Genomic DNA, 72,089 nt, shown 5'->3' with positions numbered 1-72,089 from the left:
TCCATCCTCACCAATATAATAAAGAGTGAGTTTCTGGATATATATGTATATATATATATATATATATATGTATATATATATATATATATATATATATATATATATATATATATACATACATATATATATATATATATATATATATATATATATATATATATATATATATATATATATATATATATATCGTCACGCTGAGCGTTAGCAAAGAGGGAGTAGTCATACCATGGTGAAGGGGTACCCTGAGTGGTACACTCGGAAACCACAATCTTACAAATATCCGAACCAGCTTATTGTAGTTAGGAGAGGGGGGGGGGGGAGGGTTGAATCTGCGTATATACGTGTGCATATCTATGTAAATATTTAGCTGTCATTCTTGACGGATAGCGTACACTAGTTTGGAATACTACTACTACTAATAAAATATCCTCTAACATTCGGCTTCATATTTCTAATATATTAGAAGAAACTTGATTTATGATGATGTTTTGTTCCTCACGTATGTTAGTAAACTATTCAGCGAACACATGAAAGAAATCCATATGAAATTGGTAGGTAATCCTGAGGTGAATATTGTATTACAAGGCTGTAAAAATCGACGACAGAATATGTTTCAATTGGAAGTCCCCTTGAAAGGTGCTAAAAGGTTTGCAGAAAATGCTCGAAGGCTAATGCATCCTGCGAAGGATCTGACGAAGGATCTTACATCTATTTTACCATGGTGGGACGTAGAATGTTCTTGAATCGTCTTTGCGCTGTCGTTATGGTCAAGTCTTGATAGATGGAGGAAACGAGTCTGTGTTATTTCTAGTATGTGAAATGGAGTGTTATTGAAAAGGAAATTGCATTTGATAACATTTCTATTAGAATGATAATTGAGGAGTAATTGAGGATTACAGGGAACAAAGGGCGAACTGCAATTGGTAATTAAAACTGGCTCGAGTTAAAAAGATAAAAAAAATGGTCTTATTTTCTACTTAGAAGAATAGAAATCCTTTTAAGTAATCTATCCATGTATTTATAAGATGAGAATGTTAGGAGAGTATTTGAATTTTGCTTTTAAAGTTTCGTTACATGTTTTGTGTACTTGAGAAGAACTATATATCATAGGTAATTTAAGATAGTGCTTTCAACAAATTTGTATCAGTTGCATGATGGCTGTTCCATCACATTTTAACATTGTAGAAACAATAACATTGTAAAAAAACAAACATTTACATTACATCTCAAAAAAGTAAAATTTGTAATTTTTTTTTTCTATTTTTAAGAGCATCCTTAAGAATCAAAACCATATAGGCCAACATCGAGATCCAAAGCATAAAATTAATTTTAAGTGAACATATACTGTGTCTTTAATGTTTCAGGTGATCATCATGTGAGAACATTGTAAGCTATAAGTATGAAATCATCAATACGATTTCATCTTGATAATACTTTAAATTAAAAAACAGAAAAGTTTTTTTCAAAGATATCCCTATATTTCTAACGAGAGACATTCCATTTCAGTCATAAGAGAAATATTAGATACCTTATCCTCAGTCATACAAAAAAATACTTCATCGAGTTTCCTACCTATAATGATAATATTTCTGCAGTTCCCGGAGGAAATAAACGTTTGTTTTCAGAAAGTTTCCGTTTGAATAAAAGAAGGAAATGTAAACTATGCGGCGTGAGTGTTTTATCCAAAGTGTTATGACTGAAGACATTCCTCTTCTTGATGAATGATGATTATACTTCTACCCAAAAAGGAAATCATTTTTATCTGTGTTATTAGGAAAGACATGGATGCTCTTATTTGATAAAAACAAGCTATTATCCTCATTCAAGAAGTAGAACCTCCTTCACCCCTCTCCAGTTATCTTAATAAATGAACTCTGCCGTAAACATTACGAGTTTTCCCAACTCAGCGGGTCTCCCCCTTCCATCATAACATTGCTTCCTCTTCTTCGCTTTTTCTGACGTGAAATCCTGCGAAAGCAAACGCTGCCATTAGCCTTGAAGACGACGGTCTCACGAGCATCTCCCGCAGTCGTGCTTCTCAGGTCCTTATGGGTTACAACGACGTGGAAAAAGAAAGTGAATTTCGGCCTTAATGACTACTCCGGCACTTGCGTCGCTGCAAATGAGCTGCTTAACGAGGTCTTCCTCGTAACCAGATTTCGAAAACAACAGTTATAGTTTGGGAAGCAGATAAGCATCCACCAGGCTCCGTGTGGGTGTGGTTGTGGGTGTTTTGCAGGGTGGTGGGATGGGCGTTGGGGGTGGGTGGTTTGGTTAGAATGTGGATAAATCAATGCAAATGGAATTCAAGTTCCAGAAGTTTGGCCATTCCACGATTTTATTTTTCTTTTATTGAGGAAATATCTCCTGCCACTGAAGGCGGTTTATTTTTGTTTTTCATTTGGGCTATTTATTCGTTACCTGTTTTTTAAATGTTTCTTTTTGGTTATTTCTTCTTTTACTTTTTCTAACTAAATATCTTTCCCAATCATTAATCACACACACACACACACACACACACAAACACGCACACACACACACACACACACATATATATATATATATATATATATATATATATATATATATATATATATATATATATATATATACATATATATATATATATATATATATATATATATATATATATATATATATATTATATAAACTGTATATATATATATATATATATATATATATATATATATATATATATATATATAGAGAGAGAGAGAGAGAGAGAGAGAGAGAGAGAGAGAGAGATTCAAGCGATTATGGTAATAATGAACACGTATGCTAACTTTCGATATGCTTCAAATATTAAATTTTGTTATAATCTTTATTTTCCACTTTTGATAAATGACTCCAGGAGAGATTTTCTTAGAACTTGAGCCGAATGAATAGCTTTTGATAGCCATTGAGTTCACTTGTGTAAAAACACACTCAGACGATTATTATTTATTATAAAGTATATGCTTTTCTTTATATAGTCCTTAAACCGTGCAACGTGCATACATATATATACATACATATATATATATATATATATATATATATATATATATATATATGCGTGTGTGTGTGTGTGTATGTATGTGTGTGTTATATATAAATATATATGAATATATATGTATATATGTATATATATATATATATATATATATATATATATGTGTGTGTATATTATATAAATATGTATATATATATATATTATATAAATATGTATATATATATATATATATATATATATATATATATATATATATATATATATATATATATATATATATATATATATATATATATATATTCTTATACATACGCTTGCATTTTTCACTTATGTTTATCTCTTCATCGAGCATTAAGTTTTGTGCTTTCTAGGTGTAATAATTTATGGTTATGATATTGCTGATGATAATACATTTATAGATGTATTGTAGGCTTAGACGTAAATGGCCCTGAGTATAAGATACATTTTATGTGCTGTATAAGGTATTCGGGAGGTGATCTTCAATGACTGCTAGATCCCCCTATACATTTCAGAAACTTGCAACAGATCTTAGTGATCAGGTTTGGGGGACTGGAATTTAGATACGGTAGAAAAAGCCACTTATAAGGTTGGAATGCATTTATCGAAACGAATGGTTGAAGAAGCAATTATAATAAAATTAATTAATGGTAATTTACCCCTAAACAGGCTGATTATAGAATGATTTATTAATTTAATCAATTATTGTTTGGAGCTTTTCAGGACTTTGCTCTAAATACTGTTAATTTGATAGTAATTAACAAATTTGTAATGTGTAATCACATACGAGTAATTGAGATTTATCACTGATAATTGCTTGTATCAAAAAGTCTGCTATTTGATTAATTTTGTTTAACCTGGTCTTTGGGAAAATTGTTCCCGTAGGTATCATGGGCGAATGTATGATAATTAATATATTTCTTTTTTATTATGCCTTGGCCATAACTCCTGATGACCTAGTATGTTATATACCAGAAGGTGTAAAATGTTTAACTTCTTATACATAAATTACGGTCCTATGATATTGTGATGCGTAGGTTACATATTTAACCACATACGCATACACACACACACTATATATATATATATATATATATGCGTAAAAATCACAGGAAAACGTGATGCTCAGATGCAGAAGAACCACGGGGAAAATGAAAATACGGAATATACACTTAAGTCCTGATTAGTTTCGTGATACTTCCTCAGAGGACTGATTTATTGAGAGAGGTTTCTTACAATTTATAGGGAAAGTAAAAGTATGAACATACATATAGAGATTTAGAGAACAATGACACTCCCTTACCCGCTACCTGGGCTTGACTCAGGTGTTGAGTAGGAGGAGTCCGCAAGCTCGTTAGACACCTGCTAAAAAGGGTCATTTCTAGTGGCGGGTATATTCTTGTTTTCTTCTTATTTTACTTTTAGTACAGTTATTTATATGTCAATGCAGTAGCCTTATCTATATTAATACATAAGCAAAACATACACAAACATACAAATATATATACATATATATATATATATATATATATATATATATATATATATATATATATATATATATATATATATATATATATATATATATATATATATACATACACATACATATACATATACATACCTATATATATATATATATATATATATATATATATATATGCAACCATAGTTATTAAATCCTTAGGGCCCTGATATTGAAAGGAGCGCTGCAAAAAAAAAGTAAAAGAGATAGAGAAGTAAAGCATATTGTACACAAATGAAAACAATTTTGTATAGATAAAAAAGTGAAATGAATAAGCAACCCAACCATATATTTCAATACTTTATGGATCCACTTCATCCTATAGTTTTAAAAACTGGCGACCGACCTGTGGAATCATGACTGTAAATAGGTTACAATATTGCGCCAGAAAATGGTTTCATTAAAGTAATTTTTACCTTTTTAACTGATTTTTCATAAAATGACTTTTTTTTCCACCAAAGCTCTATGATAAGTGTGAGGGTTAGGAATCAAGTATTTTTTTAAATATATTTATAAAAGGAAAGGAATGTACAAAATTAGTAAGATAGTAGTAATTAATTGGTCATTAGGCCTAAATATTCCAAATTACAGTAGTCTTTATTGACGAAAAATTTATGAATTTTGAGACTTTATTGGATTTAATAGTAATCCCTCTTACAGATTGCATATAATTTGCGGAATTACGAAATTATTTTTTTTTCATTGTAATTCCTTAAAGAAAAAGTAAGTTCCTTGTATTTTCGTCCAATTTGCAGAAGACTGAAATGCTGTGGAAGTATTATGAAATGGTATAATTATATTGAATATTTACGATAATAGCGATAATGCATATTCTCTACATCCAGCTCTTCAGTAAATATTTTTGATAAATGACCCTTTTTTGTGAAAAATTACGCAAAATGTCATTTGCACAAAATAGGACCAAAGAAATAGATTGTTAATTTACTTCTTTTAATTATCTAAGAATTTAAAATATTCCAAATCTTTACATCAATTAATATCCTATTTTAAAGTTTCGAAACGAAAAAGGGATCGAGATTTTAATTACTAAAAAAAAAGAGATAAGTGACCGTACAACATCTCGATAAAGATATAATTTTGCTTACTAACAGTGTAAACAACACGACGACAAATTTAAAGATATTCCCAAATGTATCTCGAAATTGGATTAAAAATTTGTAAGATTAGTGAATAAAATTGTTATAATTATTTGTTTACTGACAGGGTAAAGATATTAATTCTAAATTTAAAGGTATTCCAAAATGTACTTCTAAATTGCATGCACAATATGTACTATTACCTCATAAAATGAACGAATGTAGTTTTGTTTGCAATGCTTATGGCAAAATTTGACAGGACGAATTCTAAAACTGGATCCTTTCAGGTTGTTTACTATACCAACCGTGTGTCACACGATCGTACGTAGTAACGACATTTCATTTTCTCTATGTATTATTCTTGTGTCTTCGCTCTCCCCTCGCACTGATGAGAACCTGAAATAACATGTCTGTTTTTCTCACCTATAACTGTTAACCGGTGAGTTTTTCGGTTGAACATAAAATTGCCTGTTATGTTTTGTATGGCCTTTTTGCCTGGAGTTTTTTTTTATATATAAACGTTAGTTCTGTTATAAAGTTTACTCAGTTGCTTTCATCCTGCCTTTGAGTAACAACCTTCTCTGGGCCCGTCACATTACTTTCGTGCTCTAGTCAGGCTGCATAAAGGTAAAAAAGAAGCCACAGGTGGAAGAGCTGTTAATTTCATGTCGTGAGTGGGATTTAGGATAAGGGAATGGAAGGGAAAAAGGAGGATATTGATTAAAGGAAGAATTTTAAAAGAATATAGCAATTAGTGAGTAGCAACAGATGCAGCTTAAAATGAAGATCATAGTAGAAAGGATATTCCACGAAATGTCCAAGAAGTAACAATTTGGGGAGAGTTAATTAGTGGAATGACAGTTGCTGCATTAAATAAGGACTGGAGGCAATTAAATTCGATTTCATTTGGCCCGAGAAGGTAAAATTAGATACAGCCTTTAACCGAGAGATGAGCTTTGCTGTGTATATATACCGTACTCGATCAGTGTTTGATTCTAATTTTCCACCATCAACTTAAACATCAGTGGCCTTACTAGCCAAAAGGCGAACAAGAAAACCTTGTAACGAGGGACAAAATGATAGTCTGTTAGCATCGATGATTGTCAGATAAATAGTATTTGTTAGGTAAACATTTTTAAGTGATTATTGACTGTCGTATATGACACATGAGAAACAATATACATAAATCACATTTTGTGACAAATTGCGCTTCATAGAAAAAAAATTAAATGTAGTACTAACTCTTTAGTGATAAAATGATTCTTAAATATCATATGGCAATGAATGCCATTTTATTTAAAATATAAATATATATATATATATATATATATATATATATATATATATATATATATATATATATATATACATATATATATCTATATATATATATATATATATATATATATATATATATATATATATATATATATATATATATTTGACAAAGTTACATGATCTTTTAAACCATTAAAATTAGAAAATTATTCCTCAAAGCAAAACCAAACATGGTCTTGGTCATCAATGCAAAATCATGTGCGGCTTTTCATCGTTGTTTGTACGACTATGACTACCATTTGTCCCGAGATTCAAAGATTATGATTTACCTGAAAGGAGTATAACTTGAACGTGCAGGTACACAAATGCAAGGAGTATGCAAAAGTTCTCGACATAGTTTTTTGAGGAAAAATAGCCTCGCTAGTTTGTATTGGTTGAGAGGAACATTTACTTGGTGGTATTTCCTCACAATATTATAGATTCTGGAATTCCCAGTAAATGAGAGTTTTCGTTTCAATTAGTCTTTTTTTATAATATATGCTACAAACTGCATACCAATTAATGGTAAATTGATCGAATGCGTGGCATTAAGGTTAGAAATAGATATTCTACGCTTTGTCACAGAGTAACCCAAAACCGACCCTAGTCTCGTAAAGAGGAAATGCAATTATCAAAGATGTAAGAAAAATAATTTTCCTTTTTTTTATATAATTTAATTACAAAACCATTATCATACAAACTTATCTCATGTAATCAAGAGGTTATTTTTGGAGGCAAAGTATTTTTTTCCGAGTATTCGAAAAAAAAAGAATTACTATTTTGAGGCGAAGTCTGGTAAAAGTAATGTCTTTTATATATTCTACCACTATGAGGTGTAATAAACCTTACAAGATTAATGGTAACAAGGAATGTTATTTTTGTGGCCAATTAAATAAATCACGAAGATATTTTCAAATGAATGACCTTATTAAGCAAAAAGTTTTATCTAATTTTGCAGACTATTTTCTGAATTAAAACGTATTTTCATAAGACAAATAAGCTTTCGTACCCTGAGGCGAAACGCGCTTTAGTTAACTACCCGAAACAAGACCGATGTTGATTTGTTTTAGTGAAACAAATAAACGATGTACTCGAAGTTTTCCTCTGTTTGAACTCTTTAAATGGTCTCGCTACTTTTTCGGTTTTCGTTTTTGGAGAAATTCCTCATAATTAGAACAAGGGATTCATTGAGTATAATTTCGAACTTTGTTCGTGTTTATAGTTTTGTGTTAAACATAATTATCTTTTTAGGGAATCTTAAATATAAATCACTAGCTGTATGTATGTATGTTTTTGTATGATTTTGAATACAACCTTTTCTGAAGCTACTTGATCCACATCAAAGTACTAAAGGAGCTGGAAATGCTAAAATAGTAATAAATTAAAATAATAATAATAATAATAATAATAATAATAATAATAATAATAATAATAATAATAATAATAATAATAATAATAATGATAACTAAGCTACACTCTAGTTGGAAAAATAGGATGTTATAAGCCCAACAGCTCCAACAGGGAAAAGTAGCCCAGGGAGGAAACAAAGTAAAGAAGTAAATTACATCTCAAGTAAGGAATAACTGATATAAAATATATGAAGATCAGCAACACCTTTAGAATAGATCTGTCATATATAAACTATGAAGATACTTAAATCAGTCTATTCAACATGTGTTAGTAATGCAAGGATGTCACAAGTATGAATATAGATGATGACTGTTTTCTGACATAGTGTTTTATTCAGGCTTTATTTGCGATGGAACTCAATTTTCTGCATCCTTATCTTTAACTATAGAATTCTAGGCTCGATATCAAATGCGAGGTGGAAATTAGATTCTGTCATCCTTGTGGGTTTATATTGATTGACATGTTGTCCGTAGTGTGTTTAGATTATCGGTCTTTATAACAAGTGGAACAGTAGAAAATTCTATTAGTAGAAATAACTAGACGAAAGAAGAAATTGGTGTTCATAGATAAGTAGAAAAGTGTTCACCTTTTTTAGTAACTGTTCCACATATCAGCACTTCGAAGTACTTAAGCATGAGTCATAAGTGATGGCAATGATATACACTAATAACAGAAACCTTATTAACATATCGGGAAGTTTGATATTGGCCTAAGACATGTATTTATTCCTTTCTGGTGTTTGGCCAGTTTTCATCACCATGCTAGCCACTGGGGATTGGTGATGATGGGAGACTAGTCTGATCGCTTCTTGCAAACCAATCTAGTATGATCATGGCGGTACACAAACCCTTACATTACGTTAAGGTATCACCACTGGAATAATAATCAACATGATGGCCCAAGTTCAGTTTTCCCTTTGACACAGGACATTTCTTTTCCGAAATGAAACGTCGCTTTTAATGAGACTTTCATATATTAGAAGTTTGAGGAGACTAGTCAGTGAATAATGTTTTTTATATGACCTGTAAACGAAGTAATGCATCTATGATAATTTATGTAAGAATGAAGACGATTATTCTTCTTTTACCAACTTCAAACTTCTGTAAGATGAGGGAACGAACTTGATTTGATTAATGATTAAAATTTTATGTTGCAGAATGACATGAATATTTGGATGATTAGTTTTGAACGGAAAGATAAATGATCAAAAACTAGACTCTCTCAAACTTAATTTCATTACTGGCCATAAAGACAAACTCAGATAACATCCTTCTCCATGAAATGAACCTTCTTTTTGATTGAGTTACTTAATCTGATTCATCTTAATTTCTTAATTTAAATCCAAACAAAATTTAAAAGTAACATTATCTTATTTTCACTGTAGAGGGAACTATAAAAGTATGTTTAAAATCACTTTTACATATTAGCACAAGAATAAGTACAACACACGATAAATAGAAAGTTTACCAATAGGTATATTGAGTGTTTTATTTCCAATTATGTACGAATACATACTTTTTATTTTTTTATTTCTGTTAGGACTTGATATTCAGAATAGTAGTATTCTGATATCTTAATGTTACCCATTTTAATTTTGCGAAGCAGATTGCTATTGTTTCATTGAGCAATTTTGTAGTTTGATTTTTTTATCACCTTTCTCACATATGGCTTAAGTAAATCAATTATAGTATAACTATATCTTCTATTAATCATAAAATGAAACTTGGTCATCTATTCCCTTTTGCTCAAATGCTGTTTTTCATTGCTAAAAAGATTTTGTCAGTTACTGTAATTGATATTTTTTAACTTCCAAATTCACTAATATTTTATATCACAAAAATATGCCCTAGATAAAACATGCTGGTTTTTGATAATTGTTTGCATAGACCTTTTGCTCTTTTTTGGTTCAAAAACAAGAATTCAATTTCAGAAATGGCATCTTTATCCCGAGAAATTGCTAGATCCATTTCTTGTTCTAAACTTCCACTTAGTGCAAGCATTTTTCAAGAATTTGTAAATTTATGAATGATAAAAGCAATGACATTATTTTCATTACTCAATTAGTTATTCGAGAGACGTGACTCATCCCTCAGTTGCAAGTGAGACATTCTCCATCGTCGAATTTCCTTCCTAAAATGTTAATGTTTCAGGAAACCCTTGGTAATGTAAGCGTTCATTTCCGAAAGACTCTGTGCAAATGCGAGTAGGAAATGTAAGCTAAGGTTTATACGATAATGGTCTTGCACCTCAGTTTAACTTAGGAAATGTGATATGACTGAAGGCCACTTTTCTCTGAATCTATGAAAATTGCATTAACCTTGGCCAGGACGATGTGTATTTGTGCCATTCCACGCTGCCTCTTTTAATTCAGTGGCATAATTTTCGAAAAATCCTCATATGAGTGTGATGAATTTCATTATTTTTCTTTGGAATATTTTTCAGGAAAAGGTCTAAAAAGCCATTTTTTTCCTCGGAGAGACAAAGATTGTTCCATTTCATTGTTGGTCGTCTGTAAATACAGTAATTAATTTTAGTTTTATTAACACTAAAGAAACAAAGAAATCGTCTACACATACTTTCACTCATCCCTATCTTTATATCCTCATCTTGACAAAGGGAATTATGTAAAGTGAAGGCAAAATATGTCTTAAGTATGTTCCTGAGGTCTCTAATGTAACAAAGATTTGGTGGTCGATGTGGTAACGTCCCTGACTAGTGATCGCCAGTCTGGGTTCAAGTCCCGCTCAAAATCGTTAGTTCCTTTGGTCGCTGCAACCTCACCATCCTTGTGAGATAAGGATGGGGGGTTTTGGGGAGCCTAAAGGTCTATCTGCTGAGTCATTAGCAGCCCTTGCCTGGACCTCCTTTTTCTAGCTTGGTTGGAGAGGGGGCTTGGGCGCTAATCCTATGTATATATGGTGAATCTCTAGGCCTTGTCCTGCTTGATAGGGCAATGTCACCTCCTTTGCAATTGCCATTCATGAGCAACCTTTAATCCTATAAATCTTTTAAAAGATTAAATTTCCGTTTCAGTTACTATTGCAATGTGTTTCATCGAGCCAAAGACTGGTTCAAAACAACTTTATCCTCCTACTTTGCTTCAAAACAACAGTTGAAAACTAAAATCCCTAGATAATTTGAAGGAGTTCGTGTGGACGATACTGTCAATGAGGATGTCGGGTTAAATATTTTTATCATTTGGAAGAAAATTATATCCATTGTAATATTTTTTTTTTCCGAGGTTATTTTTGTGTAAATAATTTGCTGATTGGTGACTAGTTTTTGATTAGTTGTTTATTAGATAAAGTTCAAAAGTACTTCTCACAGTACGTGTGACTGATTCTCTCTCAACTTTTGGCGCTGACGTAACGCACCTAGCTGGCAAAGATAAGGTACAGTTGGTCACAGGAATTACTGGTACACCTTGCTCTGTAGAAGTGCATCCAGCTACACTCTTACTGTGCGGAGAGTTCCTCTGTTTATCCCAGCTCATCGCTCCAGGTTGCGCTCAATACGCTAGTTTTCTGGTTTCTGGCTGCCAAGTAAGGGTGTTACTGGGTGCGTTCTTTAGAGCAAGGCGCATCAGGGATTCCTATGGACAACTGTACCTGAGTTCAAGTTCCGGACTGGACGGAGAGGGGGGGGGGGGGTTGTTCCTAAAATTTAGAATAACTCTGTTCACTTAAGTAGCAAATTAGGTACCTAATTGTTAATCGACCATTGCGGGTTGCAGCTAAGGTGAGGGGAGAAAGAGATGAGAGATGAAAACAGACGTGAGTTTGTGTATCTGTCAGTAAAATATATCATTAAAAAAAATCTCTCTCTCTCTCTCTCTCTCTCTCTCTCTCTCTCTCTCTCTCTCTCTCTCTCTCTCTCTCTCATAATATTACCCTGTACGTTTTTCACAACTAAAAGTTACTATTGACCAACAAATCGTCGTAATTACTCACTTCAGATTGGATGGGAATAATTTGTAGAAATTCAAATAAGAAACATAATAGAAATTGTGTGTGAAATAGTTTATTAACCCGCTTTAGCTAAACGCAAGATTTATGATGAAATTAAAATTTGAAAGATTCTAAGTTAATATTTAGTTTTTTTTTAATCTTGAGATGATTTATGCAAAAACATAAACGGTTATATATTTTACTTTGAATGCATTTACTGTAATATTAGAGGGCATGAATTTCATTTCCATCTTTAATTTTGTTTAAATAAAAGTAGTTTATACTAATATTTTTAACACGTTTTGTAACCTTATATTTGTTTAAGGATGACCTATGTAATACAATAATATATCTCTCTAACTTTATATATATATATATATATATATATATATATATATATATATATATATATATATATATATATATATATATATATATACTTACTTATATATATATATATATATATACATATATATATATATATATATATATATATATATATATATATATATATATACTTACTTATATATATATATATATATATATATATATATATATATATATATATATATATATATATATACAGGGTTATATATATATATATATTTGTGTATACTAATGAAAAATTTGCACATTTATACGTGTTTTTTTCATATATATTCATATAAGCCATATATACCTATTAATATCTGGATTCTCTCCACCTCGGGATCAGAGACCCAAGGTGGAATCAACTTTACGATATCTTCTGGTCGACCAGGTAATTGAACCCGTGCCCAAGAAACTGAAAAGGAATCGAACACGGTCCCAAGAAACTGAGGTTCCAGTGGTTAAAGTCACTGGAACCTCAGTTTTCTTGGGCCCGGGTTCGATTCCCTGGCCGACCAAAAGCTATTATTAAAAAGTTGATTCCTCTTGGGTCCCTGATCCCGAAGTAGAGAGAATCCAGATTCTACTATTTATATATGGGTTATATATATATATATATATATATATATATATATATATATATATATATATATATATGTGTGTGTGTGTGTGTGTGTATATATATATACATATATATATATATATATATATATATATATAGATATATATATATATATATACAGTATATATATATATATATATATATATATATATATATATATATATATATATATATATATATATATATATATATATATATATAATAGGTTTTTCACATTTTGATTAATTTCTGTGAGTATACAGTTCTTAATTTTTATTTTTACTATATTCTTGATTAATTAATTTCCTCTATGATGGTTATTTTGTGTAATTGACAGCGATGTTTCCTCACCCCAAAAAATCAAACTTGATATAAAACTTCGATTTTGATTATCAATTATGTTTTAATTACGCATCATAGTTAGGATTCTTATTTTTCCTCGCGTGTATAATTACTCATTAAATTTGAGCTTCCATTTTTGGAGAATTATCAAATGGTCACAATTTTGTGAAATTGATAATTTTTCATATTTTTTTTCTAGTTTACTGGAAATACTTTTAATTATTGTTAAATATTATATAAAAACTTTAGCTTCAGTTTTTATATATTAGAGTGCTTGGTACCCTTCCCTTATATGCTCAATATCAGTGGTGAGCAATTAACAAGTAGTAACTATAAGCAAAATGTATAAGGATTATTAATTGATGTCATCATTATGTCAGTAGAAATTTTCAACAATGTGTTTATTTATTATATTTTGTATGACAAAGTACCAGCAGCTTTTCCAAATGTCCTAGACGTATGGTTTCTCTAAATATAATTATTATTATTATTATTATTATTATTATTATTATTATTATTATTATTATTATTATTATTATTATTATTATTATTATTATTAGCTAAGCTACAACCGGGACAAATAAGCCAGTGTGGAAAGGAAATAAGGAATTAAATAATTGATGTAAGATTTAATTAACAATTAATAAAACAACAAAATAGATATTTCATATATAAACTATAAAAGAGTTTTGTCAGCCTGATCAACATAAAAAACATTTGCAGCAAGTTTGAACATCTGAAGTTTTACATATAATTTAATTGAAACATACACTTATACTTAAGAATTAAGCAAAAAACAAAGTATATATGTTAAAACTCATTATAATTCTTTATGTACTTTATTAACTTACTAAAACAAACTCCTATAATGTACATAATAGTGAAATGCACAAGAACCTTCTCCGCAGGTGAAATGAATGATGTCTCGGATCGAAGTGAAGAAACTGCTGAATGCAAACGAGCCATCATGAACAACAAAGGTTTAAGGTTTGTTTGATTTTCCAAACACGCGAAAACGCTTGTTTGTTCTTCCAAACAAACTCAGACAGAGGACTGCATTTGAGCAACGCTTTGGTAAATAACTTTTGCCTTTGCCCCACAAGCTCGCATTTTAACTTCGGTAACTACCTCCTAATCTGAGTCTAAATGCTTCCACTTCACATTTCAACCGCTGATTAAATAAGGTTGTTTTTATCCTGTTGATGTTTCATTCGATGTAAACATTTCATTCCATACTTGAAATTTGAAACGGAGTTTTATTTTTTACTTTTTTTTTCACTTTTGAAGTTTCCTTTGAGTTAAACCCTATTTTCAGTGCTTAAGATTTTAGTACGAACTTTTATATTTCTAATTTCACTGATTATGAAGTGTTTTTTAACAATTATATTTTCAGATGATCACCAACACATTGGAGGTTTATTCTTCGGCTATTACCTATTAATGAGTTGTTATTCGTAAAAGGGTTACATTGAAAATTACCAGTAAATACAAAGCTTGGTAAGATTGAGATAAGTAAGTTTCATTTAGCTAAATCTATACATTCCAATGATAAGATATAAAAATATTCATGTAGGTTTCTCCTATCAGTATCTAGAAATATAATCTCACTCAACTTCATGAAAATCCCTTGTTCTTCAGGGAAAATATCTCCAGCAGAACATGTCATGCAATAAAATCAAGATATCAAAGAAGCCTTTTTCTAATTATTGAAAACCGTAGGCTAACTTTTTGCAGAAGTTTGTATGGTTGTTATATAATGAGCATCCGACAGAGAGGGAAAATTGGCTTACCATCCCAAGTTTACATGAAGATATTACTTTTTCATCTTGCATCTTGTTCCAAGAAAACTTGCAGATGTAATTAGTGAAAATCTATCGATGCAACGATGACCTAAGACACAACAAAAAGTCATGTTTGTCGTATGCCAATGAGCTAAGAAAATTATCAGCCCAACCACTGAAAGGATAGAAAAAAAAAATCAACCACACTTGCTCAAGGGCTAGAAAAATCTTAAAAAATACAGCACCACTTACTGAAGGGGTTGCAAAATAGATAAAATAGCCCCACTTGCTGCGTGGCTAATACAATAGAAAAAAAATCAGCCCCAGTTATTGAAGGATTGAAAAAATAAAGAAAAAATATCAGCCCAACTTATTGAAGGACTGAAAAAAAACTAAAATAATATCAGCCCTACTTATTGGAGGACTGAAAAAAGCTAAACAATGTAAGCCTCATTTTCTGAAGGGCTAAAAAAAAAAAAATAAAAGGCTCCACCTGCTGAAGTATTAGGAAAAAACAGTTCCACTTGCCCAAGGGCTAGAGAAATAAATAATATAAAAAAAAAACAGCACAACATACAGAAGGGATTGGAAAAAAAAAATAGCCCCATTTGCGGAATTGCTGAAATAATAGAAAAAAAATCAGCCCCACTTATTGAAGGGCTGAAAAAAGCTAGAAAGAAGAGGACCCCCACTAGCTGAAGGGGTAATGTATAGAAAAAAAATATTGGTTCAACCTGCTAAAGAATTGAAAAACGAAAATAGAAAAAAAAAATCAGACCCACCTACTGAGAATTGAAATCAACCCATCTTCACCATCGTAGCTAATTGGTAGTTTGTTACTTGGCATTCGATTACTGATAAATTTTTCACATTTAGACGTGTTTTTCATATTCAAATAAGCCATATATATTTTCGATATATTAATGTCTGGATTCTCTTAACGACCTCGGATTCAGAGTAACAAACTACGATGGTGAAGATGGGTTGATTTCAATTCTAAGTACAAAACATCTGAATTCGACAGGTATAAGTACAGAAGAATTATCATTGACTTTTATCTTTCTTCGTGGCCAAGTGGTTTAGTCACTGTCTATACAAGCGTGCCGACCCGGGTTCGATTCCCGGCCGGCCAGAAGCTCTTGTCATTGTGTGATTTCGCCTGGGGCTCTGATCCCGAGGTCGTTAAGAGAATCCAGACATTAATGCATCAAAAATATATATGGCTTATTTGGATATGAAAAACACGTCTAAATGTGCAAAATTTATCATATATACATATATATATAAATATATATATATGTATATATATATATATATATATATATATATATATATATATATATATATATATATATATATATATATATATATAAAGCAAAAGCCAGTAGGAAATGCTAAAAATGTTTGTATCTACCACTTTTGTGCATTTTCATACACACTTCTTCAAGGTACAATAAAAGTGTCTATTGAAATTCACGAAAGTGCTAGGTACTGAAACATTTAATTAAATCCTACTGGCTTTTATATATATATATATATATATATATATATATATATATATATATATACTGTATATATATATACATATATATACATATATATATATATATATATATATATATATATTTATATATATATATATATATACATATATATATATATATATATATATATATATATATATATATATATATATATATATATATAATATATATATATATATATATATATATATATATATATATATATATATACATATATATATATATATATATATATATAGCCAGAAAGTTTCTCTTTATTATATAGGAGAGAAGGGTGCACACATACATTCAAAATTTACAGTAAAATTGGAAAACAGCGAGACGTGTCTCTGCCACCCGTCAAGAATGACTGAAATATAACAAGGTTGAGATGGAAGTTCCGATCCCAACGAGTTTGTATAACATTTCAAAACTCTGACCAAGTTACGGTTATTCGCGAGCCTTTTCGATTGGTCCTAGACAGAGCGACAGCAAAGAATGCAGTCCATTGATATTGTGTGTCATTGCTTCTCATTATGAATATGGTTAAAGATGCACAGTCGTTTAGTTTATTACTAGTTATTTATTTATGCAATCCATTTAAAAAAAAATATGTATGTCTTGGCTGAGCTAATGCTTTATCATGTATAATTAATATGATACGGTATGTGAAAAGGTATAAAAATATCCGCCCCACTGAAAAAACGTCCAATTCCAACCAGATTATTTCCTGATTTATAGATTTTAATTGCTAGAAAAATGTTTATGCGTCACTGCTCTCGAGCAAACAAGATAAATGTTTAATAAAAAGTCAAATGCCTTTTCGCTTAAAATTTTTATCGTAAATATTCAAAGGTTGAAAGGATATATAGAAAGAAGTATAAATCTGAGATATTTTGTTATTTACTTGCAAGGGGGACCTCGAACTTTCATTGGATACAATGAAGTAGAAGGAATGGTGTCGAACATAAGAGTTAGGAACAAGCTTTTTATATAAACATAAAAAGCCTACTACCTTCAGAAACATAGATCTGCCCAAAGAACAAGATGTAATTAACCCCCCCCCCCCCCTTCAGGCGAGGAAAAGTATTCGGAGCCCCTAAGACTAGGCAACAACAAAAGACAATGCCATAAAACCAAAGGGGATAAGCAGCTGGGTTTGATCAGCTGTCAGCAACCCTTATCCTGATTAGTGACCAATCCTGGAGCTAGAGCATTTTCTCCATATTTCCTATCCTCACTGGGCTGTTTTCCCAGTTGGAGGCTTTGGTCTTATAGCAACCTTCTTTTTCAATTAAGGTTGTATCCTAGCCACTACTACTACTACTACTACTAATAATAATAATGATAATAATAATAATGATTATAATAATAATACGAAAAAACACTCAGAGTGCAGACCTCCGCCACGACAGCTTATTCCTTGAAACCAATTTCCCCTTCCCAGAAGGAGTTTACACCGTAGGCGTATTTGAAGTCCGTGTGACAACCATGTGCGAACTTGGGTTTAAGGTTAGGGTTAATTAGGTTGACCTTTTGCTCGACCTTGACCTTTGTTCTAGGACATTCAAAATTGAATCACTGCCACGTCTCAACACAACAATTAATTCCTGAGTAAAATTGTGACCAGGAAGTTGATCACAAAAAGGAAAACGGATAAAGAAACAAACGGGCGAAAACATGACCTCCTAACTTCGTTGGAGGAAGGAATAATAATAATAATAATGACAATAATAGTAATAAAAATAATTTATTAATTTTTTGTATCTCTTGGAAGAGTTGATATTTTTATATCTTACATTTTCTGTTTTTAAACAACAAGATAACTGAGATTTACAGAGGCTCGCGCATGTCCTACAGTAACAAAGTTACCCTTCCTCCTTTACTAATTTTATGGGTGTGAATTGATACCCAACATGATTCTAATTACATACGTATATAACTCTCAATAAGATAGTGCATTATTATTATTATTATTATTATTATTATTATTATTATTATTACTTGCTAAGCTATAACTCTAGTTGGAAAAGCATTATGCTATAAGCCCAGGGGCTTCAACAGGGAAAATAGCCCAGTGAGGAAAGGAAACAAGGAAAAGTAAAATACTTCAAGAACAGTAATAACATTAAAATAAATATTTCCTATATAAACTATATAAACTTTAACAAAACAGGAAGCAGAGAAATAAGATAGAATAGTGACCCAGTGTACTCTCAAGCAAGAGAACTCAAAGAGATGATAGATAGGGCAGGATTGATTGAATCCTAGAAGTTAATATGTAACATTAGATTCAGTATTACAATCTAGGGAAAAGTTGCATAATGTCTTTAAAACGGTCACATGAGTCAGAATTGTTTGTGGGACATTCGGTACGAATGTGATATCACTAATCTGCTTTATAGTGTTGTACATGTTTCAGAAAAAGAGATATAATTATATATATATATTTTTTTTATTTATTTATTTATTTTTTTTTTTTTGGCGAATTGCTCCATAATACAGAATACAACTTTACGCACATACAAATTTTATGATTTTTTATGGAAACAAGAACCCGCCTTTTCCCGATGTTCAGTGAACGCTTCTTAATCGAGCTCACAAATTGTTTGTGAGCTGTAGAGAGTCGAAGGATTGACATTAACACAGCCCCCAAAAATACAGCCACCCGGGAACTTCATCTCTGCAATCGCAATTGTTTTCCTATGACTTTCAAAAATTTTGAATCATGTTTTGCTTTGTTGAGTCAAACGAAACCGAGTTTACTTAGTTACAATTCACATTTGAAGCTGTAAGTTCATCTCCCATTTCTAGCCCTAAGCTGTTTTCTTTTTGTTTCTGATAAATCTCTTAATACTCTTTTCACGTTATTTCTTCGGCTTTCTCCATTACTGCTGTTATGGCACCCTTTCTTTTCGCTTATCTAATTCTCAGTTCACTTTTACTTATTCATGCGTCCATATAGCGATACCTGATAAACCATACAAGACCCAGTTTCAGCCCGAATTGAGCTCAAAGGAACACGATAAATGACCCCAGCTTTGGGTTGCTTTAATATGGGGACGCTCGATGCAGTATATCCTAAACCTTACAATATTTACATTTAGAATATTCATGAGAAAACAAATGTGGTTTTCGTCAAAATGTTTGTACACAAATTTTGTTGACGTTTCAGAAATAATAAAAGTAACCGTTCCCGAGAATCTGAGATTAAATGAATGTGAAAGAAGTCAGTAGGGATTGTATTCACTTGTTTACTTTTGGAATTAGGTATCACGTAAAGCCATTTATCTTCCTTAAATCTTAAAGTTTCCCGTTTACGTTGGATAATAGACAATTTAGCTGCCCTCTGGTTATCTGTCACGCGGAAGAAGCTTACCAAATGTTTATGAGGCGAAGTAGAAAGAGCGAAAGTTCCAACAACTAATGAAGGATCTTAACCAATGTGTGTGTGTGTTTGTGTACAATATACGTAAAAGCCTCACCTTACCACGACTACCAAATTCAGCGCTTACGTCAACTGGGGCATAAAGGATTTCCAGAAACACACCCAACCATTTCCTCTTTATTATATCAGTTAAGGGGTTCCGCCATCACTGCTGTTACGAGACCAGAGAGAGAGAGAGAGAGAGAGAGAGAGAGAGAGAGAGAGAGAGAGAGAGAGAGAGAGAGAGAGAGAGAGAATTTCAATGGGCAAATTCAATTTCAAAGAAAAGTATATTTACGTCAATTATTCTTTAATTGCTGAAAAAAAAAATCCTCCTTGGTAGATATGATAGGGAGTTTCTTGAGCCTAGCGGATGCTTTTACGTATGGCTTAAGAGAGAGGTCTTTTCTGTTTCTTTGTTTTCCAGATAACAGAACACTACCCTTTACAACTCTTAAGGGTCATATTTATTGTTGGCTAAGTCCTTGGAGCTGAAATTCCTTTTTTTTTTCTTTTACTAATTAATGTGACCCTAATGTCCTTGGCATACCTCGCTCTGAGGAAGTGCACCCTATATCACCCTTACTGTATGGTGAGTTCCTGTTTGTAGTCCCGCCTCCATCCATGCCTTCTTTTTCTACGCTAGCTGTTCTTCTCCAACTATATGTAATAAGCAGGTTAACGCTTTCCGTTACTCCTGATAGTTTTCGCTAAACAAAATGCCTGAAAGTGTAAATTGCGATAGTGGAAACACGAAACATTTAAGAAACTTTGATACCAGATTTGGATTTGTTAGAGCAAGTGGATATATTGGAGAAATCTCGAGCTAAAAAGATTATATTGAAAACAATTTTCAGTCACTAGAGGAAGAAAGTATATAAAAATTTCTGGCGTAAATTCAATAACTTTACCTGTTTCTAATTTTGAAAAACAGAAGGGGCAGCATCCTTTAATACCATTAAACGAGCAACAAGCATCAACCTTGTGATCTAGAGAGTTACCACACTGCATAACAATAACTCTTTGAATAAAAGGCAATCCTATAATCAAGTACTGTCAAAGTCATCACAAACACCCACCAAAAATACTTACCTGAAATTCCAGAAGCATCAGCATTCAAAAGACTTAATCTAAAGAAATGTACCTCACTCAACTAAATGGCTGACGAATATACCAAGTCATAAAGAGGTATCAACTAACTTAAAATTCAGGGAAGGAAGTAATCCTTTTAAACTATATGCTAACAAAAATTTGAGACCGAACATCCTCTTCAAAAACGAGGTATTTACTGAAGTCAATATACATAAGGTTCGATTTGCAGAGAAGGTCCTACAAGTCCTTGGAGTATATATATATATATATATATATATATATATATATACTGTATATATATATATATATATATATATATATATATATATATATATATATATACTGTATATATATATATATATATATATATATATATATATATATATATATATACTGTATATATATATATATATATATATATATATATATATATATATATATATATATATATATATATATGTACATGTGTGTATATATATATATATATATATATATATATATATATTTATATATATATATATATACTGTATATATATATATATATATATATATATATATATATATATATATATATATATATATATATATATATATATACATATATATATAGATATATAAATATATATATATATATATATATATATATATATATATATATATATACATATATATATATATATATATATATATATATATATATATATATATATATATATATATATATATATATATATATATATATCTATATCTATATATATAGATATATATATATATATATATATATATATATATATATAAATGTATATGTATATATAGATATATATATATATATATATAAATATATATATATATATATATATATATATATATATATATATATATATATATATATATATATATTTATATATATATATACATGTTCTTGCAACAACAGCATACACAGCCATTTCTAGTTCAATAAATCCTTTACATCACCACAATGGCCACTGCGGATTGGTAATAGTGGTAGGAGACTTTAGTCTGATCACTCACAGCAAACTAAACTAGTATGGGTGGCCCTGGCTAGTGCAGCTTTGCTAATCATAGCAAAACACGCACCCTTTCATCACGGTAATGTATCCCCACTCAGAAAGATATATATTCTTACAAAGTTGGTCTAGCGTAGAGTAAATAAGTTAAACTGGTATATTATTTATGTTTTCAGCCCGTAAGGTGAGTTCCTCTAATGTAGATATAAGTATTGTATGTAAAATATGTAAGATTTTCGTTGATAATTTTATTGTAATTTTCATTCAAGTCAGTATATGTAAAGACATGTTATTATTAAGAATTACCTTTTTATTTCTCGTATTTTGTTACAAAGTCTTATGTAACTGTTTAAGAGTGTTATGTGATCCATACGAGATATGAGCAAGGTCGTATATGAATCTTTATTTATATTTTTGTGAGGTATTGCATCATGTTTGTTAGAAAATACGCAATTCTGAAATTTTCAACGTGTTTTGGAAGGTTCTCAAAAACCCTAGTGTTAGATTCTTATATCCGCGGACAAAGGCGAGTGGAGCTACCTGATAGAGTTGCCGTGCGCGAGGTTGATTCTCCTGTTCGATACGTGATAACTCTGGCGTTGCTAGGGGCCGGCCCCAAGCCACGAGAATAATCTATTAGAATATTTGAGAAATTACCAAGTTCATATATAGGCGCCAAAGGGCTGCATAGCAGCAGAAGAGAAACAGCCGTCCTGTGAAACAGCCAAAGTTAATCCCTCTCTCTCTCTCTCTAGTACCTATAGTGTGTCCTCTCCAAAGAGATTTTGTGCCCCAGCATATATAGTGTGTAGTGAGTTAAAACGTTGCTGTAAAAATAGCCAGAAATTTTATATCTTTTGGGTTGTGGTGAGTGTTGGTATTGTGTAAATCTTTGTAACTGACCCAGGGAGAGTCATGAAAATATGTGAAGTTAGTAAGTTTATTAGTTACTCTATGTAAGTTCTTTAAGAGTTTAAGCATTAGAGAGTAATTATTACTTTTTTCTTAGTCTAACGTCTTATTCAGATTTAATATTTCAACTCAAGTGATTATATACTTTACAGAACGTAACATTTGCGTATTAACCTAAGATGTATTCAAACTTATTATTTCGAGTGATTTATTTTTTTCTGCAAATTCTTTCAAAGTATTGTAATTCATATAAAATATATATATTTTTTTTTGTAAAGAGTGTACTATCTCAATCACCAGTGTTTATTTCATAATCGCTCGTATCCTGTTAATGAATTGAAGTAAGAAGTTGTTTGAATAGATCATAATAATAATCACCCAGTTTTGTTTTGAGTGTACTTAAGAGACCTTTGGATATTCAGTGTTTTTGTATATTGCTGTCTGGGAGGTATATAATTGTCTCAGAGATCAGGTATCAATATTTTAAAGTGTAACAGATTTAATATAATATTATATTTTCGGTTCACAGACCACGGGACCTCCTACACCTATTGACGCAAAGAGCCTCGATTAGACTTCACCAGTCGACTCTATCTTGAGGTTTTAATTCAATCATTCTAATTTATATTCATCATCAACTTTACGCTTCATAGTCCTAAGCCATGTAGGCCTGGGTCTTCCAACTCTTCTTGTACGTTTGCAACAAAACTGCTGATACTATTTTATTTTTGCTTAAGACAAGTGTTGTTCTTAAATTGCCACTTACTATGAGATTCAGGGCCTCTGTAACACGGTTTTTTGGACTTTGCTCCTTATCAAAGCATCGGATGTAGCTGAAAGTTGACATATGTATATTTTGCAGCCACACACAAATTTTGTCAGCATCATCAATAACCTAAACCCGATAGTTATAATTTTCATAGAGTAAAAATGATCTAGCCGGCGCCATGGCCAGTGATAACGAGCCAAGAGTCAAAAATATTTATTACGTAAGCAATGTAATCACTTTTTGACAAAATTTTGCCCCGCCCATCCACCAGACACCCATTCACCTTGTTCCATCTGCTCTGAAACCCAAAACAGTCAAGAATGGCTAACAGGATTTGGAATTGCCCCCGTGGTTGCAAAACTGCATTTGTCTTACGACTTGCAACTTTATACAGTGAAGAGAAAGCCCGTGGCCATATTTACTATAGCCTGAATAGGTAATTATTCAGTTTCTAGTTTAAATTCAATGTTTATGGTCTGATTTGTATGTAGCGTAACATGATTATAATACTTGTAAAGTCATTCAGGATTTTGAACATTTCCATTAACTATTCACTATGCCACCAAGAGAGAGAGAGAGAAAGAGAGAGATTGTATGTAAACAGTCTTTATATAACTATTTTTGTTAAAATAAGAATTTTGTGCTAAACTCTCCATCAGACCAACGGATCATCCGATATAATTTTTTTTTCTTCTTCTTAGGCCGTACGACCTTGTTGGCTATGTTTTGGGCATGACTGCATTTTGTAAATATATCATGAATTGCATTAGGAATTTTATTTGTACATCTAATGGGAATTTATAGAAGTAAAGTGAACATAATTCATTTATCCTTTAAAATAATTACTACATGTAGCAAAACAAATAGTAGTAAAGATGATAATGCAATGTAGGAATGATACCATACTTTATCTTAGCTTCAACATCGGCAATAACATACCCAGTTGCCATAATTTGTCAGCTTAATGAAATAACCCATCATCTAATGTTAAACTTAATTTCTGAGGAGGCCATGGCTTATTGCACAGTGAAAAATCATTACGAAGACTCATGATACATAAATGTGGGTGGGGTATCTGTGCTAGCGTAGTAATACTACTGTAGCAGTAGTGCCGCAACAGTAGTATACATGAATTAAAAGTTTAGGCCAACTGCTGGGATCCTTGAGGATCATTTAGCACTTCTTACAACTACACGAGAAATGAGTTTTTATAGCCAGAATTTAAATTTTCTGATCCAACATTGCCCATGATAGATTTCAGTGTTATCCTGAATTATAACGAGGCCAAAGTGGGTGGAGCCTCATGAAGTCATCATTCTGACGATAATTATTGGTGAAGGTTTAAAGCCAAAATACGGTACCGGCTATTTTTTTTTTTTTTTTTTTTTTTTTTACAGTAAATAGGTAGGTAGATATACAATAAATAAATATTGCTTGACATTAGATATAGCAGTTATCAAATCAAGCTTGTCTACTACGTTTTTCAAAATTACCAACTATTCCCTACACCTTGTCAATCTGATTGTGACCTATAAAGTAGACTGTAATTTCTTAGGAAACTTATTTTGGGAGTTAGACTAATAATCGAAGTGTTTTTGTATTTATTAACATATTTTGTTGGTTTGTTCATTATGACAATTATCAGTGGAGAGGTTTCAGAGTTCATAAAGGTGTACTGCTTTGCTTTTATTTAAACTTTTGTGTCATTGTTGGCAGAGGTATAGCCTTCATTACGTATAGCCAATCAACGATCGAGAAAGAGGGAAGAAATGCCGTCATAAGTTACGTAACGAGTGCATTCGAAACCTTTTCTCTGAGTAAGTCTTCCAAAAACGTCACTTTTATATTATAAGTACCAAATTTATTCAACCTACGTAATGCAGAATATAGTCAAAATTTATGTGTAGATATAATGTGCATTCTGAATAAGTGTTATATTTATGAAATTCATAGATAAAAAAATATTGCGAAAAACCGTGTTACAGAGGCCCCGAATCTCATAGTAGTATCAAATCATATATTTCTCTTAGTAAACATGTGTATGGTCGGTTGTTATGGATAAATGTATTATTGAATAATGTTAGATCGTTAAAAAATCTTTTCATGCTAAAATGATAATTCAGAATATATATATATATATATATATATATATATATATATATATATATATATATATATATATATACTGTAGCACGAATCCCTTTGTCAACATGTCTCTGTGGGAATCAGTGAGACTAGTCTTTGAGCTGCCTGTCTGAATAGAAGGATTCAAACGGGGAAAGAGGGCGTCTAGATGGAGAACAGTTTAAGCAGAGCCCTATAATCTGATGATAATAATTTATGTATTTAGGATACAATTTCAAAGTTATTACTTATGTTTTGCTTATGTCGTTTTGTGTATAAAACAAACGTTACTTACGATCGTGATTCAAAACTTGCAATAAATTATTTCAAGTCATAGTTTAGACTATAGTCAACGCTACTTACATAATTCTAGTCAATCAATGGGTTTCTTCAGTTTGAGGAAAAATTAATAAATAAGTAAATAAATAAATAAATAAATAAGCGAGGTGGTGAGTTATCTTCGCTATTAGAAATACAATTAATTCTACCTTTCTTTTATTCTACTTTTACTTTACAAGGCAAAGACTATAATCAGCTCAAACATTTCAACCACACGAGTTATGTGCAGATTCTACAGAAAGACAATAACAACTCATCTTAAATATTATTATTATTATTATTATTATTATTATTATTATTATTATTATTATTATTAATGATAATAATAATAATAATAATATTAATAACATTAATAATAATAGTTAAGATAATGAAGATAATGGTGATGATAGGATGTCTCTGGTGTCTAGGCCAATGCTATTGGCTTTATAACTCTCCGTCTTCTTCTCTCTACTGATATTGCATCTCCCTTTTTGTGTATATATATATATATATATATATATATATATATATATATATATATATATATATATATATATATATACGTGTGTGTGTGTGTGTGTGTGTGTGGAGAAAATGCCCTCCTAGATCTTGATGAAGTCCCTGGCAGCAGGGTGACGGATTGGGTTTAAGGCGAGGGAGAAACTGTCTCTTCGGCTTTTACTCCTGATGCCTGGTGGTTGATGTAACTAGAATTAGTATGGACCGGCACGGGTCACTTGCCTTGGTCAGATAGGCACTGGGCATCACAACGAACTGGCTATCCTTTGCTATATCTAGCCAATGAAACCTCTATGGATTTAGACAGTCATGGATAGAGAAGATGAAAGAATGGCACCCAGTCCCAGGCATAGTGGGGTGCTAAGAATCTCCCGGTTTAAAAATACTAAAGAAAAACTGAAAATAGGTAATTGGATTGTTAAAACCATGAATCAGATTAGGAGGTTACAGGAAGTGAAGCATGAATTTATGGAGTATATTTTGGATATCTTAGCACTAAGTGAAACACGTTGTAAGGGGAGTGGTAAGGAAACTTTAGACCAAAGAAATATATGTACTCAGGAAGATCAGATGGAGTTTGAAGAGAAGGGGTAGGAATAACAATGACACCAAGAGCAGAAAAGGTATCAAACGAGTGGAAAGCTGTAAATGGTAGATTATTACTAGAAAAGTTCAAATCCAAGCAGTGCAATATGAGTGTTATAGTTTGCTATGCCCCAAAAAATGATTCCCCTGACGAAAGGAAAGATGAATGCTATGAAGAACTACAGAGAGTAATTGATGAGATCCCAGAGAGAGATATGAAAATTTTTATTGGTGACTTCAATACTATTATTATTATTATTATTATTATTATTATTATTAGTATTAGTATTATTATTATTATTTTCTAAACAGCAACCCTAGTTGGAAAAGCAGGATGCTTTAAGTCCAGGGGCTCCAACAGGGGAAATAGCTCAGTTCCAACAGGGAAAGCCACCCAGTGAGGAAAGGAAACAAAAACAAAAAAAATTCTAAGATCAGTAACATTAAAATAAATATATCCTGTAAAATTATAAAAACTTTAACAAAACAAGAGGAAGAGAAATGAGATAGAATAGTGTGTCCGAGTGTACCCTCATGTAAGAGAACTCTAAACCAAGATAGTGGAAGAGCATGGTACAGAGGTTATGGCACTACCCAAGATTAGAGAACAATGGTTTGATTTCGGAGTTTTCTTCTCCTTGAAGAGCTGCTTAACATAGCTTAAGAGTCTCTTCTACCCATATCAAGAGTAAAGTAACCACTGAACAACTACAGTGCAGTACTTAACCCCTTAAGAGAAGAAAAATTGTTTGGTAATCTCAGTGTTCTAACGTGTACGAGGACAGAAGGGAATATGTAAAGAATAGGCCAGACTATTCGGTGTATGTGTGGGCAAAGGGAAAAGGAACCGTAACCAGAGAAAAGGCTCCAATGTAGTATTGTCTGGCCAGTCAAAAGGAATAATCACGGGATAGAGAATGTGATAGGTGTCTAGGGTCTCGGCGAAGTTGCAAATATGATGGAGCACATTTCATAAATTTCTGTTCAGCCAATGATCTTGTCATTGGAGGTACTCTTTTTCAACACAAGAACATCCACAAGTATACATGGACTTCACCATGTGGCAATTACAAAAATCAGATAGATCACCTTTCCATTAAGAAAGAGAGGAGGAGGACTCTGAAAAATCTAAGCAGCTATAAAGGTGCAGATATTGGTAGTGATCACCAGCTCCTAATTGCCACACTGAAATTAAAACTGAAAGCACCCGACAGAGAGGTAGATAGAATACCTAGGTTTGACAGAACTAAGCTTTTAGAGGAAGAGCAAAGAAAAACACTTGTAATTGAATGTAGGAATCAATTTACTGTTTTAGAGACTCTAAGAGACAAAGAACAGACAATTAATGAAGAATGGTGTGATATTAAGAACATATATCAGTAAAGTCTTGGGACACACAGTTACAAGGAGAAAGCCATATATATATCAAATGATACTTGGGATACTATAAAACGGAGACAAAGACAGAAATTGATTGTTGAAAGTCTTCGAAGAAGTAATGAAAATTACAAGGAAGATCTTGCTAAGTATTCCTTTACTGATAGTGAGGTCAAGAGAAAAGCCAGGAATGACTGGAGAGAATATTTAGACAGTAAAAAAGATGAGACTGAAAAAGCTATGGATTCAGGAATTGCCTATGGTGTAAGAATTGCTAATAGAATTATTAATGAAATCTCTACTGGGGCAAAGAAGAAGCAGCATATACCCATCAAAAAGAGAGATGGATCTATTATAACAATGTTGGATGGAACACCTTAGTGAGGTCATGAATAGGAGATATAAAGCGAATAACTTTATTGATATACCTGAAGCTGATAAAGACCTTGATGTTCCCATGAATGAATTCAGTGTGTTTGAAGTAGAAGCTATCCTCAAGAAACTAAAGAGATGGAAAGCCCTGGGATACGATATGATACCTTCCGAAATGATACCGCCCGAAAATGAAGTGACTCCCAGACTACTCACGAGATTATTTTATAGAATGTGGCATGAAGAGGCAAAACCTGATGAATTGGGGTTAGGAGTGTTGGTGGAAATGGCAAAAAAAGGAGACCTGACTGATTGCAATAATTCAGAGGCATCACACTCGCGTCAGTCATGAAAATGCATAATATGCTTATTCTAAAGAGACTGGAGAGATAGATGAATGAAAAGCTGAGATATGAACAAGCAGGATTTAGAAAAAGTAAAAGTATTGCTGAACGAATTTTCATTTTGATACATGCACAGCAATGTATAGAATATAGAAATCCACTTTTGATGGTCTTTGTAGACTATGAAAAAGCCTTTGATAGTGTGCACTGACCAATTGTGTGAAGAGTCCTGCATTATTATGGAATTTCTCCTAAATATGTAAATCTGATTAAGTCTGTTCATGAGCATAGCAAGTGCAAAGTTATTGCTAATGGAGTCTTATCATGTGAATTTCCAGAGAACTGCGGAGTTTATCCTCCTCATGGAATTTGTAATGAGTAGAACAGTTGGAGATGGTGGAGAAGGATTGAAATGGATTGGTGATGTGAATTTAGCAGACCTAGAGTATGCTGATGATGCTGTCCTTGTTAGCAGAACACCACAGGATTTGCAATAATTGATTACCAGAATGCATGAAATATTACACGACATTGGGCTGTAGTTAAGTAGAAGAAAGACAGAGATGACGAGAATGGAGTATGCAATGGATGATAAAATATCATTGGAAGCAAAAGGGATTATATAAGTATTTAGGAACTATGATCTCCAATACAAGGTCTTTTAGAATTACAGTTTAATGAAAGATTGAAATAAAAAGCCAATTACTATATGGTTAGGTTAGGTAAAATTTGGAAATCAAAACGCCTGAAATTACATTTAAAAATCACACAATATATTAGTTTATTAAGATCGGTGTTACTCTATGGACATGAGTCATGTATGATAATAAAACAATCTCCAATAGATTTAGTAGAATTGAGAACTTAGCCCTCAGAAAAATATTAGGACAGGATTAGAAATGAAACTATAAGAGAGATTATTCGAGTGCTATACGTGGATGAGATCATGGTGAGGAGTAGATGGAGATGGTTTGGGCATGGTCTTCACACTCCCCAAGAGAGATTAGCTCACCGAACGTTCAGTTGGGCTCCACAAGGCACTAGAGTTGGAAGACCCAGACCTACATAGCTGAGGACTATGAAGCGCAAAGTAGGAGATGGTGAACGGAGAAGTATTGAATTGAAAGCTCAAGATAGAGACGACTGGCGAAACCGAGGCCCTTTGCAGCAATAGGCGTAGAAGGAGATGATGATGATGATGATATATATATATATATATATATATATATATATATATATATATATATATATATATATATATATATATATATATATATCTGAAATTGTGTTCGCATCAACTAAGTAACATTAGAAAAATTAATTTTTTAGAAGAAAATATTTTATGTACAGTGTTTTCCCACAGTAATACTTTATATAAAAAAAATACATTCATCATAAAGGCAGTAATTTAAGTTAAAGCTCTTTTTACGCTAATGAAATCTGCACCATCTGAAACATTTTAAATGGAATGAATGATTACTTAATTTCATTAAAAGGAATATTTGTCCAAATAATCCATAGCATATATTCCCGTCATTATAATCCTAAATTTTATCACAAATAAATGAATTTGATTTGCATCATCTCTTAAAAATAAACTTTTGTTTCGAAACCTTTTTATTGAATCTATTTAATAAAATAACTTTCTTTGAGGTATTTTTTTTTTCAACAATATAATCCTCATTTTTCATAGCCATTTTTTGCCATCACATAAGCGACCCTTTCGTGGAAAACTAATAGGAATTCCGCTCGCAATTAAAGTAAAGATTCTGTTGACAGTACAACAAAGGAAAATTAAGGCCAAACAATGCACAAGTTTAGCAAATATAATCAGTAAAGCTTAGACATTTTTCGGAGAATGTGCATTCCTAAGTTTACCTCCAAAGATGAAAAGATACCGGAATCTAATTAGTTTTGGTCCTTACCAGAAAATTTTTATATCAATTCTGTAGATTTTGTAATTGGTAAAATTACCTCCTGTTAAAGTGGCTTTTCTATAATCTCAAAAAATAATCCAATCATTAATTGTTTCTTATCATATATCATTAGTTTATCTGTCTGTTAGCTTTATAAATTTTCATTACTTACGCTAATATTTTCCAATTACGGTTCACAACCCTATGCCATATCCAATGGGCGATTGGGGAGAGCACCTAGTTTTACACGGATTCCAATCTGGTGGCACGTCTCCACAGATTACCAGTTTGTCTTCTTTCTCCAAACTCACTCCACCCTCCTTAACCCCCCTCTTCTCTCTCTCTCTCTCTCTCTCTCTCTCTCTCTCTCTCTCTCTCTCTCTCTCTCTCTCTCTCTTCTTTATAAATTGATGTATTTCCAAAATTGTATCCAAAACTACTCGGCTTGTTCCACAACACCATTGAAGTAAAATTCAAGTCAGTTTTCTGTATAAAGGTTCCTCCACCTCCTATCCTAAACGTGGCATATGAACGGGGGCCTTCATACACTCATATTCCATGTGTGCCACTACACACTGTGTAACACGCACACTTTCCTGCTTCAAGCATACCATATAGCCTCCTTCATAGCCAAGTTAAACCAGTTATCTCTAACGTGAACAGGTAATTCTTGGAAGAAAAGGCAAACGCAGAGAGAGTTACAAGTAGTTACAAGGATTTTGGATGTCTAAAGACTTTTTAGTCCATCCGCATAAACTGAATTTGCTCTTTGGTAGTGCAATTTAGTTTTAAGCATTTATAGTTTTTATGATCTAGTCTAACTTATTCTTGAACTCGTTTACCATGTTTCTGTTTACTACATCCGCTGGAAGTCTATTCCAGGTATTTGCTATTTTGTATGTAAAGAAATTGCCACATTGAGTGGTGTTGTATCTTTTCAATTCCAGTTTATTTCCGTTACCTCTGGACTGATCTGTGCAACGTGTGAATAGATTGTAGTAATCTACATTTGTTATTCCTTTCAGAATTTTGAATACCTCTGTTAACTGTCCCCTTAGTCGTCGAGTTTGTGGATCAAGTAAGTTCAAACGTTCCATTCTCCGTCTATATCCAAATTGCCTTAGTGTTGGAACTAGTTTGGTGATTCTAGCTTGTACTGATTCCAGTCTATCTATATTCTTCTGAATACATGGGGCCTAGAATTGGACTCTGTATTCTAGATTGGGTCTTAATAGTGATGTGTACAGCTGTGGTAGAGTGTCTTTCTTTCTGTATTTGAATTGTCTCTTCATGTAACCTGTTAGTTTCTGTTATTTCTTTTTAGCTTTTATATTATGTTTGGTGAACTTCAAATCCTTGCTGATAATAATACTGAGATCTTCCTCCTGGTCCACACTTTCTATTCCATTACCCAGCAATAAGAAATCTGATTGTGGGTTACTATATTCTATGTGCATGACTTTACATTTCCCACAGTTGAAAGTCATTTGCCATTTTCTGGACCATCCTCCTAGCTTCATTAGATTCTTTCTTAACGCTGCTACGACTTTGAGTTTGCAGCCTTTAAGCCCAGTTTAGTATCGTCGGCATATTTGGCTATTCTACAAGTTAATCCTAAATCTATGTCGTTAATGTAGATCAGAAATCGTAAGGGTCCAAAGATGGACCTCGAGGTACTCTGCTTGTAACAGCTGCCACACTCTGAGGCTTCTCCATTGATTTCAACTCTCTTGTTTTCTGGTTGCCAGCCAATCCTCGATCAATTTAGCTGGCTCGTCAATGATGCCTTGTGCTCTAATTTTGACCATTAATTTTTCATGAAAAATTTGTGCCAAAAGCCTTTTGAAAGTCTAGGTATATGATGCCTATTATCCTGTTTTTGTCATAAATTATAAACATGTTGTGAAAAAAAAATTCCAAAAGAATTGTCACACATAATTTCTTTTGTCTAAAACCATGCTGGCTGTCTATCAGAGGATTGTTTTTCTCCATATGTTCTACTATTGAATCTACTATAATTGATTCAAAAATTTTGCCAAGGACTGAAGTTAGACACACTGGTCTGTAGTTGCCAGGTTCTTTTGGACCCTTCTTGTAGATTGGAGGAACATTGCCTTGTTTCCATCCTTGTGGTGCCTCTCTTTTGTTGGCTGTCTTTAGGAACATTTTTTAAAAGTGTGGGGTTATCTCTTCTTCTAGTTCTATAATCTCTCTTGGATGTATATCATCTGGACCTGGTGCCTTATACTTAATGAGTCCTTTTATTTTCTTTTTCACATAATCCATTGTAAAAGTGATTCTATTTAATCTTTTGGGCCCTTCATATTTGATTTACTGGTTCGCAGAGGGTCGCTAATTCTTCCCTAGTGAATACAGTTGTGAAATATGTATTCATCAGTTCAGCTTTTTCTAAGAAAGTGTTTATAAGATTACCCTCCGAGTCTCTTAATGGGCTAATAATGTTTTTTATTGGTTTTCTACTGTTTACATATGCAAAATGTTTTCTTTTCTCTTCATTGATCTTGGCCTTTCTAACTAGTTTATCAAGTTTTCGGTTTAACTTCTTGTGCTCAGAAATTTCATGAATTGAAGGCTGTGGACCCATTTATTTATTTTTCCTGTGTCTACTTATTGCATTAGCTATTTCTCTGATGAACCACTTAGGTTTCGGAGTTCTATTTGGTAAAAATTTTCTATGCGGTATACATTTAGCCCCTTTTTCTTTATATATTTCTACAAAGGAGTCCCATGGTGTATCGATGTTCCCTGTTTTGTCATATTCTAAATTCTTGGTGTTTTATCCAGTCACTACGTCTTTAGCCTAGCTTTTTTATAATTTTCCTTTCTTTTAGATGAGGAATATTTATCTGAAACCTAACTATTGTCTGGTCAGACACTTCTGCCAATATTTTCGCCTACTGAAACACTGAATACTAAATTGTCTTCTGATGTTAGCACAATATCTAGTGGGTTGTTCCCCCTGATTGGTTTATCAACCCAATGATGGAGGAATTCATTGTTGAAAAATTCTAGTAGCCTATTTTCACGTGGTGTTTGATGTAGAATTCCTAGTGTCCCAGTCTACTGGTGCATTGAAGTCTCCCATTTGGACAGCTAGCTTATTGTTAACTTTTTGTCAAAGTTGTCTTCGTCCTGTTTTTTCTGTTTGATGTGGTGGTCTTTATATTACTAGCATGGCCATGTTTATTCCTATGGTGTTGATATTTGCACCTGCCACTTCACATTCGGTTTCTAATTTAATTTCTACGTGGTTTAAGTGATTTATAACATAGAGCATTACCTCTTCAGCGTTTTTTGGTAAGGTAATCCTTCTTAAGAGCTTGAAACCTAGGAATTCCTATTATCCAAAAAAGAACCGTTATTTTTTTTCTTGAATCCAGGTCTCGGTAATTCCCATGACATCTAGTTCCTCACGAGCTATCGTTGCCCTGAAGATTTCCATTTTGTTTTTAACTGACATTGAATTGTGCTATTGAGGAAATATTTTATCTTTTTTCTCTTCCTCTATGGTTTTTCTAGTTTCCCCGATTTACTAGTATTTTAGTTTTACTTTATTTTTCAGCATTATCCAAGTTTTCTGTAAAATTTCCTCTATTTGTTGTTGGAGGATTTACTAAGGGTGTAGTTTATTCTTGGTCTACTGTGTTTAAGTAATTATACAGGCTGAGGTTAAGTTGGTTTCCATATACTCTCTTTCCTCCTTCACTAAAATGTAGTCCGTCTCTTCTGTATAATTTTCTCTTGACTTAGAAAGTGTCCCAAAGATCTATAAATTTAACTTTTTTTCTGGCATGTGGACTTGAGCCTTTCATTTATCCCTACGGCCTTATTGAGGGTGAAGGGGCTGGCATTGAGTCTTGAGAGAATACCTACAACTATAATATTATTGGTCTTGTTTCTAGCCTTTTCCAGTTTTTTTAGTGGTTTAATCAAAGGTTCGGTTTGTCCAGCAGTATCCTTTCTTGAGAATAGGTCATTTCCATTTATCGGAACAGTAATAGTGGTCTTGTTCTCTATTATATTTTTACTCACCACTTCTATCTTCTGTGCGTTGGCACCTGAATAGGACCTCACCTTTCTCCTCTTCTTGAGGCAGGCCGAACTTCTTCGCTTGGTCCTTTACCATACAGTCTCCTATTAAGTCTCCTCTTCCTCTTTCTCTGCTAGGGGGGAGAATCTGTTTTTGGTGTTAGTTACCGTACATTTCAGGCTGCTGTTTAGTCTTCTTGGCCTTAGCTACCCTTCCTCTGGTGAGTTTCATAAACTGTTTTTCTTGGTTATTTCCTCTCTAGGCTGTCCTTGATTTTACCATATTTTGTATTGCTTGGATACAAATACCATTTTATACATCATCATCTATGACTTCTGTTCTTTATTTCTAACTGTTTGAACTTGGACATGATCTCTTTTAATTGTTTTCTTAGTTCTTGGTTTTCGTTTTTCAATTTATCTATTTCCTGTTCTTGCAGACAGAAAATACATACACGTTACGGTGCAGGTTTGCAACCAACCCTACTTTGAAGTCTTCGCACCATTTGTTTATATGGCCTTTTTCACATTTATGCTTTAGCTTCAGTTTCTCACTTATTTTTAATTTCTCTGTGATATTGTCTAATGCGTATGTTTGAAAATCTCAGCTACTAACTTCTATAATTATTAGCTTGGAACCACTAGTCTGAAAAAAGGGGGGGGGGGGGGGTGGCTGCCAGTTACCCACCTGCTGAAGCATCCGCTTAATCCTGGGTGACTTTCCATTTTTTGTCTCTAACCTCCCATATGTATAATAATTCGATTTTGCTGGGTTTCAGCACGCGTAGGTGTGTCTGGAAATGAGAAGGCGGATTTACTGGCAAAGAGTGCTGCAGCTGAGTTTCTACCAAGAAAGTATCCCATTTTCACTAATGATTTTTTTACCTACAATTAAAAATTTTATTTATAATAATTGCAACAGCATTGGGAGAGTTTACTTAAAAATAAGATGTGACAAATATGTAATGTTATATCTCCTTGGAGGTATAACGGGATGCCCCGAAAGTGGGAGACTATTCTTTGTCATCTCCGCATTGGTGACACTCGGATGACACATGAGTTTTTTCTGGCTGGCCAACATCAACCATATTGCGACGACTGTTTGGTACCATTGACAGTAAGGTATTTGGTAACCTAATGCCCCACATATAGTATTGAGAAAAATAGATATCTGTTTGAGGCTCGAGGTAAGGATGGCAGATTCATCCTTGCCAAGATTCTTGTGCATAATATGTCCTACCACGCTAGTGGTAATTTTAGCTTTATTTCAGAAGCAGGTCTTCTGAAAGATATTTAAGTTTTAAAATGACATCTTTGCTTGTACGGTTTTTAATTGAATATGCTTTTATTTTCTTTTTGAAATAAAACGATATCGGCGTCAATGACCTTGGGTGTAAGGATGCCAGAAAACCTGAAATCAATCAATCGATCAATCAATCAATCACAAACCAACATTTAAGTCTCCTTAAAGTTGGGTTGTCCCTAACGTGCCACAGCTCCCAACTGAGTAGTACAAGGAAGAGAGAGAGAGAGAGAGAGAGAGAGAGAGAGAGAGAGAGAGAGAGAGAGAGAGAGAGAGAGATTTCATGAATACACTAATTTATATAGAAATAGTTGGAGAGAAAGATAGAGTAAGGGGGAGGGGTTGGAAAGCGGGTTTACAAATTCTTCTCTGTCCTCTTACACCTAACAACACTGAGATTACCAAACATTTCTTCTTCACCCAAGGGATTACTGCACTGTAATTGTTCTATGGCCACTTTAATCTGGGAGAAGGACACTCCAAAATCAAACTATTGTTTTCTAGTCTTAGGTAGTGCCATAACCTCTGTACCATGGTCTTCCACTGTCTTGGGTTAGAGTTCTCTTGCTTGAGGGTACATTCGGACACTCTATTCTATCTTATTTCTCTACCTGTTGTTTTGCTAAAGTTTTCATAGTTTATATGAGATATTTATTTTAATGTTACTGTTCTTAAAATATTTTATTTTATCTTGTTTCCTTTCCTCACTGGGCTATTTTCCCTGTTGGAGCCCATGGGCTTATAGCATTCTGCTTTTCAAACTAGTGTTGTAGCCTAGCAATTAATAATAATAATAATAATAATAATAATAATAATAATAATAATAATAATAATAATATATGGAGACGTGGCACCAGTGGAGGAATTCATTCAAAACTAGGTGCCTTCCCGATCGTCCATATCTTCCTGCGTTGAGTAAAGTTAGGCCTGTAGAGTGGCATCCCTTCTGTACTTAATTTTTGGCACATTTTATTCGGCGTAATTGGAACATAATAGAACTGTTAAAGGTGAACTCTATATTTCTTTCTTAAGGAGGAGGAACAATCAGAAATACCTTCAGCCAAATAATATTTATCTTAAAATTAAGAGCTTTTGATTCTTTGAAAATTACACTTTTCATTTTTGCAGCATGGGTATGATTAAACTATATCCTGTTACAAAATGGACTTAGGCGTTAATATGCTGTATATGAAATCAAAAGTTAGTCTGTTTTCATTTGTGTATAAAGTAAGGGAGCATCCTTTTATTTCTTCATAAAAACAGTATCATTTTCAAAATGATTTTACCTATTTTACGTTTTTCCTAAAAAGAAATATTTTTTTCTATAAGAAAATTAACTCATAGGCATCAGATGTAAAAAAAAAATGGTTCTGTACAATATTACATATACTGTTTTATGGAATGTTAAGTGAAAAATCAAAATACAGATAGGGGGGGAGAGAGAGAGAGAGAGAGAGAGAGAGAGAGAGAGAGAGAGAGAGAGAGAGAGAGAGTGAGAGAAATTCCATCTTAAGTTGTGAAAGGTACCCACGTACGAACAGTTAAACTAAAATAACCACAAATATAAAAAATATAAAACAAATAACTTGAAAATGTAGATGCCTTTTGAGTTATATGTTCTCATGGAACAAAAACTTGTGTGGAGCAAATTATTTCATAAAAAAAAAAAAAAAAAAATGATATTGGAACACAGCCACCCTAAAAGTTCTATACAGCCGCTTAAGACATTCATAAACATAACCCACTCAAATCATAAAGCATAGAATTCAGCAAGGCTAGGAGAGTTCATATCCATCGTTTTAAATACAGTATTTATCGGCGGTATTAACATCTGGTTGCGGGAGTAATCTCACTCGACAGTTCATCTGGTCTGAATGAAATACATGAACTCTATGAACTCATCAGGGCCTGAGAAGTAAAACTGCAATATTCTCTTACAGTAGCTCTTAAAAGTCTCTTACTTTACACACGTAACCCTGAAATACCTGACAAGTACTACTACTGGAAATGCTAAGGTGTTACATGATTAAGATTAACGGTTCCGTTTTCTTTAGCTGGTTGCATGTTAGTAAAGGCCAAGAGAAGGAAGCGATGGCATGAATGTAAATGAGAAAGGTTATTATTATTTTGTCATTTGTGAAAATATGGTACAGCATATTTCATTGGGCAAGAAAAGTCGCAACCGGAAGAGATTTTCATTTCCATGAATACAGTCATAATTTACACGTCACTTCTGTTACCTTAACATAGCTCTGTTTACCATATGATTCTCTCTCCAAAATATTTAAGGAAATAAACCATAAAAGAATCCCAAGTGAACTTCAAATATCTCAATATTATATTGTAAATAATGGTTTTCCTTCAAACTCCTGTACTGACATAAACCGTAACAATTAGTATTGAGCTGCAAACACCAAACATGAAAATAATGTCAGGGGTTATAATGTACAACAAAACATTAATTGTACATCATTCTGAATGAAGCACGCGTACACACTACACTTTTTAGTTCTTTTTAGGATGATAACAACAATTATTAAATATAACTATTCAATTTCCTCATGCATTCATGTGGAGATTTAAAGAAAAAAAAAAGAGCAATTGGATATCAGAAAATGGAAGAGACTGACGATACAATTCTTTGTAATTTCATTATTTAGAATTTTATTAAAATATTTCCATCACCTTAGTTGCACAAGGAAGGGGAATATTGGCTGAGGTACAGGAAAACAATTGTGATTGCGGAGATGAAGTCCCCGGGTGGCTGTATTTTTTGGGGCTGTGTTAATGTCAATCCTTCGACAATCTACAGCTCACAAACAATTTGTGAGCTGGATTAAGAAGCGTTCACTAAACATCGGGAAAATGCGGGTTCTTGTTTCCATAAAAAATCATAAAATTTGTTTGTGCGTAAAATTATATTCTGTATTATGGAGCAATTCGCAAAAATAAAAAGATAAATATAATTATCTCTCTTTTTCTGGAACATGTACAACTGTATTAAGCAGATTAGCGATATCACATTCGTACCGAATTCCTACAAACAATTCTGACTCATTTGACCGCTTAAAAGACTTTATATAGCTTTTCTCTAGATTGTAATACCGAATCTAATGTTACATAGTAACTTCTAGGATTCAATTAATCCTGCCCTATCTATCATTTCCTTGAATGCACTATCTTATTGAGAGTTATATACGTATGTAATTAGAATCATGTTGGGTATCAATTCACACCCATAAAATTAGTAAAGGAGGAAGGGTAACTTTGTTATTGTAGAACATGCACGAACCTCTGTAAACCCCACTTATATTGTTGTTTAAAAACAGAAAATGCAAGATATAAAAATATCGACTCTTCCAAGAATTCTTATGGATTGGGATGTCTCGGTATTTATATAAACCCAAAACAACTTCTTATCTGTGTGTGGACTTGGAAATCTCAGCATATGTGTAGATCTAGAGGAATATTTTAGTAGTGTATGGAGGTATATAGCGATTACCACGTGTAATGTGAACGCCAGTATCAGATCTTAATCCCGTCAGTGATCAAAGTATGATTCAAATTTTTGCAATCTCCTGATCAATCGAAATTAGAGTAAAAATCTTTACTAAAATTATATGAGTACTTTGTATATAAAAAAACTCTAATGTCTATTTTAGTTTCTAATTTTAAATGCTCCATCTTATTTAATATACTGGATCTCTCTCTCTCTCTCTCTCTCTCTCTCTCTCTCTCTCTCTCTCTCTCTCTCTCTCTCTCTAATCCTAAGGATGTATTTGGTGGTGATGATAGAAATTTTTAGGATCGTGATGAGATGGTGATAGTGAACTGGATAATGATGGTAGAGAAGTCAGTGATAGTGATGCAGACAGTAATATCGGTGTTATGGTGAGGTGGAATATTGATGATGGTTATAATGGAAGGTGAGGCTATTGAAAATCCTGATGAATGTTCCTTGTCAAGGGAGTGACAGTGTTGAAAGTGGTGACATTGGTGGAAGGGATGATGATGGTGATGATGGGAAATTATATTAGTGCTAGTGGTTGTTGTACAGACACTGACAGGTGATGAATGTCAAGTGGACTGGATGTTTTACATTATTTTATTAACACAAGAAATAGAAAATATATTAAAAACTTAAGAGCAAAAATAAAGTGCAAAATATTACTAAGATTTACTTTTGGAATATAATCCATTCAATATCCCGAATACCAAGGATGTACAGCTATTAGTGAGACAACCAAATTATGGCACCAAATTATGATATTAAATCATTTAGATTTCCTGAATATAGGAGTTATATCTAAATGTGTTAGGGACTTCATGTATGTTTTCCTGCCTTGTATGTATTCGCGTACACAGAGCTTGGGGGAGGAATTACTGGAGGTGACTCACTGATTGATTGATGGGGGATGCATTGGCGTCCTGACATCAAAGGTCAATGACACCGTTGCTAGAATGACAAAATATTTGAAAAAAAAAGAACAGAACAATAACTGTTTAATTATGTAGTTTCTCTCTCCTCTCTCTCTCTCTCTCTCTCTCTCTCTCTCTCTCTCTCTCTCTCTCTCTCTCTCTCTCTCTTACGGCGTCACTATTCTTAGCCATTATATTAATTAACAAGTAGGGAGAAACAAATGACCTGAAAAATTACCACCCGATAAGTTTACTGTCAACAATATATAAAATATTTGCAAAGATCATACTAGACCTAATAGAAAGATAGCTTGACTTTTATCAGTCAAGAGAACAGGCAGGTTTTAGAAATAGGTATTCAACGACTAATGAAAATATTAACAGAGTACGACATACCACAACGTTTGGTATTTATAAACTGTGAGAAAGCTTTTGATTTTGTCAAAACTTCAGCAGCAATGAAAGCCATTCAAAGGCAAAGAATACATGAAATTTTACGTTAAAACACTCCGAGATATCTATAAGTATTCTACACCAATCCTAAAATTACGTATGTATAGTAAGAAAATTATAATTGAAAAAGGAGTTAGACAGGGATACCCCATCTCTCTTAAATTATTCATAGTTTGCCTAGAAGAAAAAATTTGAAGAATTTATATAGGAAAAATGTGTTGTACCTAGACTAGTAATAAAATTATAATGATAATAGTTATATTGATAAAGAAAATACTGACCTTTATTAACATCATGAAGTTGATGGTGATAATGACATGTTCCTTCTTTTTGCCCCTGCAATTACAAAATGCAATAATCATTTAACATATGCAAACGTGTTTATGATAGAAAAGATATGCAAATAAATAATTAAATTAATATCTACCAAAGTAAATAACTAAAGGCAAACAAATGCAAGAAACCAGTAGACTCCTATAGAAGTCAAGTATGTATATGTGAAGCTGGCCTTGATATTTTTGAAAGAATTTTCCTTTCAGTTCTGCACAATATGTTTGCAATTGTTTACGATGTTTTAATTGAGAGAGAGAGAGAGAGAGAGAGAGAGAGAGAGAGAGAGAGAGAGAGAGAGAGAGAGAGAGAGAGAGAGAGAGAGAGAGAGAGAGAGAGAGAGAGTGAGAGAGAGAGAGAGAGAATGAATTTCATATAATTATATTCAAATTTTACTTCAAAATATGATCTTCCATAACATGCACTTTTGGTGAATGTGACTAAAGAAAATAAAAGGCATAATTAACTTTAACCATGTAATACTAAATCTATACTTCTTTCGGAGCCAATAAATGGCAGCCCGAGAGAGAGAGAGAGAGAGAGAGAGAGAGAGAGAGAGAGGGGGGGGGGGGGGGGGGGGGGATTCCTCCAGGAGCATCGCAAAACTAAGTAGCGTAGCGTAGCGTAGCGTAGCGTAGCGTCCCTTGTCTCGCAAAATGAGCTTTGTAACAGTGACCAAGAAATCTTCTTCTGGAACTAAGATCGTTAATTAGCTCAACTTGATAGGGTAGAAGGTCGGTATCAATTAATTATAGAATTCATTCTCCTATTTCCCACGATTTCTTACCTCGCTTGCTGAATTGGTAACAAACATTATGGGTTACCTAAGCTTTTATGATTTAGCTCGTAATATTTTCTTAAGGTAGCAAAATATAAATTCTGATTCTATAAGTTACTCTATTGCTTTACAATATTCTACAAGTCTTTGATGTTACTTTGGAAAATGTACGGAAATTAAGAATTAACTGGGTTGTTTACCCAGCTGATTCTTAATATTTTAAACTCAATATCTTCCTTTATTTTCATATATAGTCAGTTATAATGAATCACTTTAATAAAGATGAAATTTATTAAAGACTGCCATTACTCAATGATGTCCCATATTACTGGGATGTTTATGTAAATACTTGGAGACCTATGTAAATCAAACAACGATTCTCTCTCTCTCTCTCTCTCTCTCTCTCTCTCTCTCTCTCTCTCCTCTCTCTCTCTCTCTCTAGTTTCCATTAACTGGCTCTGAAAGAAATGTGGAATTGGGATTAAAAGAAAAAAGTTCATTATGCATTTTATTATAATTATTTTCATTTACCAAATGTACATGTCATGGGAGGTCATATTTTGGAGTTAAAATAAGAGTTAATTATATGAACTCTCTCTCTCTCTCTCTCTCCTCTCTCTCTCTCTTCTCTCTCTCTCTCTCTCTCTCTCTCTCCTCTCTCTCTCTCTCTCAATAGATAATGTTCATTTCTTATCGCTACTTTCCTCATGAAATCTACATAACAACCAAGACTTCTCTTTTCTTCTTAATCAATTTCCTTTCTTACCCCTCTTCCTCCTACATCTTTCCCTTTGTTTTCCTCCTAACCCTTTCCTTCTCGCTCAAACCTTACCAAATTCACTGCCCTGTCCTAACCTCCTCACTAATTACAACAAACCAATTTTGTTGCGCAGAATTACTAGCAATGACAGAAACCTAAGATCTAGTTAGATGCAAACCAAAGGGAAACCAATTAACAAACTTCGTTAGAGCAAAAGAGAATGAACCATAAGTGACCATTTCTCAGCAAGAGGGTCTCTCTCTCTCTCTCTCTCTCTCTCTCTCTCTCTCTCTCTCTCTCTCTCTCTCTCTCTCTCTCTCATATGTGATTCCTGCTATCTACCTTCGCCATACTGCCTCTGTCGAAAATAATTCCTGTGGCAACTGTATGCCTTTCCGTCTACCTTTCCTTCTGTAAGAGGCAAATGACAGGATGAAATTCACCTTCACAATTAGAATGCTTTATGCTTTTGGGGAAACGACAAAATCGTGATATCTCTGGATATAAACGGAGGGAGAGAAATTAAAACATGTCCTTGGTGTAGGAAGGGTCCTCGCAAGTTCCATTCACCATGAGGTGGACTAAGGGGTACTTTTTGTCTTTAATTCAGATATATGGCTTTGCTGATTATGAGTTTCCACTCATGGCATCAAGGGACATTTTACCGTCATTCTTTTAAAACATACAGCTCACCACAATTATCATACACAACCTTATGGGATTCGTTTATTTTAAGAACACTGTTTGAAATATTTAGAATTTTTTATTTATAATGTAAACTTCTATTAAACCGATCAGTCACCAGCAAGAAAATTCAAGTCCCTCAGACTGCAGAATTTACATTCTCATGCTGCAGATTGTAAACTAATAATTTTCCTGAGCAGATTATCAAAATGTGAAAGAGAAGAAATAAACATATTATATTGCAATTTTATTGAAATATTGATATTCCATCTCTACCACCAGAGAAGAGAGAGAGCCTCATCATTTTATTTACGTATTCGTGGTTTTTTTTTTTCCTACTTCCGGAAACTCTGGTCTCTTTTCTTGTAAACTACGTAAAAATGAAATTTAAAACTATAAAACTAATTTAGCCGATTCAAGGTTTTTATTTTATTTTATTTTTTTTGGGGGGAGGGGGTTAGTTTAAGTGGTAATCTTTATATTAAGACAAAATCTTTTTGACTTTAAACAATGGGAGTATTGTATAGGTATAGGAGTTTTGAACTATTTTGATAATGATTTCTGGTGGAAAATCATTGTTTTTGAGTTGTGGTGGTCGACTACCATAGCTGAAAACCTATGGTTTTGCGCTAGATATCGTCATCATATACGTTTCAAACATGTACCAGTCAAATTGTATGATACTTAAATATGATTTTAAAATTTTGATGTTACTGCCAGTCATCATCATAAATAACTAGTCACCGTAATCAAAACCGAGTAATAATATAGACAGGTCAAATCACTGGAGCTTTCGTTTACCAGGATTTCAGGACGTTTGGGAAACGTGATTTCCCATCACATATCCTGTGGCATCGTTCGTAACAGTTCCATGAATTAAAAATACTAAGTTAATGATTGATTTTTGCTCTGCCAAATGATTGGTTTCACTCTCGATTAACATAATCTCATTGCTCTCATGTTCTGGCAAACGGACAAATTTCCTTACGGTTTTTGCTCTGCCATATGCTCTCTACACTCTCGATTAAACATTATCTCATTGCTCCTATGTTCTGGCAAATGGACAAGTATCCCAACGGTTTTTGCTCTATCATATGCTCTCTTCACTCTCGATTAAACATAATCTCATTGCTCTTATGTTCTGGCCAATCAACATGTTTCCCTACGGATTTTGCTCTGCCATATTCTCTCTTCGCTCTCGATTAAACATTATCTCATTGCTCCTATGTTCTGGCAAATGGACATGTTTCCCAATGTTTTTTTCTCTGTCATAAGCTAGCTTCGCTCTCAATTAAACATTACCTCATTGTTCCTATGTTCTAGCTAACAGACATGTTTCCCTACAGTTTTTGCTTTGCCATATGCTCGTTACGCTCTCGATAAAATATCATCTCATTGCTCCTGTTCTGGCAAACGGACATGCTTCCCTATGGTTTTTGCTCTGCCATGCCATGTGCTCGCTCGGTTCTCATTTAAACATTATCTAATTGATATATTTTGGCAAACCGATATATTTCCCTAATGGTTTTTGCTCTGTCATATGCTTGCTTCGCTCTCAACTAAACATTATATCATTGTTTCTATGATCTGACAAACTGATATGTATCCATACGGTTTTTGCTAAACCATATGCTCGCTTTGCTCTCGATTAAACATTTTTGCATTGCTCCTATGTTCTGGCAAAGAAATATGTTTCGCTACATGCGTTTATCCGTGACCTAGCATTTCGGTGTTGATTATCAATTAAACAAACTTAGAAATTTATCACCTATATTTTAATTACCCAGCGATCCATGGTTATGGGTTCAAACAAATGTAATAATAATGGTTTAATGAAATATGCTGATTAAAATCATTATGAGAAAGTTTGTTAATGTGAAATAAAAAACCATTTCAGGAACCAGACAGACTGACTATAAGAGACAGAATCTCTCAAAGGTTTATCTAATCAGGTTTTTGCTCTGCCATATGCTCGCTTCCGTCTCATTTAAACATTATCTTATTGCTCCTATGTTCTGGCAAGTGGAAAAGTTTCCTTACGGTTTTTGCTCTGCCATATGCTCGCTTAGCTCTCGATTTAAACGTTATTTAATTGCTCCTATGTTCTGGTAAACACACGTTTCCCGATGGTTTTTGCTCTGCCATATGCTCGCTTCGATCTTGATTAAAGATTATCTCATTGCTCCAATATTCTGGCAAGCGGAACATGTTTCCCTACGTTTTTTCCTCTGACATATGCTCCTTTCGCTCTCGATTAGACATTTTAACATTGCTCCTATGTTCTGTCAAATGGACATGTTTTTTTACGCGCCTTTGCCTTGTGGGATAGCATTTCGGCGTTAATTATCAATTAAACAAACTTGGAATTTTACTAACTACGTTATTATTACAAAGCGTTCCATGGTTATGGGTTCAAACATATGTACTTATCATGGCTTATTGAAATATTCTGATTAAAATCGTTTTGGGAAGGTTTTGTTAATGTGAAATGAAAACCATTTCAGTAACCAGACAGACTGACTATAGATGACAGAATCTCTCAAAGGATTATCAAATCAAAATAAAAGGATGAATAGTTTACTGCTCCTGACAAGGATTACCGACTCCTGTTAGATTAACTCACATCCCCTGACATACTTTCAGACAAGAGTTCAATGGTTGGTAAATGAGACATCTCTCAAACAAGCTGTTTTAGAGAAGACAGACTGTGAGTTTATTATATTCAGATGGGACTGAAACTCATAAAAGGTGAAAAAGGTTAAACTGAAATCGTTTTAGATTTTCCTAAAAAAGGAATTTTGATTTGTATAGGCCTATTCATCAATCATATTTGAGGTGGAGCATTTCTTGCGAATTTCATTATTTTTGTACCATACTTTTGGCTGAAAATAGTAAACACAAGGATTCTAGTTGGACGGAATATATATTTCATTTCAATTACGCTTAAACCCTGATATCAAAGAAAGGTACATCAGAAAAGAATTAGATTTGCATTCCACCCGAACATAAAAACAACGCTCTAATAATTCCTTTCCAGATAATGAAATATCACCCTGGTTACCATGGATTTTATATCCAAGGTCGGATAAATTTTGAGCAATTCATGAATTCTTTCAAAATATCTCATGAAAAGACATTAAGTACGAAAGAGCGATACCGTGAAAAAACGAATGCTACTCGTCTTTCTTCAACAAAATTTAACAAATGAGAGGAAACGTTTATTGCGATTTTACCTGAACATTTCTACCTCAGTCACCGCTATGTAAATCTTCATGAATTCCATTATTGTCTGAATTTTTAAAAAGGCTTCAATGTGAAAACAAAGGTATAATATTTGTATTTTCCATTGTGAAACTATTAAACTTTTCCCAGTATAAAACATGTGAAATTGTGTCCAAGAGAGAAATCCCGTTCCTCTTACATTCAATATGAGAGAGAGAGAGAGAAGAGAGAGAGAGAGAGAGAGAGAGAGAGAGAGAGAGAGGGAGAGAGAGAGAGCATCAGGTTTCTAATCCAAAATTGATAATTGATATAACATTCTAGTATCTGCAATCTCCTGACAAACAAAATCATCACGCATACACGTTTATTATTATTGTTATTAATTATTATTATTATTATTATTATTATTATTATTATTATTATTAATTATAATTCTTATTATTATTATTATCATTATTATCATTATTATTATTATTATTATTATTATTATTATTATTATTATTATTATTATTATTATTATTATTTAATACTATTCAACATTATTATTATTATTTAATACTATTCAACATTATTATCATTATTTAATATTACTATTATTAATTAATATTGCTATTATTATTATTATTATTATTATTATTATTATTATTATTATTATTATTATTATTATTATTATTATTATTATTATTAAAGGAAAAGTAGAAGTTAAAATGCCACGGGCTTCACCAGGGAAAAGAGCCCGGTGTGGTAGAAAATAAAGAAGTAAAAAATAAACCATAAATGAAAAAAAAAATTATAAGTTATACAATATATTAAGAGCGGTAAATTCCTCGGACGAAGAAATAATTACAAAAAAGGGATTAGACAGTTTCAATCCTCGTCCAAGCACTCAATATACAAGTTAAACAACCATGGTGACATCACACATCCCTGTCTCAGCCCCACTCTCACCGGAAACCAATCACTCACTTCATTTCATATCCTAACAGGTGCATTACTACCTTTGTAGAAACTTTTCACTGCTTGCAACAACTTTCTACCAACTCCATATAACCTCATCACATTCCACATTGCTTCCCTATCGACTCTATCATACGCTTTCTCCAGATCCATAAACGCAACATACACCTCCTTACCTTTTGCTAAATATTTCTCGCATATCTGCCTTACTGTAAAAATCTGATTCATACAACCCCTACCTCTTCTAAAACCACCCTGTATTTCTAAGATTGCATTCTCTGTTTTATCCTTGATCCTATTAATCATTACTCTACCATACACTTTTCCAACTACGCTTAACAAACTAATACCTCTTGAATTACAACACTCATACACATCTCCCTTACCCTTATATAGTGGTACAATACATGCACAAACCCAATCTACTGGTACCATTGACAACACAAAACACATATTAAACAATCTCACCAACCATTCAAGTACAGTCACACCCCTTCCTTCAACATCTCAGCTCTCACACCATCCATACCAGACGCTTTTCCTACTCTCGTTTCATCTAGTGCTCTCCTCACTTCATCTATTGTAATCTCTCTCTCATTCTCATCTCCCATCACTGGCACCTCAACACCTGCAACAGCAATTATATCTGCCTCCCTATTATCCTCGACATTCAGTAAACTTTCAAAATATTCCACCCACTTTTCCTTGCCTCCTCTCCTTTTAACAACCTCCCATTTCCATCTTTCACTGTCTCTTCAATATGCCCCCTTTGGCCGCGGTGGCATATAAAAATTAGAATAGCGCCAACGTTATCCCTGTGTGTCGTAAGAGGCGACTAAAATGGATGGGACAAGGGGGCTGGGAACCCCCTCTCCTGTATCTACATCCTGTGAGACAGCAAGAAAGAGATGGAGCTGGGGGGAGAGTGACTGCTCCCCGCACTCAAGTTTTGGGGTGTTTGAATGTGCGTGGATGTAGTACGATAGAGAGTAAAAGATGTGAAATTGGAAGTATGTTTAGGAATAGAAGGATGGATGTATTGGCCTTGTGTGAGACGAAGATAAAAGGAAAGGGTGAAGTGATGTTTGGTGAAATGCCTGGTAGAGTGTCTGGGATTGAAAGGGGAAGAGCGAGAGAGGGTGTGGCTTTATTGCTGAGTGAATGGATGACAGGTAAAGTAGTGAAATGGAAGGAGATATCATCTAGGTTAACGTGGATAAGGGGTAGGTTGGGTAGGGAATGTTGGGCGTTTGTCAGTGCGTATGGGCCAGGTAGTGAGAAAAGTGAAGAAGAGCGGAATGAGTTCTGGAAAAAAAAAGGGTTCAATATACATGAAATTCCTCACATAATCTGGATGGCTTTTATCTAACTTTGGCTTTATATGATAGGTCATAAGAAAAAGGCTTTTTTTTTTTTTTGCTGGAGCTATGACTCTTACTTGCCTTCGAATGATCTTAGATTACAATCGATAAACATACACACAACGACACAGACACATAAACACAAACACAAACACACACACACACACACACACACACACACACATATATATATATATATATATATATATAATATATATATATATATATATATAATATACACATGTTTATACTGTATATACATATATATAAATAATATCATTACTTCTTAACGCTACTTCGAACACATCCAGTTGCAAGACGATTAGTGTATTTAATCATTCGTTATGCAGACCTGTCTATCCTTCTCATTAACTTCACTATCTATCATTGCATGCAATTGCTTTTGGGTCTCCTGGCTCAGGTGCTGCTAGGAAGTAGCATTCTGATTGCTTCATGTCATTTGCATTGAAAGGGGAATCTTGCAAGTTTGCTCAAACGTATTTCTCGGAATTCATTGTGGTCAGTAATATGCGTGCATGGTTGTGTAGGATGCGTAGATGATGTTACTACAAAAGTATTTCTGCATTGAAGCGTTTTATAACATCCATTTAACTATATACCTCCCTTAAACCACCTTCATAAATGGTTGAAGTAGACATTAATTTTTCCATGACTTTAATACTGAATATTTTTCAAAAATTATTTTTTACTATATTTCCAAATCAATAATAATACGCAAGATTGTTTGAAATCAATTAAAAATCTGTTAAATAACCTTTCATCGAAAATTGATACTGATTTCATTAATGTAAAATATATTATAATTTTTTTTTTTCGTACAGATTCACACACTTTTTCATAAACTCCTTCCTAGATGCTTTCTTCTTTAATATAAAGGAGGAAAACGCCATTTGATGATGATGGTGATGATGATGATGATGATGAAGATGATATCATCATCATCATCATAACATACAATTATATTCCCGAGCGTACCCTCAAGCAAGTGAACTCTAATCCAAGACAGTGAAAGACCATGGTAGAGAGGCTATGGCACTACTCTAGACTAGAGAACAATGGTTTGATTTTGGAGTGTCCTTCTCCTAGAAGAGCTGCTTACAATAGCTACAGAGTCTCATCTACCCTTGCCAAGATCAATGTGGCCACTGAACTATTACAGTGAAGAAAAATTGTTTGGTAATCTCAGTGTTGTCAGGTGTATGAGGCCAGAGGAGAATATGTAAGGTATTGGCCAGACTATTCGGTGTGTGTGTAGGGAAAGGGAAAATAAACCGTCACCAGTGAGAAAGATCTGATGTAGTGCTGTCTGGCCAGTCAGAGGACCCCATAACTTTCTAGCGGTAGTAAGTAATACTTCTTACAAGTACATGTAGCAGAATATACGTCTAATTGCCTATGAGGATTTGAAAGTACGTATCCCTATTCTAGTGTAGCAGGAAATATTTAATAGCAGTCATAAGTATTTAAAGAAATCGCAAGTAAAGGCCTCGGGATTTATTTTGTTAATTTGAAAGCATACATCAGTATCACTGTAGATGAGAAAAAATGTCTCGGTTTAAATATTGACTGGAAAGAATATCTCAGTAATATGTAGATGTACATAACCATTTCCATATGAACGCCACTGGCAGACATTAATTATGTCAGTGATTGAAATATAATTCTACTTTTGCACTCTTCTGACCAATCTAAATTATTAATAGAGATCTCCACTAAAAAAAATATACAAGTCATTTGTGAATCCGGAATTCCATGACAAAAACTCGTGTCCTTTACTTTCTAATTCTAAATTCTCTTAGAGATTTACTCTACTTTTCTTTTTGTGAACGATTCTATATCGGTCTTTCTTAAATACATGTGCACTTTTTAAAGATATGTTTAGTTTAGAAAAAATAAAATTTCTCCTTACATTAAAATTCATTGCGAATTTAAACCACCCGGACTAACTCCATCACGTTCAACGAACCGAAAGTGATTTGTATTTCAGGACCTTTCCAAGACTGGTTTTCGTTTGCTTGGAAGCAATCACATAATTCCATTTGTGAATCAAAAGCTTAAATAAAATAAGTCAGAGTGAATCCAGTCACAAGGGAAAGGATGCCTATCTCTCTTGACAGTTCGTTCATTTGGTCAGACTTGCATCTCTCTCTCTCTCTCTCACTCTCTCTCTCTCTCTCTCTCTCTCTCTCTCTCTCTCTCTCTCTCATACGGCTGAACAACCCCTAATACATTATTCCCCACAAGTCCTTCCTGGTATCTGCCTTTGCCATACTGCATACTGCCTCTGTCTAAAAAAGTTCCCGTCGCAACTCTCTGTCTTTCCATGTACCTTCCCTTCTGTCAGTGGCAAATGACAGAATGAAATTCACTTTCGCAATTAGAATGCATTATGCTTTTGGGGGAACGGAATAAAAATCGTGATCTCTCAGGATACAAACCGAGGGAGGGAAATTAGACATGTCCTTGGTACTGGAAGGGTTCCCGCAAGTTCCATTCATCATGATGTGGACTAAGGGACACTTTTTGTATTTAATTGTGATTTATGGCTTTGCTGATTAAGAGTTCCCACCCATGACATTAAAGGATTACTATATGCTGGTTTTTTTTTTTTTTTTTTCTTTTTTTTTCTTTTTTTTTTTTTTTCAATCTGCAATTGGGAACAATTACCACTTATTGCCATCTTAAAGTGATTACTCTATTGTAAGACTGACATCGGATATATTCTTAATTATATTTATTTTGTATACCTATGTAAATCTGGATATCAGTCATTATTAGTTGAAGTTTTTCATGTGCCTCAACATGGATATTATTTTTTTCCATGTTACAGTTTGCTTAAAAAATCTAGGAGAAAGTTCAAATATTCTTTCATTACATTAGTACGAATATTCCATTCATGATTCCCGCTTTATATCATCTTCAGGATATCCTTTCCATAATATCAATAACTAAAAAAGAGTGAGTGAGAAATATTTTTTCTTATTTCTCAGTTTCATTCAAAATATTCAGATAAAGTAACTAAATAAGAAGACAAAATCATCACCTTGAAGTCCTTGTTTTTTTTTCTTTTTTTCTGGAAGCTAATATTCTTGGGGGGGGGGAGCTATGGAACCAGTGGGTCTGACTATAACTGACAGAATCTCTCAAAGGTTTATAATCTGAAAATCAAAGGATAATGAGTTTGCTGCTACTGACAAAACACACCGATTACAGTTTGATTAATCAACAAAGCCTGACATATTTTCAGACAAGGGTTCAATGGTTGGTAAACGTGAAGTCTCTCCACAATAAAGTGAGAATGAAACTCAAAGAAAAGTAAAAAAAGGTTAAACTGAAATTCCTTTCTCTCTTCTTCCAGAGAAGCCTCTTGATTTCTATATACATCATTCATATTAGAGAAAGTGGCGTATTTCTGGCGAACTTCATAATTACTGCATCTTATTTTTGGCTGAGAATAGTTAACACGAGGGTTATATTTGCAATGGAGATATGTATATATATATATATATATATATATATATATATATATATATATATATATATATATATATATATATATATATATATATATTTATATATATATATATATATATATATATATATATATATATATACATATATATATATATATATATATATATATATATATATATATATATATATATATACGTACATATATATATATATATATATATATATATATATATATATATATATATATTTATATATATATATATATATATATATATATATATATATATATATATATATATATTTCATTACCATTACAGTGGAACCATGGTTATTAATGAATGTTCATCAGTATCAATAAGGTAAATTTGTTCCGCTGTCCATCGAGCCTAAAACTCATGCTCAAATAACTCCCAGACAATGGAAGCTAACCCTCGTTTCACTGTTTTTTTTTTTTTTTTTTTTTTTTTGAGAACAAAGGTATAACTTTGTAGAAATGTTTGTGCTTTTCTTTTTGTGAAATTATTACAATTTTCATAGTAACCTATGGAAAATCTAAAACGGCATTCAGGAGAGGTAAGTAGCCTCTGATTCATTGCAGTAGTTAACCCTTTGAGCAAGGAAGAATTCTTTGCTAATATTAGTGTTGCCAATAGTATGACGATAGAAGAAAATGTGTAAAGAATTTGGCCAGACTAAATAATGTGTGCATGTAAATATAAGTATATATTACATGTAAGCATTTGACACTGTGGGAAGTGGCTTTAGTGCTTTCTATACTTTTAATTTTCAATAAATATTCGAGATGGGGAAGCTTACCCTCGTCCCCTCCTTCCTCAACACTTCGACATACTAAAGTTCAAAGGAAGTGAAAGTAACGCGCCTAATGGGGTTTGGCTCGACCTGATATCAAACCAATTGCCTCTTACTATTTTAGTAACTATTATATTTTATGTGACTGACGAGCAAAACAGAATCTTCATCACAAAAAAATGCAATCAGGAGGAAAACACCTCATCTCTATAGGGTCTGTGGTATTTACTCAAGATCCCTTAATAATGAACCGTATTCCTGGAAGCTTTCCCATACTTTGACCCTTAACAAATGCTTTTGGCAGCCAAAATTCTACTTCATTCCAAGCTCTTGAATGACTGGTTTAGGAGTTATTCATCAAGTCTCATTAATCTTGAGTTGGACTCCTGGACTCCATACATTATATTATTTGATGAATGATTCATGCTATTATTGCCTTGTTCCCAAAACCTTAAATTGGGTCAACTTGAAATTCATCGAACTTCTACAACCCTTTTTAATGAAGATGATATAGCCATGAAAAATGTAATACGACAATTTAAGCCCAAAGTAGGCTAAATTAAAGACAAATTGACTAATTAATTCTTGTGTTACACCATTCAATAGCACACGATGAAGCACTGTTGCATCAATTAGGGAATAAAGCTCTCTCTCTCTCTCTCTCTCTCTCTCTCTCTCTCTCTCTCTCTCTCTCTGAACGACCAGTGATGAAACCTTATCTCTCTACCTTACCCAACAACCACATCTCTCCATTTATCCTAGCCTTTTCCTACAGGTCTCTGTCTCTCTGTCTCTCTCTCTCTCTCTCTCTCTCTCTCTCTCTCTCTCTCTGACGTTCATCGCCATCCTGTATTACATCCTCTTGTACAACATCATACTTCCTTGTTTTTTTTTTTTAATGACCTTTCATTCCTCTCTTCTCTTCAAAAATATTTCCCCTTCCTCTCATTCGTCATTGTCCTTAATCTCATTCTTCCTTAACCTAAGACAGTACCCTGCTTTCCCTTAATTACCCCCCCCCCCCCCGATTACATCAATGATAAAACTCCTAATCTCCTTCGAACCAAACCAAAGTGAAACCAATTAACAAACGTTGACTTCCATGGCGGAGGCGAACGAACAAGAGAGCTTATTCTGGCAGAAAGGATGTTACTCTCTCTCTCTCTCTCTCTCTCTCTCTCTCTCTCTCTCTCTCTCTCTCTCTCTCTCTCTCTCTACGGTAAAGGATTATTTCATCATACTTGACTACTGACTGCCTATCTTCCTGCAAAAAGCATGAAAGCAGTTTTAGTTGATTTTTTTAACAATCTTACATATGAATCTCTCTTTGATTGTGTGTCCTTATGTTAATGGTTCATTTATATTACTTTAGTCAGTGTGTTTGTTAGTTTATTACAAGAAGAAAAGCATAATATTATTTTCACTTATCAATTTGCTCTCTTGGCGTCCGAAGAAAAATCTCATAACATTTCCTTTTAATCTTCCAGCAGTCGTGTGTACTAAGAGACGTAATTCACCTTTCGCAATATTCAGATATATTTTCCTTCTTGGATGAAATGACACAAACAATAAAAATCCTGATCTCAATTTATGTAATCAAAGAGAGAACAATTATCATGTGTACCCGCGTTCGCAGAATGGAAGCAACTTCCATTCATCACGACCTGAACTCATGGAAGCTGTTTTATCTTTGCTTTAGATAAATGTGTTTAATAAACATGAATTTCCTCACATAATCTGGTGGGATTTTATCTAACTTTGGCTTCATATGATAAGGCATACGAAAAAGGCTTCCTTGCTGGATCGATGACTCTTACTTGCCTTCGAATCATTTTGCAGTATATTATAAATAAGTTTCCTTACAAAAACATAATCACCCTTTTTCCTATCAATGACATTAGAGCGTAATCTATATACATACACACAACGAAACACACACACACACACTTACACACACATACACACACACACACACACACACACACATATATATATATATATATATATATATATATATATATATATATATATATATATATATATATATATATATATATATAACATAATTACTTCTTCACGCTACTCCGAACACCTTCCGTTGCAAGACGATTAGTGCATCTAATCATACGTCATGCAAACTGTCTATCCTTCCCATTGACTTAACTATCGATCATTGCATGCAATTGCTTTTGGGTCTCTTGCCTCAAGTGTTGCGAGGCAGATGCATTCTGACTGCATCATGTCATTTGCATTGAAAGGTGAATCTTGCGCGTTTGCTCAAAGGCATCTCTCGGAATTCACTGCGATCAGTAATATGCGTACAGGATTGTGTAGGATGCGTATTTTTGCATTGAAGCCTTTTATAACACATCCAATTAATTTTATACTTTCCTTAAACAAGCTTCATAAAAGGTTGAAATATATAATAATTTTTCCATGACTTTAATGATGAGTACTTTTTTTCTTTTAAATAAGTTTTACTACATTTACAAACTAATAGTAATAAGAAGGAATATTTAAACATCAAAATAAAAATTTGTTAAATAACCTTTCATTGAAAGTGGATACTGATTTGGTTAAAATAAAATATTTCATAAAATGAAATTTATACATTCACACACTTTCATAAACCCCTTCTTCGATGCGTTCTTCTTTAATATAAAGGAGAACAACGCCATTTGATGATGATGATGAAGATGTTGATGATGATGATGATGAAGAGGATGATGATGAAGATGTTGATGATGAGGATGATGAAGAGGATGATGATGATCATCATCATAATAGGCCCATAATTCCTAACGACCTATAACCCCTGTCAAATGAAAGAAATTATCACTCATATAATTATATGTTTGATTTAAGTTACATAATAAAGTCCGATAATTGTATTCGGGACTTCTTGTAAGATATATATATATATATATATATATATATATATATATATATATATATATACAAATTATATATATATATATATATATATATATATATATATATATATATATATATATACAATATAATATAAATTATATATATATATATAATTTTATATAAATTATATATATATATATAATTTTATATAAATTATATATATATATATATATATATATAATATTATATAAATTATATGTATATATATATATATATATATATATATATATATATATACATATATATATATATTTATATATATATATATATATATATATATATATATATATATACATATATATATATATATATATATATATATATATATTTCATAAACGACCATGGATGATGTTTAACCTCTCAGCGTCTCAATAACCGAAATGATATGAAAAAAATGTCTTCATATTTATAATCTGAAAAGTGATAGTAATAATGTATATATGAACGACCGACTAATGACTTCTTTGGATACGAACGTATTCTGTAGAATTTATCTGTATCTTACAGTAATACTTCCTACAAGTAAATGTAGTTGAATATTCGTCGAATTACCTATGAGGATTTGAAAGTACGTCTCCCTATTCTAGTGGAGAAGGAAGTATTTAAAAGCAGTTATCAGTATTCATAGAAATCACAAATAAATGCCTCGGTATTTTTTTTTTTATCTGAAAGAATACATCAGTATCTTTGTAGTTCAGAAAAAAATGTCGGCATATATGTTGATCGGAAAGAATATATCAGTAATAGGTAGATGTATGTAGCCATTGCCATGTGAACGCCACTAGCATACAATAATCATGTCAGGGATTGAGGTATAATTTTACTTTTGCAATCTTTTGACCAATCGAAATTACGATTAGTGAACTTTACTAAAAATTATACAAGCCGTTTGTGAATCTGGAATTCTATGACAAAAAACTCGTGTTCTTTGCTTTCTAATTCTAAATTTTCTTAGAGATTTAACATTTCTTTGCTTTTCTTTTCTTTTTGTGAACGAATCTATATCGGTCCTTCTTAAATACATGTGCACTTTTTAAAGATATATTTAGTTTAGAAAAATAAAATTTCTCCTTACTTTAAAATTCATTGTGAATTTAAACCACCCGAACTAATTCCATCACGTACAACGAACCGGAAGTGTTTTGTATTTCAGGACTTTTCCAAGTTCTGGTTTTCGTTTGGTAGTAAGCAATCACATAATTCCATTTGCGAATCAAAAGCTTAAATAAAATTACTCAGTGTGAATCCGGTCATAAGAGAAGGAATGCCTATGTTTGTTGACAGCTTATTTAGTTGTCCAGACCTTGCATCTATCTCTCTCTCTCTCTCTCTCTCTCTCTCTCTCTCTCTCTCTCTCTCTCTCTCATACGGCTGAACACCCACTTATTACATTATTCCCCACAAGTGCTTCCTGGTATCTGCATTCACCATATTGCCTCTGTCTAAAAAATTTCCTTTTCAAGCTGTCTGTCTCTCCGTCTACCTTTCCTTCTGTCAGTAGCAAATGACAGGACGAAATTCGGCTTCGCAATTAGAATGCATTATGCTTTTGGGGAAACGACAAAAGGAATAAAAATCGTGATCTCTCAAGATCCAAACCGAGGGAGGGAAATTAGACATGTCTTTGGTGCTGGAAGGGTTCCCGGAAGTTCCATTCATCATGAGGTAGACTAAGGGACACTTTTTGTATTTAATTTTGATATATGGCTTTGCTGAACATAAGTTTCCACCCACGGCATTGAACGATTACGGTGTTTTTTGAAACCTGTAGTTGGGAATAATTGCCCCATATTGCCATCTTAAAATTATTAGTTTATTGCAAGACAGATATCAGATATTTTCTTGTTTTTATTCATTTTGTATACTTATGTGAACCTAGATATCCATCATTATTAGTTAAATTTCTTCAAGTGCCTCAGCATGGATATTATTATTTTTCATGTTACAGATTGCTTATAAAATCTAGGAGAAAGTTTAAATGTTTTTTTATTACATTAGTATGAATATTTCATTTATGATCCCCGCTTTAATATATCTTCAGGATCTCATTTTCAGAGTATGAATAATTACAAGAGATTGAGCAAAAAAAAAAAATTGTTATCTCTCTTTCATTCCAGATATTCAGATAAAGTAAATAAATGAGAAGGCAAAATCATCACCTTGTTTTTTTCTATTCTTCGGGGCTGGGGGAGGGGTGGCTATATAACCAGTAGGACTGACTAGAACTGACAGAATCTCTCGAAGGTTTGTAAACTAAAAATCAAAGGAAAAATGAGTTTGCTGCTAATGACAAAACACACGGATTACAATATAACTAATTCACAAAACCTGACATACTTTCAGACAAGGGTTCAATGGTTGGTAAACGAGACGTCTCTCCGCTATAAGACAGAGTGGGTTTATATTCAGGTGGGAATGAAACTCTTAAATGCAAAAATAAAAAAAATAAAAACATTCTTTTCTGCTCGCCTCATTCATGTTTAAGAAGGTGGAATATTTCTGCTAAATTTTATTAGTATTGCATCTTTTTTTTGGCTTAAAATAGTTAACACTAGTGGGATGCCTGATGTTGCATTTGAGCAGCAAGTCTTGAAATTTGTAATTGAGCATTTTTTAGAGCCTGTCTCATGTTATCCCTAACTTCCAATCTGTTTCTGTTCTTCAATTGTATATTGACCAGAGTGACTGACGAGCAGAATAGAATCTAGATCACAACCATCGCAATCAGGAGGAGAATACCTCATCTCTAAAGGGTCTGTGGTATTCACTCAAGATCCACTAATAAAGAACGGTATTCCTGGAAGCTTTCCCATACTTTGACAATTAACAAATGATTTCGGCAAACAGGATTTTACTTACTTCATCATATGCTCTTCAAATGGATGATTTTGGAGTTATTCATGGAGTTGGACTCCTGGACGCAATACTTTATATTATTTGATGAAAGGTTCAAGCTATTATTGCCTTGTTCCCACAGCCTTAGTTTGGGTTAACTTGGTTTGTCTATGACTGTAGTAAAACAATTGAAAAGAGAAAAAAGGAATTTACCGAACTACTACAACCCTTTTGAAAGAAGGCGATATGGCCAAAAATAATGTAATAAGATAATTTAAGCGCAAAATAGCCTAAATTAAAAACAAATTGACTAAATCTTGCGCTACACCATTCAATAGCACCCGATGAAGTACCGTTGCATCAATTAGGGAATAAAGTGTCTCTCTCTCTCTCTCTCTCTCTCTCTCTCTCTCTCTCTCTCTCTCTCTCTCTCTCTCTCTCTAAACGATCAGTGATGAAAACTTCTCGCTCTACCTTACCCAACAATCATCTCTCTTCATTTATCCTAGCCTTTTCCTACAGCTCTCTCTCTCTCTCTCTCTCTCTCTCTCTCTCTCTCTCTCTCTCTCTCTCTCTCTCTCTCTCTCTCTCTCTCTCTCTTGGCATAGGATAGTTATCTTGTGAATTAATAAAAATCTGATCAAGATGGCATTGTATAACACAGGCAACTCGTGGAGAGACATCGCTGGAGTCAGCAAAGGCAAATTTCATGAGTTGGCGAAACAGGAGCTCGACCGATTGACAACAGATGTCACTAGCAGCTCCAACCAGTGTGACGGAAAAATATTCGCAGACATATTGAAACAATATGATCCAATAGACTGGAACAAATCTGCGGAAAACATCAGTAAAATAATTGAAGAAATTCCAAAGAAGATCCAAGTGTTAAAGACACTTATAAAGAAAGTCTACATCAATCAACACATTCCATCAAAGAACAATAACAAGGCCAATATGGTGAATATGCTGATTGATGCATTGGGAAAAAGAATGCCAAAATGGTGTAATACATGTAAGATATGGTATTCCATTAATAATCCTCAACGACTGATTAGAAAATGTAATGCCTGTAATGTTCCAACACACCCCACATGTGCTGAAATACAGCAAAAAAATAAAAAATAGAGACACAAAGGTATTCTGCTCAACATGCTTAGTCTGGATAGAAAATATAATTAAGTCGAGACTAAAGCTGCAAATAGTTGAAGAAGAAGAAGAAGAAGAAGAAGAAGAAGAAGAAGAAGAAGAAGAAGAAGAAGAAGAAGAAGAAGAGAAAAATGAACAGGATATGTGTAAGGATGCAGAGGAAATCATTGATATAACTTATGATGCCATCCAACAACATACTTATGAAGAAATAAATTATCAGATGGAAACAAATAATAGACCCAAGAGACTCTACCCGGACCTACATACTTTTAGGGAAGAGCAAGAACAAGAAAAAAAAGAAAAGAAAGATATAGTCTGTAATAGGCTGAAAAGAGGGAATTGCAAATTTGGCGAAAGATGCTACTACAAGCATCCAAAGATATGCCATAATTATGAAATATATGGTAAATGTGCGTATTTAGACGGATATGGAGATGAATGCAGAGATCTCCATCCAAAAATATGCAAAACCCTAAAAGAAGGAAAAGGATGCAGTTTCAAAAAAAAATGTCGATATATGCATCCTGCAACTATGAATGAGAGTAAGAAAACTCAGCAAACTGAAAAGAAAAACAAAAATGAAACAAAAAAAGAAACAAAAAAGCAGGCCGCGTATATACCTCACTATGCACCAAAAAAGGCCTTTCAACCTAAATCTCCACAAATAGAGCCCAACTAAAAAGATTGCATATATAATGCCAGGGGTTGGTGCAGATATGGGGATAATTGCAGGTTTACACACAAAAATAAGTATGAAGGCGAAAGAACAAATATTATGGAAAAGTTGGATTTTTTAATGGCAGAATTCCGAGAAATGAAGAAAAGAACATCATATCAGAACAGGAAGGAAGCATGGGAGAATCCATATTATTACCAATATTAAATAATGGAAATGAAACACAAACCATAATAGTGATGAATGAACAGGGTTTAGTCACGAGTAACTCTAAAAGGAAAATAGAGTTCCTAGAAGAACTAACCCAAATTGAAAAAATAGATATATTAAATATAAGTTAAACATGGTATTCCCAAGAGACTGGCAGTGATGACCAGATAAAGGGTTTCCAAACTTATAGATCAGACAGAAAAAATAGGAATCAAGGGGGAACCACAATATATGGAAGAGACATAAATCAAGGAAAAGTCTGTGAAAAATACAGCAACACAGAATGTGAATTGATTGCGGTAGAATTTGAATTTGAAAAACTAGTGAATATTGTAGTTTACAGACCCCCAAATACTAAGGAGTTTGACATAATAATAGAAAAAATAGATGATATATGTAGAAACCATAAAGACTGGAATATACTCCTATCCGGAGATTTTAACTTTCCTTTCGTGGATTGGAAAGAACGGATAGAAGAAAGTGGTTGTATGTATACATATAAAAAAGAGAGTAATAGTAGCGCAGAAGATAAGAGGCAATTTGAAAAGCTTCAAGATATGCTATTAGAACATAATATGCAACAAATAAACCACATTCCAACAAGAAAGGAAAATATCCTAGATCTAGTATTTGTGAATGAGGTGAATTATGTTAAAGAAATAATAGTGTATAACACGGGAATTTCAGACCACAATGTCATAGAATTGATAGTTCATTCCAAAGCAAGTGATCACAGAATCAATAAAAGCACAAAACTTTGGGAAGGATATGGAAAATATAATTTTTACAGTAAGAATATAAAATGGTCAGAAATAAACGAAGAACTGAATAAAGAATGGAAAAATGTATTTATAAGTGATAATATACAGGTAAATACGGACATACTGTACAAAATACTGGAGAAAATTGTTGAAAAATATGTACCGAAAAAAAACAATAAACAAAAGACGTGCATACCAAGAGACAGAAGGATCTTGTTTCAGAAAATTAGAAAGTGGAAGGAAAATCTTGCAAAAGGAAAAAATGTGTGGAAAATGAGGGAAATAAAATGTAAGATAGAAAATGCAGAACAAAAGATTATACAGTCGAAAGAAAATGAAAAAAGGGACTTAGAAGAAAGGACACTTCAAAATATAAAAAGAAACCCCAAAGTACTTTACTCCTATGCAAAAAAGATGAATAAAAGGAGAATAGAAATAGGCCCTCTAAGAATTGATGGACGGCTAACGAATGAAAAAAAGGAAATATGCAACATATTAGCAGAAAAAAATAAGAGTGAGTTCACGCCAAGAATTGCGAATGAGAATAATGAAACAGAAAAGAGAGAAGAAAATGTTGAATATCTAACGGATATAGATATTAATGAAGTAGATATTGTCACGGCTATAAACGAAATTAAAAATGGATCGGCAGCCGGACCAGATGGAGTTCCAGCGATTTTGTTAAAAAAAACTGCAAACACTATCGCGAAGCCGCTTGCAATACTGCTAAGACAGAGTGTAGATATGAGCGAGATATATGTTAAACATAAATTAGCTTATATAACCCCTATCTTCAAAAGTGGATCAAGACTAGAGGCAAGCAATTATAGACCTGTTAGTCTAACATCACATATTATGAAAGTGTATGAGAGGGTAATAAAAAAGAAAATAATGAACCATTTGGTCAAAAATAATTTGTTTAACATGGGTCAACACGGTTTCGTACCTGGAAAAAGTACACAGACCCAACTGATAGCACACTATGAAAACATATACAATAATATGATAAATGAAAAAGACACAGATGTGATCTATCTAGATTTTGCAAAAGCCTTTGACAAGGTAGACCATAACATATTGGAGAAAAAAATGAGAAAGCATAATATTGTGGGAAAGATAGGAAAATGGGTAAAAGAATTCCTGCAAAACAGAAAACAGATAGTGGTTCCAAATGACGAGAAATCAGATGAAGCCCAGGTAATATCTGGTGTGCCCCAAGGTACGGTATTAGCTGCACTGCTATTTGTTATTATGATCTCAGACATAGACTGTGATGTTGAAAACTCCGTAGTGAGAAGTTTCGCCGATGACACAAGAATAAGTAGAGAAATTACTTGTGATGAAGATAGGAACTCACTACAAAGAGATCTAAACAAAATATATGAATGGGCGGATATAAATAGGATGATATTTAACTCCGATAAATTCGAATCAATAAATTATGGAAACAGAGAAGGAATGGTGTATGCATACAAGGGACCTAATAATGAGACAATCACAAACAAGGAAGCAATTAAAGACCTTGGTGTAATTTTAAATAGGAATATGTTATGCAACGACCAAATAGCAACACTGTTGGCTAAATGTTAAGCAAAAATGGGAATGTTATTCAGACACTTTAAAAGAAGAAAAGCTGAACACATGATTATGCTTTACAAAACTTATGTGCGTAGTACACTCGAGTACTGCAATGTGATATGGTACCCACACTACCAAAAGGATATTGCGCAAATAGAGAGTGTACAAAGGTCCTATACTGCTAGAATAGAAGAAGTCAAGGACCTTGACTACTGGGAAAGACTGCAATTTTTAAAACTATACAGTCTAGAAAGGAGAAGAGAACGCTACATGATGAATGAAAGTTAGGATTGTTGGTGAAAATGGCAATAAAAGGAGACCTAACTGATTGCAATAATTACAGAGGCATAAAACTTACTTCAGTTGTTGATAAAATATATATTATGCTTATTCTGAAGAGACTGGAGAGAAATATTCATGAAAAGCTGAGAGATGAACAAGCAGGATTTAGAAAAGGTAGAAGTTACACTGACCAAATTTTCATTTTGAAACATGTACAGCAATGCATAGAATATAGAAACCACCTTTTGATGGCACTTGTGGACTATGAAAAAGCCTTCAATAGTGTGCATCAGCCAATTTTATGGAGAGTCCTGCGTTATCATGGAATTCCCATTGAATATCTAAATTGGATTAAGTCTATTTATGAGTATAGCAAGCGCTAAGTTAATGTTAATGGAGTCCTATCAAATAAATTTCCAGTGAACAATGGAGTACTACAAGGGAATGTGTTGTCTCTTATGTTGTTTATCCTCCTCATGGATTTTTCAATGCGTAGAACAGTCAGAGATGGTGGAGCAGGGTTGGACTGGATTGGTGATAGGAATCTAGCAGACCTAGAGTATGCTGATGATGATGTCCTTGTTAGCAAAACACCACAGGATTTACAATGCTTGCTTACCAGAATGCAAGAAATATCACACGATGTTGGTCTCAAGATGAATAGAAGAAAGACAGACATGATGAGAACGGGGTATGCAATGGATGATGAAATATCATTGGAAGGAGTAAGGATTAATGAGGTAGAATCATTTAAGTATTTAGAAACTATGATCTCCAATCAGGATCTTTAGAATTAGAGTTTAGTGAAAGATTGATAAAATCAAATCAGACAATGGCTGGGTTTAGTAAAATTTGGAAATTAGATCACCTGAAATTATATCAAAAAATATATCAGTTTCATGAGATTGGTGTTACTCTATGAACATGAGTCATGGTATGACAATGGAACAATCTCCAATAGATTTGGTAGTTTTGAGAACAAAGCCCTCAGAAGGATATTGGGAATTAAATGGCAGGACAGGATTAGAAATAAAACTATAATAGAGATTACTTGAGTGTCATATGTGGATGAGATCTGGATGAGGGGTAGATGGGTATGGTTTAGGCATGCTCTTCGCACTCCCCAAGAGAGATTAGTTCATCAACGGTTCAGCTGGGCTCTACAAGGCACTAGAAAAGTTAGAAGACCAGGACTTACATGGCTGAGGACAATGAAGAGCGGAGTATATGATGAATGGAGACGTATTGGATTAAAAGCTCAAGATAGAGACGTCTGGTTAAATCTAACCAAGGCCCTTTGCGTCAATAGGCGTAGGAGGAGGAGGAGATGATGATGATGATGATGATAATGATGATGATATATATACACAAACACACACACACACACATACACACACACACACACACACACACATATATATATATATATATATATATATATATATATATATATATATATATATATATATATATATATAAATATATATATATATATATACACATATATACATAGTATACTATTTCTCATAACAGTTGGTGTAAACAAAACATAAGTCACTACGACATTCATATTTAAATACTGAATCGCGGATGAACATCCTATGCAGTAAAATTTCCAGACTTTAGATACTTCAATCATTAAAAAATATTGAGCTCCTTTGAAACCATTTCACTACTCAACCCAACCTTACACTCTTTCATAGCATCTCTATACACATCGCAAACATTCCTATCATATATATCTTTGCTCCCTCAAATCAAGCCAGACGAGTCCTGTTATTACTACTACTACATCCCGTGTCAAGACGATTAGTGCATCTAATCATTCGTTATGCAGACCTGTCTATCCTTCCCATTGACTTCACTATCTATCATTGCATGCAATTGCTTTTGGGTCTCCTGGCTCAGGTGCTGCAAAGGCAGAAGCATTCCGATTGCATCATGTCATTTGCATTGAAAAGGGAATCTTGCACGTTTGCTCAAAGGCATCTTTCGACATTCCCTGCGTACAGTAATAAGCATGTATCATTGTGGTAGGATGCATACATGATATCACGTATGTATTCCTACATTGATGCGTATTATAATACATCCGCATAATTTCATTCTTCCCTAAAATCACTATAAAATTTCTCCCTGCCTTTCATATCACAAATTTTCCTTAATTATCTTTCCAAATAAATAATATCCTTTGTCTGTGTATGTATGCGCAAATACATTTAATTGTTTGAACATTAAACAGGAAAAAAAAAACCTTCAATTCCCTTTCATTGAATATTAATAATGATTGCATTACTATAAAGTTCTCTACATACTTTTTATAGTTTCCTATTGTATTTGATAAACTCTTACAGGGATGCTTTCCTTTTTTATATAAATGCTAATACAGAAGAGGGGCAAATAAACACAATTTGCTGATGAGGATGATGAGGATCTCTTCAGCTAGAGCCACTTATAACCCTCTCAAAATGAAAGTAATTATCACACATAAATAGGATTACAAACATATATTTGATCTTTCATAAAAAATCATCAACTATAAAGTGATTTCTGAAAATTGTATTCATGGCCTTTTAAAAGTTCAAAGGTCTCTCTTGAATGGCCGAGGCAAGGTAACGGACAATGCCCTAGAGACTTGTAATAAATACGTATGATCAGCGACAAAGCTCTCTCCACCAAGCTGGGACCAGGGAAGGGCAGGAAACGGCTGCTGTGTCACTATACGCTCCCCCAAACCCCAAATCCTTAGCTCACAAGGATGGTGATGTTGCTGACACTACTGGAAACTATCGAGATTCAGCGAGTCTCGAATTCCCGTCAAACACATTGCCAGGAATGGATGTTTAGAATAGGTTACTACAACCCAAAATGTCTTAGTACCTACATGAATCTCATTATCTCATTATTCATATGGATTGGGATGTCTCGGTATTTATATGAACCAAAATAACGTCTTATCATCTGTGTGTGGATCTGGAAAGAACGTTTCAGCATATTTATGGATCTGGAAGTAGTGTATAGAGGAATATAGCAATTGCCATGTGAAATGTGAACGCCACTGTCAGATCCTAATCCCGTCAGTGATAGACGTATGATTCAATTTTTTGCAATCTCCTGATCAATAGAAATAAGAGTAAAACTCTTTACTAAAAATATAGAAGTTATTTGTGAATACGGGGTTCTATGACAAAAACGTTAAAGTTTCTTTTAGTGTTTAATCTTGAATGCTCTATCTTATATAACATATAGGATCTCTCTCTCTCTCTCTCTCTCTCTCCTCTCTCTCTCTCTCTCTCTCTCTCTCTCTCTCTCTCTCTCTCTTTCCATGACCGGATCTACATCGGGCCCTCCTGCGTGCACTTTCATAAGAATAAATAAAAAAACAAATGTGTCTTTACTTTGAAATATATTGCGAGGGACAAAGGCTCTTAAACCACCCGAATTTACTCCCTTTCGTTCTACGAATCGGAAGTGTCTTGTATTTCAGGTCCTTTCCATGTTAGGGTTTTCCTTTGCTTGGAGGAAGTCACATAATTCCATTTGCGAACAAAAAATCTAAATAAAATTAGGCAGTGTAAATCCGGTCACAAGGGAAGGGACGCCCATCATTGTGACAGTTTGTTCATTTGGCCAAACCTTGCATTTCTCTCTCTCTCTCTCTCTCTCTCTCTCTCTCTCTCTCTCTCTCTCTCTCGTCCTAAGGATGATGGAGCATCTGTATTTGGTGGTGATGACAGCAATTTTAAGGATCGTGATGAGATGGTGATAGTGAACCGAATAATGATGATAGAGAAGTTGGTGATAGTGATGCAGACAGTAATATTCGTGTGCTGGTGAGGTGTGATGGTTATGATGGAAGATGATGCCTTTGAAAACCCTGATGACTGTTGCTTGTCAAGACAGTGACATTGTTAAAAGTGGTGACATTGGTGGAGGGGATGATGTTGGTGATGATTGGAAATTATATTAGTGATAGTGGTTGTTGTGCAGACACTGACAGGTGATGAAGGTCAAGTGGACTGGGTGTGTTACATTCTTTGAAAACCCTGATGACTATTGCTTGTCAAGACAGTGACATTGTTAATAGTGGTGACATTGGTGGAGGGGATGATGTTGGTGATGATTGAAAATTATATTAGTGATAGTGGTTGTTGTGCAGACACTGACAGGTGATGAAGGTCAAGTGGACTAGGTGTGTTACATTCTTTGAAAACCCTGATGACTGTTGCTTGTCAAGACAGTGACATTGTTAATAGTGGTGACATTGGTGGAGGGGATGATGTTGGTGATGATTGGAAATTATATTAGTGATAGTGGTTGTTGTGCAGACACTGACAGGTGTTGAAGGTCAAGTGGACTGGGTGTGTTACATTAATATTATTAACACAAGAGATGATAAATATTATAAAAACTGAAGAACAAAAATAGGTTGCGGAATTTTACTATGATTTACTTTTGGAATATAATCCATTCAATATCCCGAATACCAAGGATGTACTTCTATTAGTGAGACAACCAAATTATGGCACGAAATTATGACATTAAATCATTTAGACTTCCCGAATATAGGAGTTATATCTAAATGTGTTATAAACGTTTCCAGAGGCCGTGTAATAGTGTTTTTTTTTTTTTAAATAACTCCTAAAATAACTGATGGATTTCCATGATATCAAAGTAGGGAGCGCTTCATACAATGGCCTAATTTTGGGAAATACTGTTCATTGCCAATTACGTTTCATTAACTTTTTTACTTAAGAAAATGAGGCTAAAGCCAGTCATAGCCACCCACACATTCGCAAAAGTGATGAGTCCCTCAGTGACGTTGTTATAACGTTTCTTCCCCTGTACCTCCCATCCCCCGAATTGTTAAACACCTGTTTAACTCCAAAGATAATTGTCATATGACCTACCCCAAGCAATACGAAATTCTTTGTCAGTAAAACTTCAGCATACCTGGTAATGTGATTCGTGACTTTAGACTTTACCTAAACACAAGACCAACCTTTTATATCTTACCCACTCAATTACATTGAAGATCAAGAATGAGACTTATGACAGGAGACGAAAGAAGCCATGCTAACCCTATACTTCGCACTTCAAGCGAGTGTTGGTAAAGCAATAGAAATATAGTTTTCTTTAGGTTAAACCGTAGGACTCATTCTTCCATACAACACAGGTTACTCGATACATCAATTGCCAGGAAGAAAATGACAGAGAGCATTGTTTGATATAATTTATCATATAAATTTCACCAGAGAGAGTAGCTTGAATTTCTTAGAAGGTAGACTTCTAAAAGATGTTTCATATAAGGGCATTGACATCGGCCATTTGATAAATTTTGAAATCATATATATATATATATATATATATATATATATATATATATAATATTATATATATATGTATATATATATATATATATATATATATATATATATATATATATATATATATATACACACACACACACACACACACACACACATATATATATATATATATATATATATATATATATATATATATATATATATATATATATATATATATATATATAAATATATATATATATATATATATATATATATATATATATATATATATATATATATATATATATATATATATATATATATATGGCTAGCAGTATATTGCAATATATTATGTACTTTTTAAAGTCATACTTTTCTTACCGATTTATACTAATTTTCAGGCTGTTTCTTTCTTTCTCTCTGTTGTAAATGGTGAAGAGTTTCAGCGCAATTGTAGTTTTGCAATGGCGAGGACAAAGCAACATATTTGCCATGAGTAAGGTCGAATCTATATGAAATAGTTCAGAGCTACTACTACAACTGCTGCCGATGATTACCTTGGATGTACTAAAAGGGCTCTGAGGTAGGAGTCGAATCCTGGTCCAGTCTTGCCCCCAATAACATCATTCCAAATATACAACTCTCTCAAGCAAAAAAATTGTTTTCTATTTCTACTAATGTTTTATTTTATTTTTTTATTTTATTTTATTTTTCAGTCACAAATCTAAAATTTGTAGGAGTCCGAGTAGAATATCTCTCAGTGCGATTCCACACCCCGGTTTTAAACCTGTTCTATTATGTTTGATAATTTGTGTTAACCATCTAATCATTATCTACCACCATAAAACATTTTATTGCTCTTCCGGCTCATTTTATATGTGCAGTACACAGTCTTTCCTAACAGGGATTTACTCGGTAGCCTAATAACAATGGGAATGAAGGAAAGAAGGCAAGAAGGAGGGGGGGGGGGTACTAGGATAGTCATAGGCGTAAACACCAAAGGAGGGTTGGGGGAACCTCTGCGTCACAGTTACGTGACCACTTCTTCGAAACGCTCTGAAGGAAGGGAAGAAGTTCCTCTTTTTTCTAAGAATAAAGGGGTTATTTAAGCCCATCTGTCAATTCATTGTACTACCAAAAATCAGGCCAATGTTTGAAACATTCATTGCTGTAGTTTCATGGAAATTCATAAGCCAGTTTGTTAGATATTTGGGAAAAACACTATTACACGGCCTCTGGAAACGTTAGTGTCAGTGTCAAACTTGCGTCAGTTCATTCCTCACGAAGGCGCCACAATTACATTGCAAACCACCTGTTGATTCGGATATACTCCGTTAGTCAATATCGACCTGATCTAGAACCTTATCTCTCATAAAATCTTTTTTTTTTTTTAATAACATAATGAAAAGGATTGTATCTAAAACTGTTACTACAATTATACGGTTAATTCAATTTATTCTTTTTAGTCAGTCTATTCGTTTAAACCGTCCTAATATTCATGAAAGGGAGGACTTTGCAATCATACAAATTCTTGCGCAAATTGATAAAGATTTTTTTCATGTTAAATTGTTGACTTCATTGTAATGAGAGGTAATCCAATTTATTTTTAACATATTTCATTTAATCCCCATTCTCTCTCTCTCTCTCTCTCTCTCTCTCTCTCTCTCTCTCTCTCTCTCTCTCTCTCTCTCTCTCTCTCTCTCTCTCTCTCTATATATATATATATATATATATATATATGTATATATATATATTATATATATATATATATATATATATATATATATATATATATATTCATATATATGCATATATATATATATATATATATATATATATATTCATATATATGCATATATATATATATATATATATATATATATATATATATATATATATATATATATATATATATATATACACACACACACACATATATATATATATATATATATATATATATATATATATATATATATATATATATATATATATAATATA

The sequence above is a fragment of the Palaemon carinicauda genome, chromosome 17 (assembly GCF_036898095.1).
Source record: "Palaemon carinicauda isolate YSFRI2023 chromosome 17, ASM3689809v2, whole genome shotgun sequence".
In the NCBI taxonomy this organism is placed as follows: Eukaryota; Metazoa; Arthropoda; class Malacostraca; order Decapoda; family Palaemonidae; genus Palaemon; species Palaemon carinicauda.
Note: the sequence above shows the minus strand (reverse complement) of the source record.